The 72,089-nt window shown below is 40.3% G+C and overlaps 2 protein-coding genes and 1 pseudogene across 2 annotated transcripts; all 3 read right to left on the bottom strand.

Moving 5' to 3' along the window:
- Positions 1-11,127: 11,127 nt before the first annotated feature.
- LOC122007092 lies at positions 11,128-12,663 on the bottom strand. The gene is made up of 5 exons (XM_042562865.1): positions 12,610-12,663; positions 12,353-12,500; positions 12,175-12,265; positions 11,974-12,118; positions 11,128-11,496 (listed from the first exon to the last, which is right to left on the bottom strand). The coding sequence occupies exons 2-5, from the start codon at positions 12,473-12,475 to the stop codon at positions 11,433-11,435; spliced, it is 423 nt and encodes a 140-aa protein (XP_042418799.1). The 5' UTR covers positions 12,476-12,500; positions 12,610-12,663; the 3' UTR covers positions 11,128-11,432.
- A 4,684-nt stretch (positions 12,664-17,347) lies between these two features.
- On the bottom strand, positions 17,348-18,562 carry LOC122000366 (peroxidase 28-like). The gene is made up of 3 exons (XM_042554784.1): positions 18,350-18,562; positions 17,927-18,275; positions 17,348-17,846 (listed from the first exon to the last, which is right to left on the bottom strand). The coding sequence occupies exons 1-3, from the start codon at positions 18,560-18,562 to the stop codon at positions 17,401-17,403; spliced, it is 1,008 nt and encodes a 335-aa protein (XP_042410718.1). The 3' UTR covers positions 17,348-17,400.
- Positions 18,563-20,471: 1,909 nt separating this feature from the next.
- LOC122000354 lies at positions 20,472-24,366 on the bottom strand (annotated as a pseudogene).
- Between the last annotated feature and the right edge of the window lie 47,723 nt (positions 24,367-72,089).

The following is a 72,089-nucleotide window of genomic DNA, read 5'->3' as shown; positions in this document are numbered from 1 at the left end:
ATATAAGAGGTTCAAGGTTCAATCCTTGACCTCCTCTTCTTTTTATTTCATTTTATTTCTTTTTGCTTCAACTCATTTCTTATTATTTTTCTAAGGCAAAATTCATCATACTCTTATTTATCTTAAAAGCTTAGTGGGTGTTACAACAAAGGGGAGAATGGAAGGTTAAGTTAGGTCTTCATCCCAAGTAGGGGGAGTTTTCCCTCTAGGAAAGGGAGAGAATGAAGGAAACCTTCATTCATGCCTTGTCATGAAGAGATTAAGGCTATGGGATTTAGCTTTGGTATAAAGAAGAGGTTAAGGCTATGGGATTTAGTCTTGTGATAATGAAGAAGTTAAAGCTATGGGATTTAGCCTTGGTATAAAGAAGAGATTAAGGCTATGGGATTTAGCCTTGTGATAAAGAAGAGGTTAAGGTTATGAGATTTAGCCTTATGATAATGAAGAAGTTAAGGCTATGCGATTTAGCCTAACTTAGAGGTATTAACTTAGAGGTATTGTCAAACATTAAAAAGGGGGAGATTGTTGGGACAATTTCCCTTGGTCAAGTTTGACCAGATTGACTAAGCTTTAGTTGAGTCAAGCTTGAGTCGGGTTTGAGTTTTGATGTTTGACAATATATGGAGATTGCTAAGGTAATCATCCGGTTATGGAGATGGGTAAAGGATTGACCAGGTTGATGAGAATATAAGTCAAGTATGTCAAGGTTGACAGGAGACTTGACTGGGAAAGTCCTAACTAAAGGTTGGGCGTATGGAAGTCCTGACTGGAGGTTAGGCGTATGTAAAGTCCTAACTGGAGGTTAGACGTATGGAAGTCCTAACTAAAGGTTAGGTGTATGGAAGTTCTAACTGGAGGTTAGGCGTATGGAAGTCCTAACTGGAGTTTAGGCAGTGGTGGAAGTCCTAACTAGAGGTTAGGCAAATTGGAAAATCCAAGTGTGATCTTGGCAAAGGAGAAAGTCCTGGTGAGGAGGTAGGTAATTGGAAAGTCCAAGTGTGATCTTGGCAAAGGGTGGAAAGTCCAAGTGTGATCTTGGCAAGTGAGAAAGTCCTAGGTGAGGAGCCAGGCAATTGGAAAGTCCAAGTGTGATCTTGGCACAAGTTGTAAGTCCAAGCATGTGGTCTTGACAAGGTAAGTCCTAGTGTGACTTGGCAAGTAGAACTTGATAACTAGGATAAGGCTGAAGGAAACTCTTAAAGGCAAGGCATGAAGGATGGAGAGATATTCGAGGGACGCAAGGCTGATGGAGGAGGCTAGAAGGCTAGTTCGAGGTTAGTCGAGTGTGGTGGTATAATCCGACAAGTAGGATGAGCTCGAAGGAAGCTCCTGAAGGCAAGGCGTGAAGGATGGGAGATATCCGAGGGACTCAAGGCTGATGGAGGAGGTTAGAAGGCTAGTTCGAGGTTGGTCGGGTATGGCCAAATACTAGGCACGGAGACCCAACAGGTCACGGTTGACCGGGAGTTGGGTTGGAGGCTTTGGACTTGAGTTTGAGTCAAGTCCAGGCTGGTCAATCGATCAGACGATCGATTGAAACAGGGTCCAATCGATCAGTCGATCGATTGGTGTGTGCTGCGATTGTGGGAAGGCTCAATTGATCCAATCGATCGACCGATCGATTGGGAGCTGCCTAATCGATTAGTCGATCGATTGGGCAGGGGAGTTCTCGTGCGATCACGAGAACACAGAGCTCTTCTGAATCGATCCACCGATCGATTCAGATGTTCTCAATCGATCGGTCGATCGATTAGGATTCGACCGTTGGGCATGATGCAGGTGATGGATGGCTGAGATGGAGCGGTGCTGACGTGGGAATCGATTGGGGATGAATTGGATCGATTGGAAGCACTTTTTAAAGCCTAGGCGGAGTGTTTTCTCCACAGTTCTTTACGAGCTTTCTTCCAGCGATTTTGCTGCGATCTTCAGCGACTTTCTCCGATCTTCACCGCCAGTTCTTGAAGGCTCTTGAGAGTGTTCTCTCAAGGTCCAAGAGGCAACAACAAGCACAAGTAAGCAAGAAGAGAGTGTATTCATTTGTATTTGTATTTCTCTTTCTTGTGTGAGTTTTGTGTTGTAGTGTGAGTTTGTACGAGGCTTCTCCGCCTCCAACTGCGACTAAGAATGAGGTTTTTATAGTGGAGATAGTGTGTCGTGTGTGGATCCTTGGATTAGTCACCTCTTCTTGAGGTGGATACCAAGTAAATCTACTTGTTAGCATTGTGTGAGTCTTGTATTTTATTTCCGCTGCATATCATCATCAAGACGAAGCAAACTGACGCAAGGAGCGCGACGAAATGCTATTCACCCCCCCCCCCTCTAGCAGGCACAAAGGTCCTAACACTGTTTCATTATCCTTTTCTATAGAACTTCTCTCCGATCTTCTTCACCAAGCTCACGCAGACATCATCGCCAGTTCTTGAGGCTTATTGGAGACAAGTGCTACTATACTTTCAATGTCAAGAGGCATTCCCAAATAAGAAGAAGAAGCAAGTTAGGGTTTCATGTTGTAAATCTTCTAAGATTTATTATTATATTAGCTTCTTTTGTTCTTCTTCTTGTATTTCTATATTGAGAGCTTGTATTAGTCACCTCTTATTGAGGTGGATACCAAGTAAATCCATCTTGTTAAGATTGGGGAGCTTGGCATCAAGTTTATCCGCTGCACATCATCATCGACAAAGCGCGAGAAGCTATGCACCCCCCTTTAGCTCCGAAGTGACCCAATAAGTGGTATCAGAGCGAGGCCGCTTTTCATCGGACTCATGCCGGAAGGGCAACGAGCTAGAGGTTGAAGAATTTGAAGCCCCAAATTTTAACAAGTTAAAGACTTCATCAAGAGGAGTTCAACATCAAGATGGATTTCTGAGATGAACTCGGATATGATACAAGGGCACCTCCACCATACATCTCTTCAAGTTTCAATCTTTGGAAATCAAAGATAGAAAATTTCTTAATGGTGGAAATAGAGCAATGGTTTGATCTAATGGATGACTTTCAAGCTCCAATAAATGACAAAGGCAAGATTAACAAAAGGAGAGAATGGAGTCAAGAGTAAATCCAAAGATATGAGACCAATGATAAAGTGATCAAGATATTTGTCAATTTATTGCCTAGCAACATCTTGAGCAAGATAGGAGAATTTGAGGATACCAAGGAGCTTTAGAACAAATTGGCAAGAATCCATGAAGATCCCTCCATTATACAAAATCAAGAATAATCCAAAGAGGGCAACTCATTGGATCACAAAGAAGAGGAATCCAAAGTTGAGAGATGCTCAACATCGCAAGAAGAAGAAGAAGGTTCATCCTCTAGAGAGCACGAAGATAAAGGAAAAGGAGTATACACCTTGTTTCATATGTATGAAGATGAAGATGAAGATGAAGAGGTCTCCGCCTCAAGGATTGAGGGGGAGTGTGGAACATCAATGTCGGATCAAGAAGAAGTCTCTTCATTCGGATCAAATGGAGAAAGTGCCACCCCTACAAATAAAGTATAGAAATTTCAATTGTAAATAATAAAGATCATAACATTTGTTTTGAGTGTAGGGAAAAAGGACACTATAAGAGTAAGTATCACAAATTGGCTAAGAAAAAGGGTCAAGTGGCATTAAAGGACAAGGAGAAGCCTAAGGAGGTCGGCCCCATGGTACACAAGAGCAAGAAGAACATTGTGTACTTCTCGTGTAAACAAAATGAACATTATCGGAGCCAATGCCCAAAGGAGAAGAATGCTAAAGTCAAAGGAGGAAGTTCAAGTCAGGGGGGAGCTTCTAAGGAAAAACTCAAGGAATCATTTATCGAACCAATTCCTTTGACACATGATAAAAAGCATTCTAGGTCTAGATTATATCATTTTAATGCTATTTATCATGAAAATAGGAAGCATAATAGGATTAAGGAAAAACATGCAATGTATCATGCAAAGACTACTTCACCTAAGGTTAGGAAGGTAGATAATAAATTAGGTAAGAACTCTAAGAATTTTAGATATACGTCAAAAAAAATAAAAATACTCATGGGAATCAAGAAAATTACAAATCTATAGATTTATGGAAGGAAAATCAAGTCTTGAGGTCAAGGCTTGATAAATTGGAAAAGACCCTAAAAAGAATAGAAAATATCTTTAAAGAGCAAAATGATTATAACCTAGGTTTAGATAGGCAAGATCCATTCAATAACCATAGAGGTTTGAGTTATAATTAAACCTAAAGCTAAGAATAATGTGGCTTCCTATCATAGGATTCTATATAGTTATAGAACTAAACATAGGTCAAATGGTCAAGCCAATGTTACAAGGGAGGTCATCTCTAGAGTTAACCTTGAGAAGACCAACGTGACTAAGGCTTCTAAGAAGCCTAAAAAAGTCACTAAGAATGTCACAAGGGAAATTATCCCTAGAGTTGACCAAGAGGAATCTAACATAACCAATGCTTCTAAGAAGCCTAGAAAGATCATTAGGAATATATCAAGGGAAGTTATCCCTAGTGAATACCTAGAACACCCAAGGAGAACCAATCATTTTTGGGTTCCTAGGAGTATGTTCTCTACATCCTAGATGGGTCTAGAGAGTGTCAACTCCAATTGGAAGGATAATTAACCTAACCTTGAAGAAGTTGACACTTGGAGGACATTTTCAGGGTAGTTGTACTCCTTGAAAATGATAAGATTAATTATTTACTCTTGTATAAGAGTAAAATATGACAAAATTTGAGGAATTAAGATTAATTTAAATTAGCATAAATAAAAAAAGGAGAAAGAAATTCCAAGTTGGGATTGTGGCATTTCCCTTAATAATGAGGGCAACTTAGGATTAATTTTTGGCTTAGCAAATTAATTAGGGATACTTAGATAGATAATCTAGGTAAATATATTTATGCTAAATTACCATGATTGCTTGTTCATCATATGTCATGACATCATATTTTGCATTCATATTTATTATAAAAAATAAAAATATAAAAATACCATGTCATGTCATACATATATCATATAGTATTAGTAAGTTTTCTTTTGAAACTTATTCATTTTGATGTATGTCATAATCCTTTTCATGCATTATTTAAGTTTCTTGCAATTAAGGATAATGGCATTATCAACAAGTGACATTCTAGAAGGATGATCAATTTTACAATGCCGAGATAAATATGCATGAACCCTTAGATTAGGACAAAACCAAAGTTTACATCTCACAAAGACTATAACTTAACTTGTATATGTTTTAGTACACATTAGATACATGTGAGATATTAGGAGGATAAATAAACCTCAAGATATTGATTTAGTACATCTTTTTAAGTTTTAGTTTCATCAAAACATATAGTTATGTGTTATCCAATCATAGGGAAAGCAAATATACAAGTCATGTGCATTTAGTCCAAAGAGCGTGGTTGGAAATTTTAGTTTTGAAAATCATTTCAAAATGTCTTTGAAAAACCTTGGTGAAGTCTATCTTTTAATAACAATCACCATTGAAGAGTTGGACACAAATTTGAAAGAACAATTGAAGTTTTTTAAGGATTTCTAATTTTGTGTCAATCTTTTAAAAAGGGATGTATTTTCTTAGAAAATTATTTTTCATGATAGTATATAATATAAATAATGTCTACATGAATTTTCATGATTTTTAAAATCTTGTAAAATTATTTATGTATTTCTGAAATTTAGCTGAAATTGATTTTAGAATTTCAAAAATGGTAATCGATTAGGGCAATTGATTACCACACGTTGATCGATTAGGTAAATCGATTAAGGTGAGTTTTTGTGAACACAGTAGCTCATAAAAGAGGCTTAATCGATTACAACAATAGATTAAGGGGTCAGAATCGATTAAGCAGATTGCTTAATCGATTAGGACATGGCTTAAGCGATTAGTATCGTGGGTTAATCAATTAAGGCCAGATTTAAGTGATTAAGAAGTTTCTCTAATCGCTTAAGGCCCTGATTTCAACTTAAATAAATATATTTAAGTTGAATAAGCTATATTTAATCATGTTAACCATCCTTAACCCTAAGTAATTTATTTGTGAATATTTAAGGGTAGTTTTCATGATGAAAACAAGATTGGAATGGTTAAGAGAGACTAAGTTGAAGTTTAGGATAAGGTTTGAATTCAATTTGATTATTGAACCTCAAAACTTTAAACTTCAAATTTTCCAAAGGTTTAGAATTTCTAAATCATTATTGGTGCAATAATAGAAACTTAGACTATGTTTTGAGGAGGAGCTACTCCTTAAAGACATGTAATTGTTGGTGCAATTCCTCTAGGTCAAGGTTAACTAGATTGACTAAGCTTGAATTGGCTCAAGCATGAGTCGTAATGTGTGAGTTTTGATGTTTGATAATATATGAAGATTATTTTGACAATGTATGGAGATTGCAGGAGCAATCATCCGTTTAGGGAGATTGGTCAAGGTTGACTAAGTTGATAAGAAGAAAAGTCAAGTAGGTCAAGGTTAACCAGATACTTGATAGGGAATGTCCTAATTGGAGGTTAAGAAAGGATAAGTCAAATAGAAAGGTTGGCAGAAGAGGGAAATCCAAGTGGGTTATTGTTAACTGGACACTTGGTGTTGAAAGCCTTAGTGAATGAAACCAGACAGAAGAAAAATCCTAGTAAGTGAAGCTAAGTAAAAGCCCTGGTGAGTGAAACTAGGCAGTAAGAATGTCCTGGTGAGTGAAATCATGCAATGAAAATCTAGGTGGGTGGTCAAGGATGACCAAACATCTGGTGATTGAAAGTCCAAGTAGGTCAAAGGATAGATCGGATACTTGGCACAAGGAGAAAAGTCCAAGTGGGCCAAGGGATTGATCGGACACTTGGTGAAGAAGTCGTAGCAGTTCAAGGTTGACTGAATGTTAGGCAATGAAGAGTCCCAATAGGTCAAGGTTCACTGGATGTTGGGTTTAGGAACCCTAGACTTGAGTTAGGTAAGTTAGGGTTGGTCAATCGATCACCTGATTGATTGAACCAGAGCTCAATCGATCAGTCGATCGATTTGGAGTGTGCTGTGAGTGGAAGCAGTCCAATCGATCAGCCGATCGATTGAGGAGACCTTCTTACGAGCACAGAGAGGTTCCCAATCAATTAGCCGATTGATTGGGCCATGTCGATCGATCAGCAGATTGATTAGGGTTGGATTTCTCTATGAGAAAGCCTGAATCGATTGGTCAATCGATTCAGGGCTTTTCCAACGAGAGCACAGAGGCACTTTGAATCGATCGGTCGATCGATTCAAGCCTCCCCAATCATTGATCAATCGATTAGGATATGACCATTGTATAGGATGCAAGTTTTGGGTGACTAGGATTGCTGGGATCTGACGTGGCAATCGATTGGGAGGAGGCACAATCGATTGGGAGCCCTAGATCATCAAATATAAAGGCGATAATGAGTTCAAATGAGGCAGCGCTTACACGAATTCTTCTCCGCTTCTTAACACTCATCGTCGCCAGCTCTTGAAGTGTTCTTAGGACAAGTGCTGCTGCACTCCCAAGAGTCAAGAGGCATCCTTAAGCTACACAAGATCAAGCAAGAAGAAGTTTTCTTTTATATTTCTGCATTTATTTCTTGCTTCAAGTTGTATCTTGTTGTGTGAGTATTGTACGAGATTTCTCTACCTCCGGTTGTTCCGAGAAGGAGTTATTTTCTTAGTGGAGGGAGTGCTCGGTGTGTGAATTCTTGGATTAGTCACCTCTTTTTGAGGTGGATACCAAGTAAATCTACGTGTTAGCATTGGAGAGCTTGACTTTGATTCTATCTGCTATAAACCAACATCTACCAAACAAGCGAGTGAGCGAGACGAGCTATTCACCCTCCCCCCCTCTAGCTCTGAAGTGACCCAACAGTAATTATCTTTAATGAACCTATGGGAGGTTGGAAACCTTCATTATGATGAATGCTCAAGTTTAAGCGTTAGAAACCAATGGAAGATTGGATATCTTCATTATTTGAGTGCAAATGCTTTGGAATGAGCATTGAACATAATAAGGGTATGAGATCTTCATAGTGGTGTTATGAATAATGAATGAGGTTGTTGAACAACGTGTGGATAACTCTTCAGGAGAAGAGTTTTTTTATGTGTGCCAAAGGAGGAGAATGTAGGATTTAAGTTAGGAAATTCTTCATGTTCACAAGGGGAGATTGTGAAACTCTTATGTTGAGAGGGAGGATAAAGGAAACCCTCATGCTCTAGCATGAAGAAGAACTTGAGACTATGGGATTAGCCTGACTTAAATATATTATCAAACATCAAAAAGGGGAAGATTGTTGGTGTAATTTCCCTAGGTTAAGGTTGACCAGGTTGACCAAGCTTGAATTAGCTCAAGCTTGAGTCTTTATGGTTGAGTTTTGATGTTTGGAAATATATGGAGGTTGCAAGTGTAATCGTCCGTTTGGAGAGACTATTGGAGAATTTCCTCTTTGGTCAATGTTTGACTAGTTTGGTGTGAAGAAGAGTCAAGCAAGTCAAGGTTGACTGGATACTTAACAGGGAAGTCCTAATTGGAGGTTAGGCAATTAGAAAGTCCCGGTGAATGAAGCCGAGCAAAAGGAAAATCCTAGTGAATGAAACCAGGTGAAAATCCCTATGAGTGAAGCTAGACAGGTGAAAAGCCCTAGTGATTGAAGCTAAGCAGATAAAAGTCCTGGTGAGTGAAGCCGGACAGTGGGAAAATCCTGGTTAGTAAAGCCAAGTGAAAAGTCCTGGTGAGTGAAACTGGACAATGGGAAAGTCCTGGTGAGTGAAGCCAGGTAGTGGGAAAATCCTGGTGAGTGAAGCTAAGTGAAAAGTCCTAGTGAGTGAAGCTAGGCAGATGAAAATCCTGGTAAGTAAAGTCAGGAAAATGAAAGTCCAAGTAGATCAAAGGATTAACTAAATACTCGGCACAAGGAGAAAAGTCCAAGTGGGTCAAAGGATTAACCGGACACTTGGTGAAGAAATCCCAGCATGTCAAGGTTGACCATATGCTAGGCAATGAGAAGTCCCAACAGGTCACGGTTGACCAGATGTTGGGTACAGGAATCCTAGACTTTGGTTTGGAAGTTAGGTTTGGTAATCGACTAGGTTAATCAATTACTAAAGTTTAATCCATTAAGCAGTTTTCTTGAAATGCACAGAGAGGTTCGTAATCAATTAGGTCAATTAATTATGAATGCTTAATTGATTACGGCAATCGATTAAGCTTAGATTTCGTGAATATACAAAGAGTTTGGTAAGTGATTAAACAGAGAAGCTTAATCGCTTATGGGTTATTCTCCTGCGAACAAAAGGCTTCCTAATCGATTAGGAAGGTTTAATCAATTATGGTAATCGATTAAGCTTGAAAAATTAGTCGTTATCACCTTGATAAAAGGCGTTCGCATGTACTATTTCATTATCCCTTTTTACAGAACTTCTCTCCGATCTTCTTCACCGAGCTCACGCAGACATCACCGCCGATTCTTGAGGCTTCTTGGAGACAAGTGCTACTACACTTTCAAGGTCAAGAGGTGTTCCCAAACAAGAAGAAGAAGCAAGCTAGGTTTTCATGTTGTAAATTTTGTAAGATTTATTATTGTATTGGCTTCTTTTGTTCTTCTTCTTGAATTTCTATATTGAGAGTTTGTACGAGGTTTCTTCACCTTCGAATTGTTTCGAAAAAGGAGTGTTTCATAGTGGAGAGTGAGCATGAGGGTCGAATCATTAGATTAGTCACCTCTTCTTAAAGTGGATACCAAGTAAATCCATCTTGTTAGTATTGGGGAGCTTTATGTCGAGTTTATCCGCTACACATCATCATCGACAAAGCGCGAGAAACTATTCACCCCCTCCTCTAGCTTCGAAGTGACCCAACATTTCTCTTTGCCAACTTTCTGTTGGACTTCCGATTACCAAGTACGGTCCTCCTTTACCAACTTGGATTTTTCTCTTGCCTAATCTCAGTTAAGGTTTTCCTTTACCAATGTACAATCCTCCTTGAGCCACTTGTCCTCCTTTACCCACTTGAACTTTCCTTTGTCTAACCATAGTTAGGACTTTCTTTTACCAACGTGTGATTCTCCTTAACCCACTTGGACTTTCCTTTGCCTAACCGTCGAGTTAGGACTTTACCCTTGCCTAATCCTCGAGTTAGGACTTTACCTTGCTTAACCTTCAGTTAGGACTTTCCAGTCAATTATCCAGTCCTCCATGACCTATTTGACTTCTTTCTCGCACATCGTGAAGTATCCGACCAACCTTAACCTACTTGACCTCTTCTTCTCATGCATATTATCCAAATATTGAAACTCAAGCTCGAATCCATGTTTAGTTAAACTGGTCAACCTTGACTCGAGAATAATTGCACCAATAATCTCCTAACATAAATTTTCTTGTCACTGTTCGAGGCAAAACTCGATCAAACGCACCACCCTCGAAAAGTTCTCCACTCTCTTTTGCTGGTTCCATCAACTGAAATAGATTCAAATGAAAGTACCCTTTCACTTAATTTGATGGGATTCCTCAACCCGTTTCTTAATTTATGTTCCAGATATTTGAATCAATTAATCTTGAAGATACATGTAAATCAGAAAATATTCACAGTTGTTTATTTAGAGTGGCCAACATTCTTATATTTGTCCTTCAACTAGAGAAAAATGTTATATAGTTTATCGTAACTAGGATTTGAACATTAGATTTCTAATTAATCGTTGAAATGTCTTACTAATGCATCAAAGCCCCAGAGGTTCCTCATCCTCTTATTTTATTTTATTTTATTTTATTTTATTTATAGTAGTCTAGGTATCTAACTCTTTAAATTGATTAATTTTAGAGATGACCGACTTGGTTCTATGAAAATTTTCCATCGGCCACTAAAATGAATCGAAAAATGTGAACGATGCATCACTTCGTAGTCATCATTCCTGAGTCGTCTTTCCATTAGAGGAAGTTAATTTGTAGTGCATCACAACTTAGGAATCGATCCATAAATACCTAATTAACTACGAAAATATTTTACCATTGTACCCTAGCCCGTGGTCTTGGTCTCCTCTCTCGAATTCCCTTGTGGTGGAGCAAATTGAGAGCTTGATCCTTTGGAGATCAATTGATAATAGGAAGAAAGAAAAAACATATTTTCCTCGGCTTGCACCCAGAAAACAATCAATTTAACTTTTTTTTTTCTTTTTTTCTCAAAACAAACAAACCCTAAATGTATTTGACAAATTTATTTCTATTTGCACAACCTCACCTTGTACAAAACAAACAAAGAAACAAACATAACACACTGATGCAGCTTTGGACCTCTTCCTTTCTGCCAGCCTTATAATTCTCTTTCTCTGATGTATCGGCTCATCTCTTGAATTTCATTCAGCATCTGTTTCTTTTGTAAATTATTATTATTATTATTATTATTATTATTATTTAAAAAAAAAAAATGTAAAACAGCGTGTGGTTTCAGCAGGTATTTTCATGGTCACTGCTCAAGCTTCACCATGGAGAGTGTAAAGTATAAGAGGATTAAGGTCCCCATGCTTGATCTGCACCAAGAATAAAACACACACTTAATTAGATTATAAATTGGTTTGGCTAATGATGTAAAAAATCATTAATGGATTATCAGAGTTCCACCATCATGTTTCACTCTCATGAGGGGGACACAGCACCTTGAGAACTTATCTACCATATTTTTCATTTTCATCTTTTTCCTTCCCACGAAAATTTAGAATTATCACTAATTATTATTTTCTTTGGAATTATTGAATCAACTTTTATAGCAACTTTGGTAAACTTATTAAAATATATAATAATTTTGATTAAGTAAGACTATTTTTATTGTAATATTTTTAAAAATTAAAAAGTTTTTTTTTCGATGATAAAATTTCTCTTTCTTTTTCCTTCGCCTGTTTAATTTCTTTACGAATCATTCCTCCCTTGAATATATATCGTATTTAATTAGCATGAACTGTTACGAAATAAACTAGAAACGACGACCATATGCGTGTTTAACAACTCACAGGGCGGCGAAGACGATCACCACTCGGTTGGGGTTGAGCCACGGCGAAGCGGACCGCCGAGTCCCGACTCGGTTGTTCCACCGCCCTCCATCCGGTGTCGCCGCCTCCTCCGCCGCTACGTGAACAGATAGCGGCGACCTCTCACCTGCAGCATGCGATCATTAATTACCGTCTAAATAGCCAAGTCGATCGGAGACTCACCGGGACCTTGATGCTGCTGCTGCTCTCCTCCTCCTACGCCGCCGCTGCCGCCGGCCTGCGAGCCTTTTCTCGTAAGGATCTTCTTAACCGCCTGCGCAAACCAATTCCAATCCGTCGAACAAAATCTATTTTCATGAACCAAAACATAACGAAATGGGAAGTGATTAAATATCTATACGGGGCCGAGTCGAGGGCTGCCGGAGCTGGAATTGTTCGAGTTGACTACGAGTTGTTGAGCGAGCTCGTCGACGTCGACGGCGACGAAGCCGTCGCTCGAAACGCTATGCTTCACTTCGCTCATCGATGCGAACTTTGAATCAGAACCCCTTGAAAATTATATGTCGATCAAAACTACTAATGAAATTGGAAGAAAAAAAAAGAAAGAACAATAATGAAAGAGAAAGAGAAAAAGAGAGAGAGAGAGAGATTCAATACTTTGCTTCTTGGCGGCGAAGTGAAGAAATAATCTGTAAAGTTGAAAGCGATGGCATTCCCTCTACCTCCGAGTCAAGCCAAAGGATAAAAGGTGATTTTTTTTTCCTCTATAGAATTATTATTAATTCGGTCTAAAAATTGAAAAGATGATGTACCGTCTAAAAAATTAAAGAGATGGTGCACTGAAAAAAATAGAAAGTAGATAGATTATTGATAGGGAGAAAATATTTTACTTGATGAAGAGATTTTCTTTCTATCTTGTGCACACTCAGACAAGTAAATAAAATATTAGTACCAAAAAATCGAGAGAGTCCATAAAAAACCTTTCGACATTTAAGTCAATACAATTCTAGATAGATGAATGAAGAAAAATAAAGAATGTGCGTGCAAGAGCAAGCCTGAGATATTCAGAGAGCATACATTACCAACGAAGAGAACCCCCTTTATATATCACCTCTTATAACCTTTGTAATCATTAGGTGGCTAAGAATATTAGAAGTTATTAGGTAATGGAAAGTGTACAACGTAGGCTGTAAAATATCGAAAAAAGACGAATAACCATAAGGAAATTTTTTAAAATTTTTAGAAATTTTCTAGAAATTTTTAGAAATTTTCTAGAAATTTTTCAAAATTTTTAAAAATTTTCTGGAAATTTTTCGGAGCTCGTCTAACGAGTTTAAGGGGATCAAATATTAGGCTCCGGGAAAGTCTATTTAGGCTATCCCATTTAAACGAGGAAAGGTTGGATTTTTTCTTTTTCTTTCCTTTTTCTTTTATTCTTTTCCTTCTCCTTTTTTTTCCCGCGTGCCCGAGCCCTAACCCAACGCCTCCTCGTGTCGAGCCTCCTCTCACGCCGATCTCTGCCCTAACCGCACACGGCGGTTTCTTCTTCCCGAGTGTACAAAACTCGTGCCCCGATCACTTCTCGCCTCTTCTTCTTCTCCTGAACTTCTTCCCCTCTTCTGATCTACGCGCCGATGCCGACCGTCGTGCCCTAATTTCCTCGTCGCCTTCTCCACACGATAGCGCCGACGCCCACAGAAGCCTCACTCCTCTGCCTAGGGCTCGAGCCACCGTCGACCGAGATTCCCCTCTACCCTAGCACTGGCAATTCAGTCCATCTTCTCTGCGAGCCGCTCCACCTGATTCGTCTTCGACGCTGGAGTAGTTCTTCTCGGCCGGTGATGCCCTCGTGAACCAGAAGCAGTAGTGCCACTCTCCCTTCTTCCCCCTGTGTTGCCACCGGCTACCACAGCCAATGCCGACTTCACTGCACGTTGCCACCCTGCGCCCTAGATTAGGTCCACCTGATCGCTGACGCCAGCCAAGGTGTAGTTGACAGTTGCTACTTTTCCGACTACAAGAAGGTAGGATGTGTAGTTGTCCTGTTATCCTTCCTGTTAACCCCTGCCACAGCTTGTCACTGGTTCAGCACGATCTGGATTTGCAGATCCGTAGATGCGACGGGAAGGTGTCGGATCATCCTATTGCTGGTTCTTCCCCTGATCAGATTCTTAAGAGGTGTTGGGAATCAGTAAAGTCTTCTTGGTAGCTGTCGACAGAGGCTTATAAGGTTGTAAGCTTTGTATTTCGTCTGTATCTTAAGATAAGAATGTTATACAGTGAAGTGAAGAATAAATTGTACTAGAATTGATTTAGGTTCGAATTATTAATCTAATGGGTTGATTGGGGATTAGGTAACTAACCCTAATTAACCGTTGGATTTAATTTAGGTAGGTTGAGGTTTATGGTTTTTCCCTAAATTGTTCTTAAAGATTTTTATTTAGCTATTCGTTTGAGTTGTAGCTAAATAAAAATGTATATATATTGGTGACACAGGACTTTGACGCGAGACGAGTATCTCGACGTCGGATTTGGACTGGATTGGACCTTTCTATTGGAGGCGGATATCTTAACTTATCTATTTTAATATGTCATTTGATATGCATAGTAGTTTTTAACAAGTAGTAATGATTATGTTTCATATCTGTATCGGTTTGTCACTACCGGATACCTGTTACATGCTTGTTTTTGCTTACCTATTTTGCATTTCATGTTAGTATCCACCTGATTATATATGTTTATAGGAGTAGTGACATAATCATGTCTTATTATATTCAGGACCTAGGTTTTTATACCATATATGTCCTGTGTACATAGACCATTGATTAGATTTATTTATCATATGATACACATTATGTAGAGATGGACAAGATCAGGATATTTCCATGTTTAGTGTCATGCACCATCTCGCATGATTGCATGCTATGCGATAGTCGGCTTCATTATTGTTGAGCACATCGCCAAGTACATAGATCTGCACACACCACCACTCATGGGTTAGTGGTATGTCAAGCAGGGTATGTGGCAGTTCTGCTATTAGGCTCCGCTGGTCCGATGGCTCAGCGTGGTAGCCGGTAGACAGTTCTGCTTTGTTAGGCTCCGTTGGTTTGGTGACGCATCGTGGTAGCTGGCAGAAAGTTTTGCTCTGTTTGGCTCCGTTGGTCCGCTCATGAGTAGTATGACGTAGCGTGGTAGCCGACAGGGATCCCTCCTTTGGACTGGCCCAGGGAGATGAGAGCATTGAGCTCCCCCACTTATGATTTGGGGTAAGGAGGATAGGTGTACTCCGACAGCATCCCATCTACTCGGTCACTCAGGAGCAGTGATGGCAGAGTGCACGGTTGTCACAACCCTACCCACTCGGTCTCACCATTGTGTGTGAGACGGTTGACTAGAAGTAAGGGTGACCAGGACATGTCATTGGCATCATACGCATTGATGCATTTATTACTTGTGTTTGCTGCACTTGTTTGCTGCATATTTGGTGGATGCATATGCTTGACATGCATACAGGATTTCTATACCTCTCGGTCTATTATCCATACACCAGGTCCTGGTTAGTACAGTTTTTCTCTTATATATTTCAGTTTGCATTTATCATTCATATATTAGGAGACTGTACGCATAATTATTGTTATTGGTTATTTTCTTAATATGCATGTCAGTAGTTACCCGCTGAGGAGTTGACTCACCTCGTTGATATTACTATTTCAGGTTAAGGCTATCCGAAGATCTCTAGTCGCTAGTCCCCCCTGCAGATCGCGAGGATATTTAATTGGTCATTTGGTTTTTCTTATGATGTTATATAAACTACGTTTTAGACTTGTACTAGTTTTATTCTAAGGATTACTGTATGATCTTTTATTTGTCGATGAGTTTTCTTTTTATATTTATTTGGATATGTTTTGCTACATGCATGCCCTGGACGGCAGAAGAGGTGAGTTGATTTTATTTGCATCGTTGTGATTTGTGTTTTATGGGTATAGTTGAGTAGGATATAAGTTTTGAGCTTTATGGGTGTAGTGGAGTAGGATTTTTGAGATGGTTTTCCTTATCGTTGCATTAGTTTAGTTTTACTATTAAACTGCGTGGTATGTTATCATATATATTGGTCCGCCGTGTTGACCGAGTATGAGTATGTTGTAGGAAGTTTCAGATTGTCACCCGTACAGGGGAGATGCTGTCGAAATTTATTCTGGCATGGACTCCCCCGGGGTGTGACATAGGCAATGTGCAATAATTGTACGAGGAATCTTCCATTTACCCATATATCTACCTCTTTTGTCATTTATAACCTATGTCGTTGCTGAGATCGTTGAAGGAATATGATGTTATGAGTGGTAGGCTGATGAGAGACACAATAACCCTTGAAGAAGGTTTCAGTAGAATATTCTCTGACATGTGGTTGTTATTCTGATAGGTTGGTGGGATTCTCAGCTCATGTTATCGGCTGAGTATATCCTGGCCGGATTATAAGGTCGGCCGTCTTTATACATGTCCTTGTATTAAGATGCTCAATTATGTATTGTATAGTATTAAAGATCCGTTCGAAAAATAATATGATGCATTGTACATGCTAGAAGTCTATTCAAGAAACCATATGATAAACTGTGTATGCTAAAAATTCATTTGGGAATCAATATAAAGCTAAGTGTCTTAGGCCCGACTTGCCTTTTATCTGGTCGAGCATGCATAAAGAGATTTATAAGTATTGGGGAGGCTGACCCTTATTTTGACCATATCTAGTCGATTGTGATGTGGGTCGAACATTCCAACCTACCTATTAGATCGATCGTCTTTAAATCTGGTCAGCTATTGAATGATCGGACATGCTATCTTTTCAGTTCAAGAGTAACGCATTAAACCTCTTATGTTCGATCGGCTTAAGGGTCGATCAGCCTTCTCCCAAACGACTTGTAATCCGGTTGGATTGGTCCTGAGAGCCTTAACATGGGGCAAATATCAAAGCTAGGTAGAGAATATTCGCTTCCATTAACTTTAATGGTCATATCATTTTCACTTTAACAAATAGTCATCTTGGCCGCCCGTAAACTTTTGGGTTCATTTGTTACATCCCGTATCACCTATAAAAGTAAAACGATTGATTTTTTTTTTTAAAAAAAAAAATCAAACGGATGTTTGTCAAATTAGTGATTCACTGGAAAATGATAGGATTTGGTAGAATTAATTGACCGCGCAACCACTTGGCGAACTAGCTACCTTTTGGTAATTAATTTTCTCATCAGTAAATTGCAAGTAATAGAATTTACTGTGGATTATTTGATCGAGATAAATATTCAAAATCCAGAACATTTTTTGGTTCTGCCAAAGAAGTTGAACCCATTGTTTATACTCAGATTGCATCATCGTCTCTTTTGCAAAATCAAAGGCAGAAGAAGCAATACGATCCAAACAGGCCGCATCAATTCAACTCCAACTCTGTATCAATCACGTCTCTGTGCTGTTATTTGTCTTGCGACAATTCAAACGGACCTCCCCTTCCGTTCCAGCCAGCACCCCAACATTCCCAAGCCTCACCATGGACGCCGAGAATTGCTTCATGAACAGCGACTGATCCTCCACGTACCTCACGACGAGCTTCTCAGTGAGGTCAGTGAAGGCCAGGTCCTGGTCCAGCCCCAGCAGCACCTTCTGCTCCAGCACGCCGCGGTAGAACGAGTTTCCGAAGGAAGAAGACGAGTTGGACTCTGGGTTCATGAACTGCTTCGGGTCTCTGGTCACGTTGTCGAAGGTGATGACTTGAGGAGGGCACTTCTGCTGCAGGAACTCGAGTGTAGCCGGGTCGATTCTCGGATCGGCAAAGCCGGTGTTCTTGAAGTTGTAAAGCCGGCCGATGAAGAAGACGCAGTGGCAGAAACCGATGCTGTGAGCTCCTGAAAGAATTAAACATCAGATCAACACAACAAGGAGAGTTACGTTCTTACTGAGTCGATAACAGCTAGCTAGAACTGACCTAGCAGCGTGGTGAGGTCGACCAGGGTCAGATTGATCCTCTCAAACGCAGCTTGGGCAGCCTCCACGGAGAAGGAAGGCGTCGGGAGACGCACGTCCGCCATCGTCGACACGAGCCCATCCCTCCTCCCCGTCGGAAGCTCATACTCTTCTCCCCCGACCAGTGCGACGCCGTCTCTCGCCGCCAGCGCAATTATATCCGCGCACGACACCACGCCGTGGCATTCCGCCTCCAGCGCCGCCTTCGCGTCGTCGATCAAGTCCAGTCCACGTATCGTCAGGTTGGGCGGCGACTCCTTCTCCGCCACGTTGTCGTCGGTGCTATCGAGCAGGATCGAAGCATCGCATCCCTGCAGCGGCCGTTGAATTCCGCAGATTAAAAAGAAGGCAGACACAGATTTAGCAGCTAAGTATTATAACATACTTGGATAAAACAGTCATGGAAATGGAGACGGAGAAGGCCGGCGGAGATCGAGGGGTCTCGAAGGAAGTAGTCGAGGACTACTTGCTTCACGATGAGCTCGGCTCGGGGGCAGGATTCCCTGTAGAAATCTAGTCGCAGCGAGGAGGAAGCGATGGCTGGACGAGTTAGAAAGGGAAGTAACAGTAAGAACAGAGGAAAGCAGAGTGGTGCCATGGCAAGCGTCGAGCTGAAGGTGGAAGTCACATGTTCGATTCATGGACTCCATTTTTACATTGTTCGAAGCGTATTTTAAGCTTCTTGGGGTGTGCGTGTGCCAGTTCAGTGACGGAGAAGCGTGCAGTGTAATGAATATAATTCCGAGTTTCCCGATGGTTTTGACTGTTTTTTTTTATGATCCGTGAGGTTAAATTAATTAATTGGGACTTTTACGAGTTCATTGGCGGTGGTGAAACTGTGACCTCGATTGGTGGGTGAACGCAGCTATTTTAAGTTTTGCCTGCTGTGCTTATTAATGGCTCATTCGGTTGAGGTTTCGTCGTTGACTTTTACGGGAAAAACTTTCAAAAATTTGTCTCGCGAGATGGTGATGCTTTCAGCGTCCAGCAATCTGCGTCACCACCGCAGTGGACATGGTTGGCCTCTCAGTCGAGTACTGCACACGCAGCAAACCCAATCTGAAACCACCTTAAAATCTCCCCCACGTGGTAGTCCCCACCCAGACTTGGGTCCAACATCTCCATCGCTTTGCCTCGCTTCCGTTTCTCCGATATCTGTTAAGTCACGATACATCAAATATCGAAGATAAAAGCCCCGAAGAAAATCAAATGGGCTCACATTGCTCAAGATGTCTTTACCAATGGCAGAGCCAGCCTACCTAGGCCGATCCGGAGTTGTGGACTATGAGCGTTCATCTTGGGCTGGTTCCTCTTTCTCAAATTTGTCGCTTTTTATCAGGCCTTGAGCAACTGCCCGAGTAGAGGTTTAAACGTGGCTCCGTTCATTTTGATGTTTCTTCTTTTTGCCGCCTTGAACCTGGCTCCGACCTTGGTCTTCACCAATTTTTGAATTATAGGAACTGCAGTTCTTTTGTCCAGTATCTCTAAAACTATGATCCTGAAGTTGAATGTATCCGACTTAAATTAAGAATTGCCCTCGCATTGTCTACTCAGATGATATGTATCCACTGTGCGCAAGACAATAGAGTGAATAGAAATATGATTGATAGTTATTTTGTTATATAAGAAGAGAAGTCTTAGTGTAATGATAAAATTATTGATTTGTAATTAAAAGATCATGAATTTGAATCCTGAAAATAATCTATTGTAAAAAATAGGATAAAACTACGTATAATAAAAAACACCCTGCTTGGAATTTCATGTACTGAACTATTTTTTAATTATTTTATCATATAGGATGAATTTCTACAACTTGAGTAGTGTGAAGGAACAAGAAAAAGGATAAGGAACTAAAGCAAGGAATTTAAGAAAAAAAATTATGAAGCAAATAGGATTTCTTCTTGTCGCTATAATTTTTATCAAAAACAATTTTGGATGACATAAAAAATTAATAAGACATTAAGCACATCATGTAGGCACCAGTGAGGCCGGGGAGGGGATGAATAGTGATAATCATCGTTTAGATATATTATTTTATTAAGATTTAGCAATGTTTTTATCTTTTATGTATCTAGATCTATATTTTTTTTTGTATATTTCATGAATATGGATCTGAATTAGTCTTCATTCTAATTCATATATATTTTATGGATATTTTAAATATTATTTGATTATATTTTATTTTGAAAAAAAAAATGAGGGAGATAATAATTAAGACGAGGAGCACCGTCCTATTGTGGCTGGGTTCAATTGCCAAAAGTTTAGAGGAGGAGAAGGGGCTAATTTGAATACCCTTAAACCCTAATTTATGTTGGGTCCGGTTCAATTGGCTCAGCTCCAGTCCAACAGTGCAGTTTCAGTTCAGTTTGGTCCAGTTCAAATAACGCTTTAATTACTGTGCGCATTTTTCTTACTTCTCCTCCCGACGCCCCTTTCTCTCTTCCACGATTTTCTCCAATCCGGCGACGGCGGCGACTCCGACGACCCCTGTGAGCGGCGGCAAAATCTTAGTGTTCTCTACCGGCGGAGTGGTTCTGCTCCGGCGCGGTGGTGAGTCCCTCATCTCTCGGTTCAAGGAGCAGCGGCTTCAATCTAGGGTTTCCTTGCCGGAGTGGTTCTGCTCCGGCAAGGCGTCCCTTAGCCATCCTTACCTCTGAAGACTTCCCGTAGATGTGGTTGCGAAAGCAGGGAGCTTCCAACAGAGGAAGCATACTGTTCTTCTCTCTTCTCCGGCTGGTTACGAGTTTAGTTCTTCTCTGACGAGCCTCCTCCCTGAATCCCAACTGTGAGGCGGCTGCGGAATCCCTGGGACGTGATTGCGAATGCTGGCCTATTCTCAGAAACCACAATTCATCAACACTCGACAGGAAGCTCAACCTCAGTTCTACACCAAATTCCGGCAAAAGCATCTAGCTGATCCCAATTTCCAATAGACACTTCAATGTTCAACCTCAATTCTTCATCAATTCTGGTCAAATTTGAACAAGATTGTTGTTTCCTTTTATGCTTAAATGGTGCTGTCAACTGTGAGTGGTTCGTGTATTGGGAGCTATAGATCAAAGTTTTAGTCCTTATTGTTGTTGTTCACCGGCATTGGTGGTTCCATTTTTGGGCCCTTGGTGTGTCGGCGGAGGGTAGTTGGTTGGAGTTGATTATGAAAGAGTTGTTTAGTTAATTTAGTTTATCTTCGTGTTTGATTTTATAATTATGTTATGATGCATGTTAGATTGTTTAATTTTGGTACTTTATTTACTTTCATTATGCATGATTGTTAATCTTATATCATAGTGTGATAATATGGTGCAAGTTTATCAATTATGTATAGTTATGTTTTGTTTATTGTTGTTCAAGTTTGTTTAGTTCAATTATATTTGTTTGAATCTTGCTCTTTTCTTATGCGTGTTTGTGGTACTTTTTATGTTTTCATGTTATGCCTATTGATAGATGCACTTGTATCTTTGATAATTAGACAGGACGTTGATTAATTTCTTTATGCATGTTTATTCTGTAGAAGGTAATGCTTGTAGCGTAAATTGACAATGCGTTATATAGGTTTATCATTGCTGGTTAGTTAGGATGTCAACTATTGTATTAGGTTTAGAGTACAACTCCCCAAAAAAGGGGGGCGGATCTTTTGGATCAGTAATTCTTGGTCCACCCCTGGACCACATAGCAAACTATAAAACTCTCCCTCACGTGCTTTGCACGTGCATGCGCCAACGCCCAAAAAAAGCCCTAGCCACTTCTAATTCCAACATCGCCTCCCTCCCTCCAGCGTCGCTTCCCTCCCGTGCCTCCCTCGTCGCCTGCACCTCCCTCTAGCGCCGCCATCTCTAGCGTCGACCTCCAGCGCTGCCTCCATCTAGCATTGCCGACCTCCAGTGCCGTCTCCAGCCAGCATCATCGACCTCCTGTCCTCCACCTCCAGTGCCGCCTCTAGGGACCTCGAATTCAATTCCAGTGACCTCTGTCCTTGGCACCGTGTGGAAGAAAGTAGATTTCACCACCTGATTTCAGTTTTAGCTTCTTGTTTGTTGCTTTGAAGTTGCTGGAATTCATAACTTTGTATGTACTTTTATGTATTTCCTTCCCGAAATTGTAAGAACTTCCATGCTCACTAAAATAGCAGACAACATGCTTTGCTTATTTAGCCACAATAAATACTCAAGGTATCCAGTGTTAGTCCAGGTAGTCCGTTCCAAGTCCTTGTTTGAACTAATGAGGAGGCTAATACGACATCCCGGCGAACGCGACAGCGAGGAGCAGATGGCGTTCTTCGGTGGTGTAAATGGCTGCCCGAAGCATTTCTGGTGAATTAGAAGCAAACAAATGGGAGGAGGAAGAAAAGGTTGATCATTTATTAGAACAAGCAAAAAAACAAAATAAAAAAAAGTAAGACATTGCAAACTATTTGAACATGAGTGAGACCCAAAACTTTGCTTTTTTATTATCATTTTTTTGGATGTTTTTTAAAATATGACGACTGACTTTAGATTAAACATACTTTGTTTGTTGGTGTTATTTGATTTTGGTTCCATGCTTTGAATGACTTGATTTTGTTTCTATCACTAGTATATGCTTTGAATTAGTTATGGAACTAAAATCTTTTGTAAGACCAGATCATTCATCTTCAAGATTAGTCAATTGCCTATTCAAAGAGTTTAATATCTAGATTAAAAAAATCAAGTTTTTCTTCAAACTATTTTATTTGAGGTGTAAAAATTTCTTTAATTGGACAGATGGTCCATATCTATCCTTTGATCTATGGGGTTTAGAAGAATAAGAAGAAGTTGCTTCATACAAAGATCAATGAGAATAATATAAAATACAAAAACAGCTCCACTTCCCGTTTGAAGTAATCTTCCTAAGCAAATGTAATGCCCTATAAATCAGCAATAACATCAACCAGAATTTAATGTTTCCATGAAAACAATAGATACTGTCCATTACGATCTCAGAATTCTTCCTTCGAGCCATAAAATCTTGGTCCTTCGACACTCCTTGACGCTCAGGAGATTCTTCCAATCATTATCTACAAGCAGGGACCCCCCTTGAATTAGGGTTCCTGTGTTGTGTATATTAAAATACTTACTGTACATTCCAGTAAGAGGAGCTTCGAAGCAGGAATTCGATGATGTCTCACAGACTAGGGTTTATGGAGGGGATTCCTTGGTGTTCAAACCATTCGAGCATGTGAAACTTTTCATATAGAACAGGTCTGACATCCTTCTGAAATGAAAGTTACTTCAGAAGGGAAAGAATGACTTCCATGAGCTGTAAGCAAAGAAAATATTTTGATGGATAAGGGATTTGTTTAGTACTTGCTTATTAGATTGAAAGAAAGAAAATTAGTGCGCAGATATTAGTCCAAGTCTGTTACCTGATTATCACAAGGCTGTGCTACAAAGAATGGCACGCATGGTACTCCATTGGAAGGTTGGAGCAAGAAGCTAAATGGATTGTTGTCGACAATAACCGTGCGGAGAGGTCTTTCGATACACAAGTAAGGTCTTTGACATGTTCTTGGTGTTCCCTGATTCACAGAAACGGATTACATTTGCTTGAACAATAATGTATAGTATGTGCAGGATTTAGTAATTCACATTAAATAACATCTTAAGCATAAATTACACCATGAAGAATCGATATTTTTTATTAATCTGTATTTTATGAGACTTTGACTCTCCAACAAACTATCTTTCAACCAAAAAAAAAAACAAAGCTTATTTTCTTTTCAGGAACATTAGTGTGTATAACCTAGGGAAAAAACATATGTTGGCCAACAACTATAGGACAATGTTTGTGCACTCTACTAAGTACCATTTGAATATCAATGGCTAAAACTTCCATGATATTGACTATGCATGATCAATAACACTCGAAATATAATCACAGTCAAAATGTGCAGCTATAGAGATTATTTATAACGCAGAGTGTGAATTCATGCACAGAACTTTCACTTACGTGCTCACAGTCGAAGGCCTGTATAGCCGATGACTTAATTTTTTGTCAACATCTATTCTGTGAATAACAGGACTAGCATAACCTGATGCAAAAGGGAGCAAACAATAATTACGTACAGAAGCATAAAAAATTTAAAACACACACGCAACGAAGAAAACTAGCACCAAAAACTGTAACCTTCAAGGCCAGCTGTGAAAAGAATAAGATCTGCAAATTCACTACAGTGTGTTAAGAATTCGTGCAAACCAGGACGTTCAAAGACAGTGACATGGTTGACCTTTGGTGTTCCATCGGCATCCTTCAATAATTGTCAGCAAAATTACAAATGGACCTTAAGATGATGCTGAAAATTTAAAATAGGCAAGTCATAAGACCAGCCTTTTCTGAAGATATACATTCTAGTTCAAAGCACTTTAGACCAGCTTCAATGGCCTGCATACGAACTGCAGACGGAAGACCAGATGTCTCATGCACAAACTAAAGTCTCATCCAAATCAAGTACAACCTGCAAACGTTAGGAGCCTAACCATAAATGAGGAAGTCATTAAAAAACAATAAACCAAATATTCTCAATACCTCTCATATATTTTTTAATGAAATCCATGAATTTGAACAGTGAAATTAGACTCAATTATAAAAACTAAACAAAGACATCTCACTGAAATGACACAAAGGATCTTTTCTCAGCCTCAGGTTTCTCACAGGACACTTCCATGAATTCATCTATTTTCTCAACCAGAAATTATATTGTTAACATTGACAGAAAGAAACAAAGCGCAAATTAACCATTCCAATAATAATCTCAATCAGCAAAACAAGGATGGAAATGCTGTATCCTTACTTTTTAACCATAAAAGGATAAATATTCTTTCACAGAAATTTCATAGTTTAAACAAAAGGGTATGAGGTATGATTTTATCATCCACTTTTTCTCCCAGCCTTACTTCTTTTGTTGTAAAAGTAAAACAAGAATAAAGAAGAGAAGGATATAAGAATTATGTTTATCTAACAAAGTTTTCAAATTATTTAAAGGTCACTTCTACATTAGTTGGACAGGAGAGGCCATCTATCACAAATCAGTTATGGAATTGGACAGGGAACTGATGAAGATAAAGCTGAAGAATGAGAACACTTACACAGGCAAAATTCAGAGTTTATGCAGCAGTAGAAGAAAGAAAAATTCTGATAATAAGAATCCAGTAGCAGACCAAGAGATTTACAATTTTCTTCAATTCAGTAGTAGTCATAACAAAATTCTGTCATCTATCTAATCTAGGGATCATGTTTTGAAGAAAACTTACCGTAAAGATGGTCCTGCCCTTGGAAAAGAGTTTGATCCTCCACATGGAAATGTGTTTGGGCACTGTGCAGGTATGTCTTGCTCTGTTCTTAAATCCGTCTAAATCTGTTTATTCTTATATACTTTGTGTTACAAAATCAGTAGCGATACATATTTATATTTATTTACATTACTAGATGCATGTAACTAAAGAAGTGGAAAAGTCACTAAGAATTAATATTTTTTATTTAGAAAATGAAGCATTTCTTTGGCATAGTTTGTTTTACAAGCTTCAGTCAATGAAGAGGAGATGACCTCACATCACTCCTTAATTAAGGAAGGGAAAGTAGATCCTCCTTAACAACTTGAAATTTCCTTTGCATTTAAATGTTTGGCGGTCTAGTTGGAAGTGCATGCTCATAGAATCATTTGACTGAGATTGAATAATTTGGACTTTTAACAAAGCATCTAAAAAATGGTGGGTGTAGGAAGATAAAAGGTACTCGAATAAGATTATTGGACTATGTTGGATGTAACAATATGAAAAAAAAAAAAAAAACAAGAATGTGCTTCTTATAATGGTGTAAGTTTGATAGGTAGTAGATACTACTATTTAGTAGTTGTTTTAAGAAGGTGCTAAAGGCGGTTGATGTTATTAGTAGACAAAACCAATATTGTAAAACCGACACATAAGGTCAACTACATGAATATTCTCCTGTCATTGAACTCTATACAAACTATATCCTTATAATATTCAAATTAATTAAGTTCGTTTATCATTTTTCAACCCTAATTATAAAATCATCTTTGAGCATATCCGTACCATCTCAACTATGGTTTAAAATTTTGATCTGTGCAGAGCTTCAGTTTTAGACCGAAACAATATAATTTTAATATCGTATCGTACAATGTCGATACAACTTTTGTCCTTTTTAAAAATTTTAAATATAATTGTATATTAATTTTATTAATATTTGATTATTAAATATGCTCAATGATGTTATATTTTGAGTTGTTGAGTTCATATTTCAATATTTTCTCAATGCCTATTAATTTTTTAAAAGTTATTTTAAAATAAGTAATTCTCAAAATTCAAAATTAAATCTAAAATTATAAAATTATTTAAAAGGTTCAAAGATAATTATAAAATTATTGAAGGTCTTAAATTATCTTTTAAATCTATTTGTAAATTTTTTATTTTTAAAATTTATTTGAAAGGTTTAAGCATTATTTGGTTTTATTAGATTTTTTAAATTCACATTCAAATTTTAATATATATTAAAACTTTTAAATTATTTTATTAATTTTTAAAATTATTTAAAAATTTTAAATAATTCTTAATATTTTATAAGTGTTATTAATAATACATTATGTTTATAATTAACAGTTAATTTATTTATAAAAATATATATTTGCAAAATAAAAAAATTAAACATTAAAAAAATGAAATCCCGATAATAGCCGCGAGTGTCATGACCTCCGGAGGTTGTCGTGGGGTCGTGGCACCCTCTAAGCCCCTCGAAGGGTGGTCGCGAAGCGCGGAGGGCCGGGGGGTCATGGCACTGTCCACGTAGGGCCGTCGTGCACCCTCACTATGACCTCGTGAGGCTGCCGTGAGGTCACGACGGCCCCGTAGTTGCGGCACTGGGTGTCGGTCACATGTTGGAATGATAAATACCGTTGCCGGTTTCAAGCGATACGACTCAGTATTTCAAATCATGATCTCAACCTAATTTCTCTTATCATCTATTGGAGCTACATGTAATTGCATTGACTTTTATCTTTCATTTATCTACGCCACGCGGGCACCTTAGCATTCTCATTTTGCTAATTTTTGGTACATGTTACTTTCTAATAGCCCAACACTTTGATGCATCAAGTATATGCCTAGTTGCATCACAGTAAAGTAAATTAACAAGTTGCATGCAGGGCCGTCTCAAAGTTTCCAAAAAAATTTTAGATCTTTAATATTTTTTAATAAAATTTTTCCTCACCCTTTTTCATTCGGACTTGAGATCGACAATAGTGGATTTAATTTTTTTTTTAAAAAATAAAATATTAATTTAAAAATAGATTTTTTATATAAAATTTAATTTTCTAGCTTTTTGAGATATAAAATTATTAATTAAAATTTTATATTCAAGTTTTGATAATAAATTTTTTTCAATCGATAAAATTGCTAGATTATTTAATCTTTATTGAGACATTGTTGAACTTAAATAAGGCTTTATTAATTTAATTTTAATTTTGAAAACTTCTTTCTGCTGAAGTGACACTAACAGGTATAATTAATAATATTCTATAAGCTATCCATGCATTAGGAAAATAATTTAATTTTTTTATAAGGTTTAATACCTCAAGTGCGGTTTTTAATTCTGGATTTATTATTTCTTTTAAAACTTGTAACTCTAAAAATAAATCTAAACCATCAATATCAGATAACTTGTCGTGTGTTAAAAAGTTTTTGAGATTTAAACATTTTATTTTTAAAAATTCATCATCAAGCAATTTTAACTTGTCTACGTCATATAAAAAATTAAAATTATCTTCATATATTTTAAATTGTTCAAATCTACTTTGAAGTGAAGAAATAGCACGGTCAATGATATAATTAAAGTAATTAATTTTAAAAGATTCTTCAGGTGAAAGCATCACCTCATTAATTTTATTCTCATCAAATCGTTTATTTCTTCTAATTACATGTTTTTCACGAAATTTTGGTTCTATATTCATTTCATTTGCAATCTCTTTGGTAGAAATCATAGCAGATATGAATCCATTTTCTCTATAATTATTAAAAAAAGAAACAAGACCTTTTATCTGATCTAATGCAATAGCAATGTTCATATCTTTATATTGTAAAAATTTACTAACAGTATTAACCGCAAATAATATATCATACCAAATAACCATACCTAATAAAAATTCAAAATTTTCAAACTCATATGTTGCTAAAGAATTTGCTTCACTTTTTGTTTTAGGATCTTCACTAATTTCTATAAATTTATATAAAGCTTCTCTTATATGTGGAGCTTGATATTTTATTGCTTGAACGCTTTCAAGATGACTTTCCCAACATGTTTGTGATAATGGTTTAAGAGTTAAATTAGAAACATGGTCTTGTAAAATTTTCCATCTTTTTGTAGAAGAAGAAAATAATGAGTAAATACGTTGTATCACACCAAAAAATGTTATAGCACTGAGACAAGAATTAGTCATATCACATAGTACTAAATTAAGACTATGACAATCACATGGTGTATAAAAAGCTCTAGAATTTATATCTAACAATCTCTTTTATACGCCTTGTTATTTACCTTTCATATTAGCCCCATTATCATATCCTTGTCCTCTTATGTCATTTACATCTAGTTCAATTTTCTTTATTACATTAATAAGCGTATCAAAAAGACCTTTTCCTGATGTATCATCTATTTTTAAAAATTCTATAAAATATTCTTCTATTTTGATTGGACTTGTTGAAATATCTACACATCTTAATATAAGAGACATTTGTTCTTGATGACTTACATCGGGAGTACAATCAAGTATAACTAAAAAGTATTTTGCTTCTTTTATTGTTTTAATTATAATATTGTTTACTTCTTTTCCTAATATATTTATTAACTCATTTTGTATATTACGACCAAGATAATGATTATGAATTTTATCATTTTTAATACGTTTAAGGTGTTCTTGCATTATTGGATCAAATTCTGCAATCATTTCAATTAAACCTAAAAAATTTCCATTATTATCTTGATAATTTTTCTCATTTTTACCACGAAATGTCAAATTATTTTTTGCAAGATTTTTGACTATAGCTATAATTCTTATTAATACATTCTTCCAATGTTCTTTTTCCTTATTTATTTTTTCTTGTAAATTTTGATCAATGGTTTTATTTTTAAGAAATCTCATTTCAATATCAAACCAAATATTCATATTTATAATATGTTCACTACTTATTTCATGACTTTTAAGCTTGGCACTAAGATTTTTCCAATCTCGACACCCTTCATTTGCTAATTGAATTGTAATTAATTTTTGACTAAATAATTTACAACAAAAAAAATACTTTATCTAATTCTTTTGAATATATTAACCATTTTCTATCATGTTTCTCTCCATTTGGCAATTTTTGAACGTAATGAATCGTAGAAAAATGTCTAGAATTTTCATCGTTTGGAAAAGAAATATTGATTTATCTAATTGGACCCTTTTCAACTAATAAATCTATTAAATTTGTATTTATATTTTTTCATTGTGCTGGATTATATATTTTGAATAATAGTTTCATCAATATTATTGAAAAAATTATCCTCATGATTTATTAAGTTATCTTTTTCTTCTTCTGAATTACAATTATTATTTTTCGTTAATATTAATATTTGATAAATTCAATTGGTGATCATTAGAAAGTTCTTGATCAATTTCTTTTTGTCCTAAAGTATTATCTTCTGGTAGAAATTCAATTAGTTTTTCATTTAAATTTTCAATTGTATTATTTTCTGAGTTTTGATTTTGATTATTAATAATAAATCTATCAAGTGCACCTTTTTGAGATTGAATAAATTCTTCTATTTTTCTTTTTTTCATATGTTTTATATATCCAGAATCATATTTTTTCCACTGACATATTTATATTAAACTAATAATCAAAAAGAAAATATAAGTTCCTACTATTTTATCAAAATAAAATTACGTAGAATTAAATCAACAATGAAACCATCGTGTAGTTTTAATTTGATGATATTTCAAACTTTGACTATTACCTACACAAATATAATAAGAAAATATAAAATATTAAATTTTGATTAATTTAAGTAGTTTATAATGAACTACACAAAACAAGTATATAATAAATCAGATAGGTGCACATAAAGAGTATTAAAAATCTATAAATCATATTTTATAATTTTTTAAATTCATAAATCAGATTTGTGATTGTAGTAATTTGCTTGCAACAGAAAAGAAACAATGGGAAGACAAAATTTCATATAATTACAAATAATCTATTTTTCCAGCGATATTTGAGTCCATTTCATCTATAATTTATTATTTATATAGAACAATAAAATCATTTCAAGAAAAAAAAAGATCGAAAAAAATATTACCGAACGATTGAAGAAGGTGAAGGACGTCTTCTGAGATTGAGAGAACTACCGACGAGGTGACGAGGAACAAAAAATATATTGAATGAGACTTGAAAAAATGAATGAGAATATGGATGAGAATATGAGAAGAAGAATGTGATGTAAAAAATTAAAATTCGGTAGAGCTGTATATAGGATTATAAGAGAAGATATAATAGGAATTATAATGAATGTATATGTTGGAATTAATTGTTGTTGACTCTTGTACACGAACGAAAAGTCCAAAACTTTAACAGCTGTTATGGCAGAAAAAATTTGTTGTTATGGCAGAGAATTAAATTTTCAGTATTAAATCTAACAAATTTTTTTTTGATATTAGTGGGCCCCAATAAAATTGGGGCCCTAGGCATAGGCCTTAATGGCCTATGCCTTAAGCCGAGCCTGGGACAAAAAAGACACAATCAGTCATGGTGGCACAGGCATGTGGGGGAAATGGATTCACAGGGAGACAACTGATTGGCATCCGACAATAGAGGAATTGCAGTGAGGTCACTCAAACTGTGGTTACGCCTCAAATTCGTGGTCAGCAGATGGGTTGGATGGTACAATGACAGACAGCAGGTAGGCAGCAAAGAAATCTAGTCCCCAATCAATTGGTCGATTGATTGGAGATGCCCAATCGATCAGCTGATCGATTGGGAGCGCTTCTGTGCGCGCGATAAAGACTCCCAATCGATCGACCGATCGATTGGGCCAACTCTTCTTCGTGTCACACCTCCAATCGATCAACTGATCAATTGGACTACGGTTCAATCGATCGGTTGATCGATTGACCCACCTTTGACTTGCTAAAACTTAAGTCCAAGGCCCCCAATTCCAACATCCGGTCAACCGTGACCTGTTGGAACATTATGCCTAGCATCCAGTCAATCTTGACCTGCTAGGACTTCTTCACCAAATGCCCGGTCAATTCCTTTGACCCACTTAGACTTTTCTTCTCGTGCCAAGTGTCTGATCAACCTTGACCCACTTGGACTTCCACCAGATGTCTGGTCACTCTTGACCCATCTGAATTTCCTCGTGCCAAGTATCCGGCCAATCCTTTGACCTACTTGGACTTCCACCAGATGTCCGATCACCCTTGACCCATCTGGATTTCCTCGTGCCATGTATCCGGTCAATCCTTTCACTTACTGGACTTCCCAACACCAAGTGTCCGGTCAACTTTGACCCACCTGGATTTCCACGTGTTTGGCTTCACTTACTAGGTCTTTCCATCTGTCTAGCTTCACTCACTAGACTTCCCATCTGCCTGACTTCATTCACCAGGACTTTCACCTAGCTTCACTCACTAGGGTTTTCACCTGCCTAGCTTGACTCACTAGGTCTTTCACCTGGCTTCACTCATCAGGATTTCCCAACTGCCTGACTTCACTCACCAGGACTTTCAGCTGTCTAACTTCCAGTTAGGACTTTCCCAGTCAAGCATCCAGTCAACCCTTTGACCTACTTGACTCTTCTTCATACCTAACTGGTCAACTTTGACCAGAGGAGAATTGCACCAGCAATCTCCTCAATCGGATGATTGCACCTGCAATCTCCACGTATTGTCAAACATCGAAACCCAAACATCTTGACTCAGGCTTGAACCAACTCAAGCCTAGTCAACCTGGTCAACCTTGACCCAGGGGATATTGCACCAACATGCTTGAATACAGGTTAAGACCTCTTTTGGTACCTTTGAATAGATAATACATAATATTAGCTCCAAAGATTAAGAAATCCAGAATAATATTGCTCAATAGAGAGATCATCTTGACTGAAGTTACTAATATCAAGCTTTAGTGGAAATCATCTTGCAGTGTTATCTTGATGGTATATTCGCTTATGATAATCCCACATCTCCTTAGTTATACCAAAGGGGCATAAATTGTTCACCATATAGGCTTCAATAGATCCAAAAAGCCAAGAGATAATTCGAGCAACTTTTGTCTCCCATTGGTTGAGCTCCTTCTTCAGGAGCCATAGAAGACCCATCAATGTGACTTCAAAGCTCTTTTCCTTCAGAAACATTTTGAACTGAAATTATGATGTTGCATAATTTTTTTCAAATAAATTTCATAACCAAGGTCTCATAGGTATTCTTTAAAAAAAAAATCTCAATAGTCATTCCAAAAAAAAAAAAAAACTGAACTAGAAATCTCAATGCAATACTCTCAATCACAAGTTGATTGACAAAAAAAAAAAATCCAAGAAAAAGGTTGTTGATAAGAAAAAAAAATAACAATACATACCAGAAAATTTTGAAGGACAGAAGCAAAACTCACATAAATCCAAAAATTCAGCTATGAATTTGAGTGAATGGTTGAATGCCTTTCTCTTGAGGATCGTTTCCATTAAATAGGAATTGTTGTACAAACTATGTTGAGTAAGAAAATATATATAGTTAATATACTAATTACAATAATTTATTTTAGATAATAATATATGCACATCTAATAGCATAATTATGGTAAAATAAATTTCATAGTTGATAGTCCATAATCTTTGGCATTGATAATATGCGTGTCTCTTTTATTTCTCCTTTGTTTATCATTTGCATTCAATAATGTTTTCTCTATCACATATAATTTTAGTGTATTATTATTCTTTATTCATCATTACTTGATAAACAAAAAGACAGCTCGGTGCACGAAGCTCCCGCCATGCGGAGTCCCAGAGAAGGATCTATTATATGCAGTCTAACTCTGCTTTTTGCAAGAGGTTGTTTCTAGGATTCGAACCCATGATCTTTTGGCCATATGATAATAATTTTACCGTTGCGCCAAGGCTCTCTTTCATTCATCATTACTTGATAATGATTATTATTCTTTACTTTTAAAGAATATTGTTCTTAATACACATAAATCCATGAATATGCATTTGCCCATTACATTATCTTGTAAGTGAAAATAATAATTGGTATAGTAACACAATCTCTACTAAATGACTATGATTTGCCAACAATAAAATTCATTTGAATTACTAGGGAATTTTTACAAAGTTTTAAACCACCTTTACATGATAGGAGTAGAGCTCATCACATATTAGCATGAGATGAAACAGATTAAGTATTGCCAAGTACAAAGATGACATCTAAATTTTCTGCTTCGCTTATAATCAATACACATAATGAAAATAAAGTTGTTGAGATTCAAAAATTCTGTTGATATCTTAACTCTAGCAAAGCTATGACATTTTAGAAAAGCCTCTAGTGATATCTTAGACAAGCCCCTAATGATACAACCTTATGATTCAGACAGATAAATCATTATCTTACTAAAAAAGACAAGAGTATGTTGATCGAATGAGTGCGATAGAAGGGGGGAGGGGGGGGGGGGGGGGGGGAATATCGCTCTTTTAAAAGTTTTCTTTTCCTTGTTAAAAATAAAGTCGTACAGTGGAAAAATAAAGAACAGTTCAGTTACTTGGTTCGAAGTCTAGGTCGATTCCTACTCCAAGGCCCGCGATCCTTGACCGCATCGATGGACAATCCACTAAAATCCTTCTTTCAGAAAACCTCGGAAAGAAGTAGTGCGTACAATATGCAAGATAGTAACACCCTACTATCTTGTAACAATTTAAGTACAATGCAAGAATAAATATATCGACAATAAAAGACGAAGCTTGGTCGACACTTCTGGATGGAGCAGCTTGCAAGTTGTAGAGTAGTAGCACGATTAGCAGAAGCTAGCACAGTGATTAATTTCGAACTAAACAACGTTACACAACCTTGGACCTCGAGCTCTCTTTTATAAGAATCATCGACGTTCGGTCTGTTAGCGCTGGGAATTCTGTTCTGTGTAAATCCCCTGTACAAAATTTCTACAAGCACAGAACTTATTCTTAGCAACCCGCACGTTCGATCAAACATGTGTTTGATTAATTAATCAAGTTCTTGAATGATCAAAGCACACCTTGATCGAAGTACAAGATCGCTGACCTCTTGTGTTGTTATTCAAAATTGATATCCAAAATCGATACGAAGAAAACAAAACCAATTACGCAGCGGAATTAAAGAATTAGTTATACCTTTCTTCGTAGCTAAAGACCTCTAGATCTTCTATCGTATTCCTCTCATCTTCTTGGACGTCGTGTGGGCAACGATCTACCAAGACAACACCACCCTTCTTTTCTTCTCTTCCAAAACCGTCGGCCACAAAAGGAGTCTTTAGGATGGGGCACCTTCTAATCTTCTTCCTCTTCTTTCTCTTCTTCCTCTTCTTGCTTTGCTGCCGGCCCTTGGAGAATAAGGAAGTGCTGCCGGCCCTTGGAGAACAAGGAAGTGCCGCCGACCCTTGATGGAGAAGAGGATCCGGCCACAAGGAGGAGAAGAGGGGATTGTGCCGCCGACCCTAGGAGGAGGAGAGGGGGCGGCAATCACAAGGAGAGAAGGGATTGTGGAGAATAAGAAAGTTATGTTTTAGGGACTACATCCTACTCCTTTTTATAATCTTTGCTGATGGCTAAAAAGGAAAGATTTTTAACAAAATTATGTTTAAATAAAATTTCTTTTTTATTCCTATTTTGGATGGTTACAAAAAAGAAAAGATTTTAACAAAATTAAAATCTCTTTTTTAAACCATTGTAAATAGTTATAAAAAGAAATATTTTTAACAAAATTCTGTTTTAAATAAAAACTCCCTTTTTATTCCTATTGTGGCCGACCCCTTGCTTGGGCACCAAGCAAGGCTTGGCCGACCCTTATCTTGGGCACCAAGCAAGGCTTGGCCGACCCCTTGCTTGGGCACCAAGTAAGGATGTGGCCGACCCCTTTCTTGGGTAGAAAGCAAAACCAAAACGGGTGAATGCGAGACTTTATAGAGGCTACAACAGAGACCGAGAGGAGGAATTGGTTTTAGCCTCCTGATGGACTTGAGCTTCCTGTGTTCGACCCGAATACTCAACTCAAGTTCATCAATAATAACCCATACCACTAAAGGGTTATTATTGAACTACCACATCAATCCCATATTACAATATGAGCTCTTACTTATCATGAGTACATTAATCTCCCTGTGTTTAAGATATCGTATGCCCATTAATTAAATAAGTTACTGATAACTCATTTAATTAACATTTGATTTCAAGAGTAGTACTACTCAACTTTATTATCATGTCGGACTAAGTCCACCTGCAGGGTTTACATGATAATCCTTATTAGCTTCTCAAGGGGACATCATTAACCTAAATAAATAGGACACAGTTTCCCTTTATAATCAACAACACATCATATAAATGGTATTATCTCCCAACTTATCGGCCTATTGATTTAACGAACAAATCTCACCCATTGATAAGTTAAAGAAATAAATACTAAATTTATGTGTTTGTTATTATATCGGGATTAAGAGTATGCACATCCATAATAATAGAGGTTTTGTTCTTTTATATAATCAGTATAAATTGAACAACCTCAAATGGTCCTGCTTAATACACACATAGTGTACTAGTGTAATTATATAGTCAAGACAAACTAATACCAAATTACACTACAACCGTTCCAATGGTTTGCCCCTATTCATCTTGGTTGTGAGCTACTATTTATAATCTATAAGGAACCGATAACATGATCTTCTGTGTGACACCACACACCATGTTATTTACAATATAAATTAAATGGACAACTGCATCGACATATATATAAATATAAAATGCAGAAATTTGACCAAAGTGATTTTCATTTCAAAATATCTCAAAAACAGATGTTTATACAAAAACTAGGCTTATAGTATACATCCCAATAATCTCCCACTTATATTAAAAGACTATGCTGCCATATGTGCTGCCATACATGTGATTACCATCCCCTCAACATGGCCATCAAAAGCTCTCGCCGGAAGGGCCTTAGTGAAAGGATCTGCCAGGTTATCTGCTGATGCAATCTTGGCGGCAACAACTTCTCCTCACTTTACGATGTCTCATATCAGGTGGTACTTGCGCTCAATGTGTTTACTTACCTTATGAGCTCGTGGTTCCTTCGAGTTTGCTACTGATCCTGTCCGAACGCTGAATCGATGGACGCTGGGCATGTGGCGCTCTATGAACCGATGACGTGGCTCTCTGACTGGTCGTATGGAGCTCCAGCGAACCTGCAAAGAAGTCGGGCCGGGAAGGGGTTCCCGGCGACGACCCTCCGATGCTCAAGTCAGGCAAGAGGAAATTATGAAGAGGTGGCTTCGAATCTCAGAGAATGCGTACCTCCGGCGAAGTGTGAGGACCCTTATATAGAGCTGTAAAGAGGCTTATACACACATACCGAGGTGAATACGTGTCCTCTTACCATACCTCGGTATGGGCTTGTCAGAGGAGCTTGCCTAACACCATACCGCTACAGTCCGAGCACCTCTCTGATGGGACGGCAGAACCTCCTGTCGTAAGGTTCAGCGTATGACTTGGTCGCTGGGCATGCCTGTTGTCAGAAGATGTTTCCCGATATTGTCAGAAGATGTTTCCCTTGTCCTTTTGTCTCTTCTGTTCCCGCGTCGAGCGTCCGGCCGCTCGGCAATCCCATCACGTCCGACCGGACTTTGGTACGGATCCGCTCGGGAGATTCCAGGTCGTGTGCTCGGATGAAACTATTCACAGCATTACTACTTTATGCCTCGGCCGAGTGGGCTACCCGCTCGGCTCGATGACCCTGTTCACCATGAGCGTCGAAGACCCGACTCCCCATCGGGTTGTCTTTGCTTCTACTTATACCCCGTTCGGCCGGTCGGTCCCTCCTTTTCCGGTCGGCCTTTTGACCTTTGACCTCCACGTGGCGTTGACTTCCCTCAAAGGGGGTCCCCCGTCCTTACTGCTGGATCACTTGCCTCCCCTTCAAGTCTAGTCGAAGGAAGTGATTAGTCTGACTGACTGGACTGTTAGTTGCGCCGAGCGACGTCTCCGTGAAACTATCTTCCGCTCGACTCCCACGTGGGTAGCTACGACGTTAAGTCAACGGCAACATTCCTCGGATCTCTTCGGAATTTGCACCAATCTTCGACATTAAGGCCAGACACGCGCTATGTGCCTTGGTAAGGCGCTTATTAAATGCTCTCCCGTGGTGGAATGCCACGTGGCCTTGCTGCTGTCATCGTACGGCGGCGACGCCGCGGGTGACGAGATCGAGGCGGTTTGAAATGGACGGCGTGATGCATGCTCCGGTTCTCGCGACCTGAATCAGACGGTGGAGGCCGCTCGGGCTCCACCCTATAAAGGCTTCGCATCCTTCCTTCGCAGCATTTCTTCTCTCGCGTGCTCCACAGATTCTCGCTCTCAGCACTCCGGCGACCCTGTTCTTCTATTTTCCTACGATCTTCGGCGTTCTTCCCTCGATCTTCCGTTTCATTGTAAGGTTCTCCTACTTTCTCTCTTTGTTAGCCTTGCGTTTCTTGTCGAGTTCTCGTCCTTTGCGCACTGTTTCGTCTATCATCTTTTTCTTTTTATCCTCTTCCTTTCGTCTTTTTTGGTTTCGTCCGCTCGGACAATGGCTAGCTCCTCCCAACCTCAAGATCTAGCCCTAGGCCCATGGTATACTACCATGGAGTCGCGCTTCGATCGGCGCGACGCCGACGTTCTGATAAATAATTTTGACATCCCTTCCGACCTTGAAATTATCTTACCCACACCCTCCGCTCGGCCACACAAACCGCCGCGCGGAGCTTTCTGTGTTTTCCGCGACCAGTTCACAGCCGGTCTGCGATTTCCCATTCATCCCTTCCTCGCTGAAGTTTGCAATTTTTTTGGCATTCCGCTCGGAAGCCTAGTTCCCAACACTTTCCGCCTTCTATGCGGCGTTGTCGTTCTATTCAAAATCCACAACATTCCCCTCCGACCGGAGGTCTTCTACTATTTCTACTACTCTAAACAATCCGAGCTGGGCACTTTCATGTTCCAGGCTCGGCCCGGTTTAGTTTTCTTCAATAAACTACCCTCTTCCAATAAGCATTGGAAAGAATTCTACTTTTATATTCGCCTTCCCGAGCGGGCCTCCTTCCGAACCCAATGGCAGGTCGGACCGCCAATCTCCCCAGAGCTCAAAAGGTTCAAGACCCGGCCGGACTATCTTTATGCCGCCAACATGCTAGCCGGTCTGAAGTTTGACATCACTAAGTTCCTGCCAGAAGGAGTGATGTACATATTCAGCCTGAGTCCGATCAGGACCCCCCTTCCGAGCGGCTTCGATAAGAATTTTACTTGTGCATTCGCTTTAATTGCTAACTGATTTTCTCCTTTTTCCTTTGCAGCGGACATCGTCATGGAGTCAGTGATGACTGGCATCTTGTAAAGGAAAGCAGCGGCACTCGAGGCCGCGGCTGCCAAAGAGATGGAGTCGCTTGGCATTCAGCCGGTCGGCTCTAATGAAGGGGAGAGCGAGACGAATGCTGGGGAGTCGGCCACTCAGGCTTCTATCCCAGAGCCAGCGGCTGTCGCAACTGCTAGTCGAGAGCCTTCCACTCGGGAGGAAGGCTCCGCTCAGGAGGAGGAGCGCCCTCTCCGACAAAAGAGGCGCCGCTCAGAGACACCGCTCTGCTCGGCTACTTCCGCGGTCCAGCCGGCCGAACGGACCACTGCCGATTCTCATGGCAAAGCTCTAGAGGTGGAGGCGATTTCGTCCGATCGGACTCCATCCCAGCTGGATGCGTCCGCGGACCCCCTTGAGCCCGTTCCTGTCAGCACCTTTCCGCCCACTCCCCGCCAAGTCCAACGTTAGACAATTTTGTCCCAGTTCTCTGCGCCGGCCTCCGATCCGTCCCCTGCTTCCGCTCATACGACTCCCGGTCGGCGTCGCACCGTCAGGGTCTCCCTGCATCTGCCCATAGAAGAGCTGATGCCCGAAGTCGATCGGCCAACCGTGCCCGAGCACATAATCACGATGAAGGGGCCCTTAGCCGAGATGTGGTCCGATGCTCGGGCACGCGTCGCTATGATTCCGCTCAGCAACCTGGCCAATAGCCACATGCAGCAGGCCACCGGGGTAAGTGCATTTTCTTCCTAAGTTTTTTATTCATTCTTTTCGATCGGCAATTAACAATTCTTGTTTATGCCAGAGATGGGGTGGAGGAGATCGCGGTCTCCAATCGTCTGGCTATGGTGGACGAGGAGCTTAAGAAGTTGAAGGCTTCGGGTGGCCCGGTCGACTCCCAAGGCCCCTCTTACGCCGAGCTGCAGAAAGAGCTCAAAAAGACCCAAGCTTTGCTGGCGGCGGAGCAAAAGAAAATGGTCGACCAGGCGCACACTTTGTCCGAGCTCGATCGACAGGTCAAATCACTTGACCGAAAAATAAGCCTGGCGACTGAGCGGAAGAAGACGACCATTACTAACCTGGAGAAGAAGAATGTTGAGGCTCGGGGTCTGGAGCAAAAAGTTAAGGAGCTGATGGATCAGCTGGCCGGCGAGAAGGCGGCCCGATCGGACGAAGTGAAGAAGCTCGAGGCTACTTTGCAAGAACATCAGGCAGCCGCCGATGCTTCCCGGGCGGCTCTCAAAGAATACCAAGATGCTAAGCCAGATCGGGTCACCGCCTTGAGGCTGAATTACATCCGCTTGGTCGAATTCTCCGAAAAAGTATGCGAGCGGATGTATACAGCTTTTGAGCTCGCTATGACGGCCACCACAACTTATCTGAAGTCCAAGGGGCAACTCTCCGATTCCGCCATCATCCCAGCTCAAGACCAGGCGGCACTTCTCAGCACCATCCCGAAGGATCTTTACGATTATCTAGAATAGAAGTATATATGTAATTCGGTCGCTCGGCCTTAATTTCTCTAATGTTATCCTTTTGCTTGCTTTTTCTTTTGCTAATCAATACGAGTGCTATCCACTCGGCTCGCCAACTATCGCCGTTCATTTCATGTTCCTTCACTTCTCCTCGTTATTCGCCTCTCATCCCACCTTTCTTGTGTTCGAAGGGGGTTTTTTACGAAGTATTTTGCATAGCTAGTCCGCTCGGCTGAATATATCCTGTTTCGCAAACGGGATTTTCGCCGGATGTTCACGAAGTACTTTGGTTACTTGACTGATCGGCCAAACGACTTAAAAGTTGACTTCTTTATTGTATTGTCTTATTCCGGCCGGAGGGTTTATAGTCGCCGGCGCAACTCTTGATTTTTAACGTCGAAGCTCGACGGTCTTCCGGCCGAAGGGTTTATAGTCGCCGGCGCGACTCTCGATTTTTAACGTCGTAGCTCGACGGTCTTCCGGCCGGAGGGTTTATAGTCGCCGACGCGACTCTCGATTTTAACGTTGTAGCTCGACGGTCTTCCGGCCGGAGGCTTTATAGTCGCCGACGCGACTCTCGATTTTTAACGTCGGAGCTCGACGGTCTTCAGGCCGGGGGGTTTATAGTCGCCGGCGCGACTCTCGATTTTTAACGTCGGAGCTCGACGGTCTTCCAGTCGGAGCTCGACGGTCTTCCGGCCGGAGGGTTTATAGTCGCCGGCGCGACTCTCGATTTTTAACGTCGGAGCTCGACGGTCTTCCGGCCGGAGGGTTTATAGTCGCCGGCGCGACTCTCGATTTTTAACGTCGGAGCTCGACGGTCTTCCGGCCGGGGGGTTTATAGTCGCCGGCGCGACTCTCGATTTTTAACGTCGGAGCTCGACGGTCTTCCGGCCGGAGGGTTTATAGTCGCCGGCGCGACTCTCGATTTTTAACGTCTGAGGATCGTCTTCCGGGGTTTATAGTCGCCGCTGACTTTCGATTTTAACGTCGGAGCTCGATGGTCTTCCGGCCGGGTCGTCGGCGCGACTCTCGATTTTAACGTCGGAGCTCGACGGTCTTCCTACCGAGGGTTTATAGTCGCGTGACTCTCGATTTTTAACGTCAGAGCTCGATGGTCTTCCGACCGGGGTTTATAGCCGGCTCGACTCTCGATTTTAACGTCGGAGCTCGGCGGCCTTCCGGGGGTTTATAGTCGCCGGCGCGACTCTCGATTTTTAACGTCGGAGCTCGACGGTCTTCCGGCCGGAGGGTTTATAGTCGCCGGCGTGACTCTCGATTTTTAACGTCGGAGCTCGACGGTCTTCCGGCCGGAGGGTTTATAGTCGCCGGCGCGACTCTCGATTTTTAACGTCGGAGCTCGACGGTCTTCCGGCCGAAGGCTTTATAGTCACCGGCGCGACTCTAGATTTTTAACGTCGGAGCTCGACGGTCTTCCGGCCAGAGGGTTTATAGTCGTCGGCGTGACTCTCGATTTTTAACGTCGGAACTCGACGGTCTTCCGGTCGGAGGGTTTATAGTCGCCGGGGCGACTCTCGATTTTTAACGTCGGAGCTCGACGGTCTTCTGGCCAGAGGGTTTATAGTCACCGGTGCGACACTCGATTTTTAACGTCGGAGCTCGACGGTCTTCCGGCCGGAGGGTTTATAGTCGCCGGCGCGACTCTCGATTTTTAACGTTGGAACTCAACGGTCTTCCGACCGGAGGGTTTATAGTCGCCGGCGCGACTCTCGATTTTTAACGTCGGAGCTCGACGGTTTTCCGATTCGGTTGATGATGCCCTATACTTGTGCTAATTTTCCGGATCTTTTACTCTTGCATTTTAAATATACAATCGAACAAAAAATATACAACGTACATTACATTGGCGCACCTTTCACCCCGCCCGGTAAGCCTGGAGGTGGTTCGTGCTCCATGGTCGATCCAGTTGTCATCCGTCCTCATCCTCCAGATAATAGGCACCCGAGCGGAGTTTTTCAATGACTTTGAAGGGACCCGCCCAAGGAGCCTCCAGCTTGCCAACGTCCCCGACCGGCTTTACTTTCTTCCACACTAGGTCACCGACCTGGAATGCTCTGGGGATCACGCGCCGGTTGTAGTTTTGCTTCATCCTCTACCGGTACGCCATTAGCCGGACGGACGCCTTGTCTCGATCTTCATCGATCAAGTCCAACTCCGTGTTTCTCCGCTCGGCGTTATCATCATCATAGTTCTGAATCCGGACGGACTCGACGCTGACTTCAATCGGGATAACTGCTTCGCCTCCGTACACTAAATGGAAGGGCGTAACGCCCGTTCCCTCCTTTGGGGTCGTGCAGATAGCCCATAAGACGTCTGGCAGCTCGTCCACCCAACTCCCTCCTATGTGGTCAAGTCGAGCTCGAAGAATTCTAAGTATTTCTCTGTTGGTTACTTCCGCTTGGCCGTTACTTTGAGGATACGCCATGGAAGTGAAGTGTTGCTCAATGCCATAACTTTTGCACCATTCTTCGAGCTGCTTCCCGACGAACTGTCGTCCGTTATCAGATATGAGCCGGCAAGGAATGCCGAACCGACAGATTATATGCTGCCAGATAAACTTTTTGACCATTTGCTCGGTGATCTTCGCCAGCGACTCGGCTTCCACCCATTTGGAAAAGTAGTCGACCGCCACCAGTAGAAACTTCCGCTGACTGGTCGCCATAGGGAACTGACCCACGATATCCATTCCCCACTGATCGAACGGACAGGAGACTGTAGATGCCTTCATCTCCTCCGCCGGTCGGTGGGAGACGTTGTGGTACTTCTGGCAGGAGAGGCATGTCGCGACGGTCCGAGCGGCGTCTGCTTGTAGGGTTGGCTAGAAATATCCGGCCAGCAGGATCTTCCTGGCCAGCGATCGTCCGCCCGGATGTCCTCCGCATGATCCTTGGTGCACTTCCTGGAGGATGTACTCCGCGTCTTCCGAGCTTACACACTTCAAAAGTGGGCGGGAGAAAGCCTTCTTGTAGAGTTGGTCTCCAACGAGTGTGAACTGACCGGCTCTTCTCCTCAATAGCTGGGCTTCCTCCCGATTGGACGGTGTCGCACCCGAGCGTAAAAACTCCATGATGGCTATCCTCCAGTCGTTTGGGAAAGCGAGACCCTCCATCCGGTCGATATGCGCCACCAAGAATACTTGTTCAATTGGCTGCTGTATGACGACCGGTGATAATGAACTTGCAAGTTTGGCTAACTCATCTGCAGCCTGGTTCTCCGCTCGGGGTATTTTCTGGATAATGACCTCTCTGAAGTTGGCCTTGAGCTTTTCGAAGGCTTCTGCGTAGAGCTTGAGCCGAGCGTTGTTGATCTCAAAAGTGCCCGAGAGCTGCTGAGAGGCCAACTGAGAGTCCGAATGGATTGTAACCTGACTGGCTCCTACATGCTGGGCTGCTTGCAAACCGGCTATGAGCACCTCATACTCTGTTTCATTATTGGTGGCTTTGTAGTCCAGCCGGACGGACATGTGCATCCTTTCTTCTTGGGGAAAGAGTAATAGCACGCCAATCCCGCTCCCGAGCTGAGTGGACGATCTGTCCACAAATATTTTCCACATAGCTTCGAGCTCTGACCTTTGCACTTCGGTGACAAAATCTACTAAGAACTGTGCCTTTATCGCCAAACGGGGTTGATACTGAATGTCAAATTCGCTCAACTCCGTTGTCCATTTGATGAGCCGTCCGGACGCTTCTGGGTTCAACAACACTCTTCCCAATGGACCATTTGTCCGGACGATGATTGTATGTGCCAAGAAATAAGGATGAAGTCTCCGAGCGGCGAGGACCAAAGCAAAAGCCAGCTTCTCGAGCCTAGTGTAGCGAGATTCAGCGTCTTTTAAAATATGGCTCAAGAAGTACACTGGTTGTTCTTCTCCGCTCGTCCTTACTAATGCCGAGCCTACTGTCTACTCGGTTAAAGATAAATAAATACAGAGCGACTCACCCACAGCTGGCTTGGCTAGCACGGGCAAAGAGTTCAGATATGTCTTCAGTTCTTCAAACGCCCGATCGCATTCCTCGTCCCAATGGAACTTAGTAGCTTTGCGCAGGATCTTGAAAAAAGGGAGGCTCCGGTCGGCCGTCTTGGAGATGAATCTTGATAATGAAATTATCCGACCGGTAAGTCGCTGTACTTCCCTCAGATTTCTTGGGGGCGGCATATCTTGCAACGCTTTGACCTTGCTTGGATTCGCCTCTATGCCCCGCTCGGTCACTATATAGCCCAAAAAACACCCGCCTCTTGCTCCGAACAGACATTTCTGAGGGTTGAGCTTGACTCCATACTTCCTCAGCGTTCGGAAGGTCTCCTCCATGTCCATAAAAAGATCGGCCGCTCGGACGGACTTGATGAGAATATTATCCACGTATACTTCTAAGTTGCGTCCGATCTGCTCCTTGAATACTTTGTTCATCAAGCGCTGGTAAGTTGCTCCTGCGTTCTTCAATCCGAACGACATTACATTGTAGCAGTAAGTGCTGTCGGCTGTGACGAAGCTAACCTTCTCTTGATCCTCTCGGGCGAGTGGTACCTGATGGTAGCCCTGATAAGCATCCAACATGCATATTAACTCGCACCCGGCTGTGGAGTCCACCAGTTGATCAATCCGAGGCAAAGGGTAGAAATCTTTCAGGCATGCTTTGTTGAGATCCCGGAAATCAATGCAAACCCTCCACTTGTTGCCCGGCTTGGAGACTAACACCACGTTCGCTAACCAGCTCGGAAACTGCACTTCACGTATGTGGCCTGCCTCCATGAGCTTCTCGACCTCCGCTCGGATGATGGCGTTCTGTTCGGCGCTGAAGTCCCTCTTCTTTTGCTTTACTGGCCGAGCGTCCAGTCAGACGTGAAGTTTATGTTGTGCGATACTTGGCGAAATCCCCGGCAGCTCATGCGTTGACCAAACGAAGACATCGCAGTTTCTCTGGAGACATGTGATCACCTCCTTTTTCTGGCTTGCCTCCAGATCGGCCGCAATGGATGTGGTAGCCTCCGATCGGATCGGGTGGATCTGCACCTCCTCTTTTTCTTCATAAACCAAAGAGGGTGGTTTTTCGGTTATGGCGTTTACCTCGATCCGTGGCGTCTTCCGAGCGGAATTAGCTTCGGCTCGGAGCATCTCGACGTAGCATCGCCGAGCCGCCAGCTGGTCTCCCCGTACTTCTCTAACTTTATCTTCGACTGGGAACTTAATCTTCTGGTAGAAAGTGGAAACGGTCGCTCGGAACTCACTGAGCGCCGGTCGCCCCAAGATAACGTTGTATGCGGAGGGCGAGTCAACCACGACGAAGTTTGCTGTCTGCGTCCTTCTGAGCGGCTCTTCTCCCAGTGAAATAGCTAGTCGGACTTGTCCGATAGGCAGAACTTCATTGCCCGTAAACCCGTAGAGGGGGGTTCTCATGGGCAGCAGCTCGGCTCGATCAATTTGCAGTTGTTCGAAGGCCTTTTTGAATATAATGTTGACCGAGCTGCCTGTATCAATGAAAATATGGTGAATAGTATAATTAGCTATTACCGCTTTGATGAGGAGGGTGTCGTCATGTGGCACTTCGACTCCCTCTAGGTCCCTGGGCCCGAAGCTGATTTCAGGCCCGCTCGCCCGTTCCTGACTGCAGCCGACCGCATGAATCTGGAGCTGCCTGACACTTGCCTTCCTTGCTCTGTTGGAATCACCTCCGGTCGGCCCGCCAGTGATGATGTTGATTTCGCCGCGGGACTTGTTGCTTCTATTTTCTTCCTCCCGGGCAGACGGCCTAGGCCGCTCCTTGGATACCTGGGGATTGTCCTCGTGCCTCTGAGGTCGATACCGCTCGGGAGATTGTCTTCGATCGGCTTCACGATGTTGCTGTCGCCTGTCGGATGATGGCGATCGACGGTGGCCACTCCGGGGCACGGGGTGGGCGATCAGGGGAAGACTTCGGCAATCTCTTGTATTATGCGTGTTGGTCCGATGGAACGAGCAAAACATGGGGGTCTATACCTTATTTTTTGGTTTGGGCCACTCGGCAGCTACCTCCTGTTGGTTGCTACTCGGAAAACCTAGAGGTTCCACTGTATAAAAATTTTGTACAAAAGTCTGAACCTTTTCCTAGCTACCATGTGTTCTTTTAAATTAAATTTTGGATCGCCTGCGGAACTTAACACGTTTGATCCAAAACTTAATCTATTTGTTCTTTAAGGTTTAGAATTGGATCTCCTGCGGAACTTAACACGTTTGATCCAAATCACCTAAGTTATTAATTCCATTAAATATTAATTTCCATAATTGGTTCCCAGTACTGACGTGGCGAGGCACATGACCTTCTTGGATATGGGAACAACCACCACCGACTAGACAAAACCTTTTATGGAAAGCTAATATTTAATTTACTAAAATAACTTTAGGTCAACCAAAAAGAACAATCAAATCACAAGGAAAAGAAAAATAAAAGAACACAACTTCGAAGAACTTATTCAAATACTAGAATCGTAAGCCTCTTGTATTTGGTATTATTTCCATAAATAACTAGCATGATGCGGAAAGGAAAATTACTAGTTATACCTTCTAAAAAGACCTCTTGATCTTCTACCGTATTCCTCTTCTAACCTCGGACGTTGTGTGGGCAACGATCTTCCGAGATGAGAACCACCAAGCACCTTCTTCTTCCTTGCAAGTTTCGGCCACCACAATTCTCCAAGAGAAGTAGAGGTCCGGCCACCACCACCAAGCTCCAAGGGATGCAAGAAACAAAACTACCTTTCTCTCCTTCTTCTCCTAGCTAGAACTGGCCACCATCAAGAGCTCCAAGAGAGGTTGCCGCCGGCCATAAGAAGAAGAGAAGAGGAAGAAGCTAGGGCCGGCCACCAAGGAGGAAAAGAGAGGAGAAGAATAATAGAGTTGATCACCCATGAAGGCACCTCTACCCCCTCTTTTATAATCCTTGGTCTTGGCAAATAAGGAAATTTAATTAAAAACTTCCTTAATTCTTTTGCCATGAAAAAGAAAAATTTATTTAATTAAAAACAATTTTCCTATTCTCAATTTACATGGCCGGCCACCATCAAGCTATAAACAAGGAGAGTTTTAATTAATTAAAACTTCCTAATTTGTCTCCAGAAATTTATAAAAATTTCTCCAATAATTTTCCCTTCATGGTGGTTAATAAAAAGGAAAGTTATCTCTTAAAAATTAAAATCTCTTTTCAATCTACAAATAAGGAAAGATATCAAATCTTTTCTTAATATTTTGTAGAAACTAATAAAAGAGAATATTTAATTTTTAAACTTCTCTTTTAAATTATTATCATGGTTAAAAAGGAAAGTTTTTCTTAAAAATAAAATCTCCTTTCAATCTACAAATAAGGAAAGATTTCAAATCTTTTCTTAATCTTTTGTAGAAAGCTTTTAAAAGGAAAGATTTAATTTTTAAACTCTCTTTTAAAACTATGATATCCACATAAGAAATAATTTTAATAAAAAATCCTTTTTAATATGATGTGGCCGGCCACCTTTGGCCGGCCACCTTAAGGCCAACCTTTAGGCTTGGCCGGCCCTAAGCTTGAGCTTCAAGCTTAGCTTGGCCGACCCCTATTGGTTGGGTAAGAAAGTGGGTATATGGTGGGTATAAATCTCTATATACAAGAGGCTACGATAGGGACCGAGAGGAGGAATTGGTTTTGGTCTCCCGATAAGCATCCCTGTTCGCCCGAACACACAACTTAATTTTATCAATAATAATTCATTCCACTAGAGAACTATTATTGAACTACCGCACCAATCCCAAATTACATTTTTGGGCTCCTTCTTATCATGAGTGTGTTAGTCTCCCTGTGTTTAAGATATCGAATGCCCACTAATTAAGTGAGTTACTGACAACTCATTTAATTAATATCTTAGTCCAAGAGTAGTACCACTCAACCTTATCATCATGTCGGACTAGGTCCACCTGCAGGGTTTAACATGACAATCCTTATGAGCTCCTCTTGAGGACATTATCAACCTAGTATCTCTAGGACACAGTTTCCTTCTATAATCAACAACACACACTATAAGTGATACCATTTCCCAACTTATCGGGCTTATTGATTCATCGAACTAAATCTCACCCATTGATAAATTAAAAAAATAAATATCAAATATATGTGCTTGTTATTATATTAGGATTAAGAGCACACACTTCCATAATAACCGAGGTCTTTGTTTCTTTATAAAATCAATATAAAAGAAACGACCTCAAATGGTCCTACTCAATACACTCTAAGTGTACTAGTGTAATTATACAGTCAAGATAAACTGATACCTAATTACACTACGACCTTCTAATGGTTTGTTCCTTTCCATTTTGGTCGTGAGCTACTGTTTATAATTTATAAGGTACTGATAACATGATCCTCTGTGTGTGACACCACACACCATGTTATTTACAATATAAATTAATTGAACAACTACATTTATCATAAATGTAGACATTTGACCAATGTGATTCTTATTACTAGATAAATGTTTATACCAAAAGCTAGGCTTTTAGTATACACCCTAACACCTCCTAAACGGCGTGGGAACTTGTGTGGTGAGGACGACCTGCTTCGGCTCGCGGTCCTCTGGGCGGCTGGTGAGAAGTGTGCATCTTCCGCTCGGCAGGGGCTGGACGCTCGGTTGGAGCTTCCTTCCTTCGGGCCGCCTGGGCTTCTTCCACATTAATGTACTCATTGTCTCGGTGTAACATATGGTCGTAGTCTCGGGGTGGCTTCCGAATAAGCGAACGGAAGAAGTCACCGTCCACGAGGCCTTGTGTGAACGCATTCATCATCGTTTCTGAGGTGGCCGTTGGAATATCCATGGCCACTCGGTTGAATCGTTGGATGTACGCTCTGAGCAGCTCCCTGGGCTCTTGGTTGATGGTGAATAGGCTGACACTAGTCTTCTGATAACGCCTACTGCTTGCAAAATGGTGGAGGAAGGCCGTGCGGAAGTCCTTGAAACTTGTGATGGATTCGTCCGGCAACCTTCGAAACCACCGTTGCGCCGATCCCGAGAGGGTGGTAAGGAACACGCGACACTTTACTCCATCTGTATATTGATGTAGTGTAGCGGTGTTGTCGAACTTGCCTAGATGATCGTCCGGGTCGGTGGTTCCGTTGTATTCACTGATCGCCGGGGGCACATAGTGCTTTGGCAGAGGGTCCCGCAGGATGTCCTCTGAAAATTGCCGGTTGATCCGCTCGGGGGAGGCGTCCGATCGGGGAGCCTTGCCTTTTCTGTTGTCTCGCCTGGGCGCCTCGTCGGATGAAGATCCTCGATCGAGGTTGGCGGGTGTGATTTCAGGAGGCGTACGGAATAGGGCCCGATGAAATTGAACTGTGGCCGGTGGTGCTTCCGCTCGGCCTCCTGACGCGAACGTCGCTTGTTGCTCCATCTGCTCGACTTGCGCTTTATGCTTCTGTTGCTCCATGAGTATAGCTGCTCTTACCTCGATTAGAGCGTCAAGCTCCTCCTGGGAGAGCATCACGGTGTGCGGTCGTCCAGCTTCATCCATCTCTTCCGCTCGGATGTAGGTGCGTTCCCACAGATAGCGCCAATTTGATCCTGTCTGAACACTGAATCGATGGACGTTGGGCACGTGGCGCTCTATGAATCGATGACGTGGCTCCCTGACTGGCCGTATGGAGCTCCAGCGAACCTGCAAAGAAGTCTGGCCGGGAAGGGGTTCCCGGCGACGACCCTCCGACGCTCAAGTCAGGCAAGAGGAAACTATGAAGAGGTGGCTTCGAATCTCAGAGAATGCGTACCTCCGGCGAATTGTGAGGACCCTTATATAGAGCTGTAAAGAGGCTTATACACACATACCGAGGCAAATACGTGTCCTCTTACCATACCTCGGTATGGGCTTGTCAGAGGAGCTTGCCTGACACCATACCGCTACAGTCCGAGCACCTCTCTGATGGGACGGCAGAACCTCCTGTCGTAAGGTTCAGCGTATGACTTGGTCGCTGGACATTCCTGTTGTCAGAAGATGTTTCCCGATGTTGTCAGAAGATGTTTCCCTTGTCCTTTTGTCTCTTCTGTTCCCGCATCGAGCGTTCGGCCGCTCGGCAGTCCCATCACGTCCGATCGGACGTAGGTACGGATCCGCTCGGGAGATTCCAGGTCGTGTGCTCAGATGAAACTATTCACAGCATTACTGCTTTATGCCTCGGCCGAGCGGGCTACCCGCTCGGTCCGACGACCCTGTTCACCATGAGCATTGGAGACCCGACTCCCCGTCGGGTTGTCTTTTCTTCTGCTTATACCCCGTTCGGCCGGTCGGTCCCCCCTTTTTTGGTCGGCCTTTTGACCTTTGACCTCCACGTGGCGTTGACTTCCCTCAAAGGGGGTCCCCCGTCCTTACTGCCGGATCAGCTACTATACCACTATTATCACAATAAATTATGATAATTTTGGGCAAACCAGGAATCATATCTAAGTCTATCAAGAAGTTTCTGAGCCATACAACTTCTTTGGCTGCCTCAGAGGCTGCCACATACTCAGCTTCTATGGTGGAGTCCAAAACGCATTTCTGCTTAACACTCCTCCATGTTATGACTCCACCTCCCAAAGTAAAAACATATCCTTAGGTTGACTTACTACTGTCCCTATCTGATTGGAAGTCCAAATCTGTATAATCCACAGGGAGCAAATCATCTTCCTGGTAAACCAGCATATAATTTCTAGTCCTCCTTAGATACTTTAATATATGCTTTACGGCAGACCAATGTTCCTGTCCTAGGTTACTTTGATATCTGCTAACCATGCTCACAACAAAACAGATATCCGATCTCATACATTGCATCGCATACATTAGGCTTCCTACAGCCAAATCATAAGAAACTGCCTTCATCTCTTCTATCTTCTTTAATATTTTAGGACACATCTCTTTAGATAAAGGTACTCCATGCCGAAAAGGTAGAAAACCTTTCTTGGAGTTTTGCATGCTAAAACGAGCTAGGATAGTATCAATGTATGAAGTTTGGGATAAGCACAACTGTTGGTTGCTACTCGGAAAACCTAGAGGTTCCACTGTACAAAAATTTTGTACAAAGGTCTGAACCTTTTCCTAGCTACCATGTGTTCTTTTAAATTAAATTTTGGATCACCTGCGGAACTTAACACGTTTGATCCAAAACTTAATCTATTCGTTCTTTTAGGTTTTGACTTGGGTCTCCTGCGGAACTTAACACGTTCGACCCAAATCACCTTAAGTTATTAATTTCATTAAATATTAATTTCCATAATTGGTTCCCAGTACTGACGTGGCGAGGCACATAGCCTTCTTGGATATGGGAGCAACCACCACCGACTAGACAAAACCTTTTATGGAAAGCTAATATTTAATTTCCTAAAATAACTTTAGGTTAACCGAAAAGAACAATCAAATCACAAGGAGAAGAAAAACAAAAGAACACTATATTGAAAACAAATTCAAAACTCTAGAATCGTATGCCTCTTGTATTTGGTATTATTTCCAAAAATAACTAGTATGATGCGGAAAGAAAAATTACTAGTTATACCTTTTAGAAAGACCTCTTGATCTTCTACCGTATTCCTCTTCTAACCTCGGACGTTGTGTGGGCAACGATCTTCCGAGATGAGAACCACCAAGCACCTTCTTCTTCCTTGCAAATTTCGTCCATCAAAACTTCTTCTAGGATGAAGAGGTTCGGCCACCACCACCATGCTCCAAGGGATGCTAGAAAAGAAGCTTCTTTTCTCTCCTTCTTCTCCTTCTTAGATCCGGCCACCAAAGCTATCTCCACCATGAGAAAGTTTCGGCCACACAAAGGAGAGGAGAGAAAACAAAGGGCCGGCCACACCCAAGGAAGAAAAGAGGGAGAAAAATAGAATAGAGTTGTTCACCTTGAAGCCTCCTCTACCCCCTCTTTTATAATCCTTGGTCTTGGCAAATAAGGAAAATTTAATAAAAACTTCCTTAATTCTTTTGCCAATGAAAAGGAAAATTTATTTAATTAAAACAATTTTTTTCTTTTCAAATTTCAATGGCCGGCCACAACAATAAACTTCCAAGCAAATAAAATTTTAAACATCAATTAAAACTTCCTAATTTGCTTCCGGAAATTTATAAAATTTCTCCAATAATTTTATCCCTTCATGATTGGTTTATAAAAAGGAAATTTAATAAATTAAAATCTTTCTTTTAACATGTGGATAAAAAGAAAGTTATCTCTAAAAATTAAAATCTCTTTTAATCTACAAATAAGGAAAGATATCAAATCTTTTCTCAATCTTTTGTAGAAACTAATAAAAGAGAATTATTAATTTTTAAACTTTCTTTTAAATCATGAACATGGTTAAAAAGGAAAGTTTTCTTAAAATTTAAAATCCTCCTTTAATCAACAAATAAGGAAAGATTTCAAATTTTAAACTCTCTTTTAAACATGTAGATGATTTACAAATAAGGAAAGTTTTTACCAAAAATTAAAACCATCCTTTTAAACTACAAATAAGGAAAGAGATTAATCTCTTCTCTTAATCTTTTGTAGAAAACTATAAAAGGAAATTTTTAATTTTTAAACTCTCTTTTAAAATCATGATATCCACATAAGAAATAATTTTAATAAAAATCCTTTTTAATATTCTAGTGGCCGGCCACCTAAGCTTGGGACCCAAGCTTTGGCCGGCCACCTACATGGCTCATCCACTTGGTCTTGGCCGGCCCTAGCTTGGGTTCCAAGCTAGCTTGGCCGGCCCCATTGGATGGGTAAGAAGGTGGGTATAAATCTCTATATACTAGAGGCTACGATAGGGACCGAGAGGAGGAATTGGTTTTGGTCTCCCGATAAAATTAAGTATCCCGTGTTCACCCCGAACACACAACTTAATTTTATCAATAATAATTCATTCCACTAGAGAACTATTATTGAACTACCGCACCAATCCCAAATTACATTTTTGGGCTCCTTCTTATTATGAGTGTGTTAGTCTCCCTGTGTTTAAGATATCAAATGTCCACTAATTAAGTGAGTTACTGACAACTCATTTAATTAATATCTTAGTCCAAGAGTAGTACCACTCAACTTTATCGTCATGTCGGACTAAGTCCACCTGCAGGGTTTAACATGACAATCCTTATGAGCTCCTCTTGAGGATATTATCAACCTAGTATCTCTAGGACACAGTTTCCTTCTATAATCAACAACACACACTATAAGTGATACAATTTCCCAATTTATCGGGCTTATTGATTCATCGAACTAAATCTCACCCATTGATAAATTAAAGAAATAAATATCAAATATATGTGCTTGTTATTATATTAGGATTAAGAGCACACACTTCCATAATAACCGAGGTCTTTGTTTCCTTATAAAGTCAGTATAAAAGAAACGACCTCAAATGGTCCTACTCAATACACTCTAAGTGTACTAGTGTAATTATATAGTCAAGATAAACTAATTCCTAATTACACTACGACCTTCCAATGTTTTGTTCCTTTCCATTTTGGTCGTGAGCTACTGTTTATAATTTATAAGGTACTGATAACATCATCTTCTGCATGTGGCACCACATACTATGTTATCTACAGTATAAATTAATTGAACAACTACAACTAAATGTAGACAATTTGACCAAATGTGATTCTTTATTCATATTGAATGTTTACAAAGCTTAGGCTTTCAGTATACACTCCAACAACAACATCCTCTTCTTTCGATTCCTTATTACTTTGATCCCAAGAATATGTCCACAGTCTCCCAAGTTCTTCATATCAAACTGCTTGGACATCCATACTCTTACGCCTGACAACACTTTGACATTGTTGCTAATGAGCAAAATATCATCTACGTATAGTACAAGAAATACCATCACATTTTCGTCACTTTTCTTGTATACACAAGACTCATCCGGACACTGAATGAATCCATAAGACTGGATCACTTCATCAAACCGGATGCTCTAAGATCTCGAAGCTTGCTTCAGTCCACAAATGGACCGATTGAGCTTGCATACAAGATGCTCTTTGTCCTTCGCAATGAATCCCTTTGGTTGCTTCATATAGATGTTTTCTTCAAGACTTCCGTTAAGGAAATCTGTCTTGACATCCATTTACCAAACCTCATAATCCATATGAGCAACAATAGATAAAAGAATCCGGATAGACTTGAGCATGACTATCGACGAAAAAGTTTCCTTATAATCGATTCCCTCTTTCTGAGTATACCCCTTTGCAACAAGCCTCGCTTTAAAGGTTTCCACCTTCCCGTCTGTCCCTCTGTTCCTTTTGTAGACCCATTTACATTTAATGGATTTTACACCATTTGGTGGTTCTATAAGCTCCCAGACTTGATTAGAATACATAGATTTTATTTCAGAGTTTATTGCACTTTGCCAAGATGCTGCATCTTTATCTTGGAGTGCTTCATCATATGTCCAGGGATCAGGCTCATGTTCACCAGGGTTCAAGTCCGAAAACTCTCCCAAAAATATGAATCTATCAGGTTGCCAAGAAACCCTCCCACTACGACGAGGCACTACCTGTAATTGTGCATCATTTGTTACACGTATTGCAGTTTCTTGTGGTATCTCATCTTGTACCGTTGGTACTAAATTAGACGTGCCCTCTCTTATTTCCTCAAGAACAATTTTACTCATGGGCTTGTGGTTCATTACATAATCCTCTTTTAAAAATCGAGCATTGGTGCTAACAATGACCTTTTGATCTTTGGGATTATAAAACAAACTACCTTTCGTTCCTCTAGGATATCCCACCTGTACGTGATCCAACTTATCAACGTCTCCGTTCAGCACATGTGCTAGACTACCCCAAATCCGAATGTGTCTTAGACTAGGCTTACGCCCATTCCACAATTCTGTGGGAGTAGAGGGTACTGACTTAGAAGGTACCAAGTTCAGAATGTATGCCGCCGTTTCCAGAGCATATCCCCAAAATGAATTTGGTAATTTTGAATAACTTATCATTGATCTAACCATTTTCATAAGAGTCATATTCCTTCGTTCCGCCACATCATTCTGTTGGGGTGTACCAGGTGCAGACAATTGGGATTAAATTCCGGCCTCTGATAAGTAACTCCTAAACTCTCCTAAGAGGTACTCTCCACCACGATTAGACCGTACTGTCTTGATACTTTTATCATGACGTTTCTCCATATCAGGCTTGTACTCTTTGAACTTATCAAAACACTCAGACTTGCGGCGCATCAAGTAAGTGTACTCATATCTCAAATAGTCATCTATAAAAGAGACAAAATATTCGAAACCACCTCTTGCTAAATAGTCATAGGTCCACACAAATCAGAATGAACCAATTCCAACACTTCTTTGGCTCTATACCCCTGTGCCTTAAAAGGTGTCTTGGTCATTTTTTCTTCCAAGCAAGATTCACAGGTTGGAAAGTTTTCCACCACTAATGAACCCAAAGGTCCATCGACTATTAACCTTTGAATCCTACTCAAGTTAATATGACCTAGCCTTAGATGCAAAGATATGTTTGGTTTATTTTCGAAGGTTGCTTTCTCTTATTAGAATTAGAAGATGTGTTATTAATTTCCATTTGTTGCATCGTGGGAGTTATTGGATTAAGGGTGTACAATTGTCAACCAATGTACCAGAACAGAAAACCACCCTATTTTTCTTGACAACTACTTTGTCATCAAAAGAAACAGAATATCCATCCATAAATAATTTAGAAACTGAAATTAAGTTCTTTCTAAAACATGGTACGTAAAGACAATTTCTCAAAATCAAAATTTTATTTCTATTAAAAGATAAATAAACATCTCCCACTGCAACAGCCGACACTCTCGTAGCGTTGCCCATGTAGACGGTGATTTCCCCTTCATGTAGTTGTCAGGTTTCCTGGAACCCCTGCAATGAATTGCAGACATGATCAGTGGTTCCCGTATCTACACACCAGGTATCGATAGATAACACTGCTAAATATGTTTCAATAACTAATGAATGAGATATATCTTTATTGTTCTTCTTTCTGTGAGGACAGTCCACCTTCCAATGTCCAGACTGCTTGCATGTGAAGCACTTGCCCTTCGGCTTCTTCACACCTGCTTGCGGTCCAGTTCCTTGAGGTCGAATCACTTTCTTTGCTGAACCAACTTGTTTCTTTTTCTTCTTACTGCCTTTCGGCTTAGAAGCAAAAACGTTTTCAGCAACGTGAATTTGAGAACTTTGACGGAATAGCCCTTCTACTGCTTGGAGTTCTGTCAGAAGTTCCGTCAATGAATAAGTCTTGTTGTTCATGTTATAGTTGAGGCGAAACTTCTCAAAACTCTTGGGTAGCGTTTGGAGAATGATATCGACCTGGGGTTCCCCATCGATTTCAGCTCCAAATATTTGTATCTCGTTCAAGTGAGACATCATTTTAAGGATATGATCCCTTACGGGTGTCCCCTCAGTCATGGTGGTCGTCATCAGGTTTCTCATAGCCTCCTGCCTGGCAGTCCGATTCTGGTGTCCAAAGGGTTCTTTGAGATTGTACATCATGTCATAGGCAGTAGACATTGTTGGTTGCTACTCAGGATATCGTACTGGTTCCCCTGTATAAAAATTTTGTACAAGTCCCGAACCTTTCCTAACAACCTATTGTGTTCTTTAGAAATTAAATTTGGAATCGCAAACAGAACTTAACATTATTGATTCCAAATTCAACTTATCTGTGCTTAGAGGTTTAGATTTAGATCGCAAATGATGCTTAACAGTATTAATCCAAATCCACCCATGTTACAAAGTTGATTAAATATTTATTTCAAGGATTGGCTTCCAGGTTAAACATGGCAAGACACTAGGCTTTCTTGGGTATGAAATCATTCACCACTTCCTAGACAAAGCCTTTCAACGAAATTCAATATTTAATCTCCTTATAGTAACCCTAGGTTTAACCACTAAGAACAATCGAATCACAAGATCGAAAAAACAAAAGAAACACAAAATCGAATCATAAATTCGAAACCTAGAATCGTTAGCCTCTTGTGTTTAGTATTTCAAGATCTAAACAAAAGAATGAACTAGTTATGATGCGGAAACTAATAACTAGTTATACCTTTTGTAGCTTATAGACATCACGATCTTCTGTTGTATTCCTCTTCTTATCTCGGACGTCGTGTGGGTGACGATCTACCGAGATGAGAATCCACCCAAGCCTCCTTCTCCTTGCAAGTTTCGGCCACCAACAATCTCCTAGAGATAAGAACTTCGGCCTCCAACCAAGCTCCAAGGGATACTAAGAAACAATGTCTCCTATCTCTCCTTCTTCCTCTAACAAGATCCGACCACCAACAACTCCTAGAGATGAGATGCCGTCGGCCACTAAGGAAGAAGAATAGGAGAAGAAGAGGGTCGGCCACCACCAAGGAAGAAGAAGAGAGGAATAATAGATGTGTTGTGAGGTGAGACACCTCTACCTTCTCTTTTATATTCCTTGGTCTTGGCAAATAAGGAAAGTTTTAAAACATGATTAAAATTTCCTTATTTTTCTTGCCAATGTCTAAGAAGGAAAATTTAATTAAAAACTTCCTTATAAACCTTTAATGGTCGACCCCTACTTTGTCCTCTAAATAAGGAAAGTTTTAAACAAAAATTATAAATTCCTTAATTGTTTTCGCTAAAAAAATTTAATAAATTTTTTCTTTTAAAATTCCCTTCATGGTTGGTTTATAAAAGGAAACTTTTATAAATTAAAATCTCTCTTTTAAAACATGTGGATGGTTACAATTAAGGAAAATTTTTCTCCAAAATTAAAATCTTCCTTTTAACTACAAATAAGGAAAGATATCAAACCTTTCTCTTAATTCATTGTAGAAAGATATAAAAGGAAAGATTTAAAATTTTAAACTCTCTTTTAAAATTAAAATCCCCTTCTAATTTATTGTGGATGATTACAATTAAGGAAAGTTTTCTACAAAAATTAAAATCTTCCTTTTAACTACAAATAAGGAAAGATATCAAACCTTTCTCTTAATCCTTTGTAGAAACTATAAAAGGAAAGATTTAATTTTTAAAACTCTCTTTTAAAATCATGGCTTCCACATAAGGAAAGATTTTAAAATAAACTCCCTTTTATTTTTTATGTGGTCGGCCACCTAAGCTTGGGCTCCAAGCTAGGCCGGCCATATCTTAATCCCATCCAAGGCTTGGTTTGGCCGGCCCTTGCTTGGGCTTCAAACTTGGCTTGACCGACCACCTAAGGATGGGTAAGAAGGTGGGCTTTAGGTGGGATATAAGACTTTATAATTAAGAGGCTATGATAGGGACCGAGAGGAGGAATTGGTTTTGGTTTCCCGATGAACTTGAGCTTCCTGTGTTCGCCCCGAACACCCAACTCGAGTTCATCAATAATAACTCAAACCACTAAAGAGTTATTATTGAAATACCGCACCAATCCCATATTACTATATGAGCTCCTTCTTATCATGAGTGTGTTAATCTCTCTGTGTTTAAGATATCGAATATCCACTAATTAAATGAGTTACTGACAACTCACTTAATTAATATCTAGCTCCAAAAATAGTACCACTCAACCTTATTGTCATGTCGGACTAAGTCCACCTGCAGGGTTTACATGACAATCCTTATGAGATCCTCAAGGAGACATTAGCAACCTAGATTACTAGGACACAGTTTTATTCTATAATCAACAACACACCATATAAATAATATCATTTCCCAACTTATCAGGCCTATTGATTTATGAAACTAAATCACACCCTTTGATAAATTAAAGAAATAAATATTAAGTATACGTGCTTGTTATTATATCATAATTAAGAGTACACACTTCCATAATAACAGAAGTCTTGTTCTTTTAAAGAGTCAGTATAAAAAGAAACTATCTCAAATGGTCCTGCTCAATACACTCAGAGTGTACTAGTGTAATTTTATAGTCAAGATAAACTAATACTAAATTACACTACGATTATTCCAATGGTTTGTTCCTATCCATCTTAGTCTTGAGCTACTATTTATAACTTATAAGGAACTGATAACATGATCTTCTGTGTGTGACACCACACACCATGTTATCTACAATATAAATTAATTGAACAACTACACTTAGCATATAAATGTAGACATTTGACCAATGTGATTCTTATTTCTAAATAAATGTTTATACAAAAAGTTAGGCTTTTAGTATACATTCCAACAGTCATGACCTGATGCTGATGTTGCAGCACATTTGACATAAAAGTCAAAATGTAACACCGCGTTATCTCATCTGCCTTAACCCATTTCCTATGTCTGTCAATCTCTTCTTCACTAGAATTGTAGCAACCACCCTTCTTACTTACTACTCTCTAAGGGCGACCGTTACCTAACTCCTACTCTACTTACTAGTGTCACTTATGCTATTATTAGCGACACTTAGATTTATCACGGTTCAGAGAAATTCCTACCGAAAAATTTCGGCAGAGTCTCCCCTGTACCGGTGACCAAATCTATAATACACAAGATATATACACAGCCACATGCGGCTGGATCACAATTTATTCACAACCACGCAGTAATAAATCATATCATAATCAAGAACTAATCTAGCAACATGAACTAAACTCAAGCTCCAAGAATGAAACATAATAAGCTACAATGCACATCAAACTCAATCATAAACTCATAATTTCATAACAGAAATAAGGAAAATGAACTAGACATAAACTCTAAATAAATAAGTCTTGCTAGTCCCCTCTGGACCTCTCCATAGTTCAGTCACCACACACATCCATCATCACCACCACCCTGTCGCCTCCCTTCATATCTTAGCTTTTCCTTTATCTGCAGTAGGAGGAAAGAAAACAAGATCTATAAGCGAAAACGCTTAGTAAGTACTAATCTATCTCACAAAACTCGAAATGCATAAATGAAATGCATAAGTGCTGAAACTGAAATAATAAAGCTATCTGCATGTGCTCATGGTATACAGAAAATGAACGGAATACAAATCATACTCAGTATCAAGCAGGATAACAAGAAACTAACAATGTAAACTTAGAATCAAAGAAACTAACCATTCTTATTTATTCTAAGCTTGGAACTTATTTCATTTCTTGTATCCTTGTGTTAGAAATTAATCTTTTAATTTCTATCTTTTACTTTCTTCTTCTTTCTTTCTTCCTTCTTACTTAACTTTTCTTTTCTTTGGTTTTCTTTTCTTGGGTTTTCTTTTCTTGGGCCCAGGCCTAGTACCAACTCATGCGCGTTCCCTAATAGGTTGGGGTTGCGAGCCACCAATCCTAAAAGAGCAGACCTCGGCCAAGACCTCGGAAATGGTCACCTGGATTTGTTTAACGACAAGCTCTTGGATGTTGGGTACTAGCCTCTTACTTTACTTACTTATTATCTTTCTCATTCGGGAAATTAAAAGGGAAATGCCTTGACATTTAATTAAGCTCTTAATGTGCTTATAATCCAAAATTACTTTCCAAAAGGGTTCAGAATTTCTAAAACATGGTAGTAGCATGGAAAAGTCTAATTCTGCATGCTTAAATTAAATGGCACATAAATCTCAAGCTACATACTTTAAGATAGCATGCATATAAATTCTTCATGCACAAAAATACGCTAAATCTGTACACATGCTTATCATCACTAAAACTTACTGAAGCTTAAAATCTGTATAAACTTGTTGTAAAGAAAACTCATACTCTCACAAGGCAACAGAAATCAAAACTTGTTGCAACTATCTGTAGTGCCACGGCAGTAACTAAAGCTCTAAACAAAACAATCTAATAAAATTGTTCTTATTCCTCATATAGCAATGAAATTGAATCTAAAATCACATGCTCAGTTCTGTACATGTTTGTATATAAATTCTTCACGCTAAATCATTAAATTTGCTACTAGAAACTAAAGAGGTAATAACAACATATTTTCATGCTCTCCATCTGCTATGGAAGAAAACCAAAAATTCCAGCAAACTCCAAAGGAGAAAACTTTGGAATTAAACATTCCTTAAACATTCTTTACAGTAGCAATTGAACTAAAAAAGAACCTATATTTCTAGCAACCATATCCGGTTACAGCAGGTTCCAAAGCAAGGAACTAAAATCCCTAACCTATACCATCTTTCCTTCCTTTGTTCCCATTTGAGGCTCACGGCAACAACCTCAAAACCAAATCCGAATTGTAATGGAAGCAAAGAAACCCAATCGAAGCTCGGAACTACTCGGCACGGCAAAAACCGAAGCAAGGAAAACAAATCGAAGCTCGGAGCAACTCCTACCGCCGGTGAGTAGTACTTACACTTGCTTTTAGGACTTACAACCGGAAGGAGGCAACTAGGGCTTCGGGAGAAGCTCGAAATCTCGGCTCTTCTTCACGTTTCCGAACTCCCCTCGTCGAGGTGATCACGCACGGTGAAGACCGGCCGGAAAGGGCCTTTCACCGGCGCTGGAGACAAAGCCCTAATATGGCTTCGTTTCGCCCGAGCAGAGATGAATCGCGCGGCGTGAGGAGAAGAGAAGGAGTTAGGGTTCGGGAGAAGGAAATAACCCATCTTATAATACTTAGGGCATTTCTGTTATTAACTACAACTTATATACATCTCGCTTCGTACTTGGTTAACAAAACGAGCATAGCTCAGTTGGTTGGGCCGTGTCCGGTTGGGTCGGTCCGACCCGAGGTCGTGGGTTCGAACTTCGGTTTTGACAAATTTTTTTTTTCTTTTTGTAAACATACTAAACGACTTCCAAAAATTACGTAAAAATACTCTAAAAATTTCTAAAAATCTCTAGAATATTTTAAAAGCATTTCCAAATATTTTTATGGACTTTTAGAAATTGAAATAGGAAAAATTGGGTTGTTACAAGAATCGCTATCAGACACATTAGGATAGACCTAAAAAAGTATGAACTTGTATTCTTCAGCAGTTAAGACAATGTCCAAGTTTTGTTTCCAATCAATATAATTGGGACCAGTAACTTTGTTTTCTTTAAAATAACAGCAAGAGGATTGAAAGCCATTTTGAAATCCTGAGAATCATAAAATAAAATATTTGGTCAAAACTTTAGAATTTAAAATAATATTGATTCCTCGAACAATATAATTTAAATTCACCAACACCTCAAAACACCGTGAATTTCGTATGTCACGATAGTGTGGACGTATACTAATTCATAACATTTGTAAGAGGAGGTTTTACCCATTAATTTTATTATCTTGTCAACCTAACTTTATGACAAATAAAATTAATAGTTGGTTTGTCTTCGGTCCCACAAATAATAGCAGTGACTCCGATGGGGAGGATACTATTAAATGCGCCTAAGTGTATACCATTACTTGATACTTAGTCCATTAATTAGGATTGTGCCCCTTCGGATGGAGAAGATCACACAGACCTAAATAATTTCTTATAATCATCCATAAAGGAAGTTTGATCTAGCGATCTGCAAATAAACTCATCCGATATGGAGGAAGACACTTAAAGCCAACGCGCAAGTTTGAATGCATCACTTACAAACTAGTAATGGAGACCGTGGAATTTATTTAAATAATTCCTCTCCCACTTAGTTATTTAAAATCGAGGAATTTTAACATGCACACACATCACACATGCACACAAGCAAACAAACACAGCATATAAAGATAATAAATATGAAAATAAATTTCCAACTATTATGGCCTCATCCATTGTTGTCTTCCGTATGCCACCAACCTTAGCCGCCGTCATACCTATCCAGGTGAGGAGGAGAAAACCTAGCCGTCGGCTTTAGGGTTTATGTCGTCGCATCTATCTTGCTTCCTTCTTCGCTGCGCCTCCGGTCCTCAAGGTAGCACCATGTATAGCAAGCCGCAACAATAAGAAATAAAAAATACATTTATCGATCCTATATTCCACAAAGGAATGTACATGTAATATAGATCGAACAAAATGTAAAATAAACTAATACAGTTCCAGCTGTATTTAATAATTACAATCATGCACACACAAAATACCGTCGACATGCTCGAGAGTTCAAATCACTTACAAACATAATAGGCTATAATAGTTGGAACTAGGATGCCTGTAACCATAGAGTTTGTAAAATACCGGAAATAGGCGAATATTAATAAGGGAATTTTCTGAAATTTTTGGAAATTTTTCGGGAATTTTTCGGAGCTCGTATGGACGAGTTTACGGGGATAAAACTAGGCCCCAGGAAAGCCTGTTTGGGTTACCCCATTTAAGTGAGGAAATATTTATATTTCCTTTTCTTTTTATATTTTCTTTTTCTTATTTTTTTTTCTTTCTTCTCCCCGTGCCCTCACCCGCGCCTCTCTTCTTCTCTCGCGCCCGACGCCGGCCCTAACTGCACGAGGCAGTTTCTTCTCACATATTTCCTTCTTCCCCCATGCCCGATCACTTTCCCTTCTCTTCTCATCATTCCTTGCGACGCACCCTTCTGCCCGACATCGCCGCTCCTCCACAGCCCTAGCGTCGGCCACCGCGTGCCCTAGCCGAGCCCTGCCGACGCCGCTGCCCTCTCTGGACCGGAGCAACGTCGCCTGTGCCCTAGCGTCATCGCCGCACGGGACAGAGTCGGCCTTCTCCACGCCGAGCCCTAGTTTCCTGAGGTAGATTTCTTCCTCTCTACCGAGGGTTTCGTTCGTTGCTGTCCACTGCAGACTCACATCAGGTCACCGCTGATTCCACACCGCTGCTGATCGCTACCCGTCCCCTCATTCGGTCCAGCCCTAGTTTCTTCATTGGTGCCCTAAGTCCTCCACTGTCGATTCCTTGTGCTCAAACCCAACAACCGCTGGTGTGGTTTGGTTGGGAAGGGGCTGCTGATACAAAGGTGGGATCAGGTATTCTGGGTATTTGGATTGTTGATTTGGGATCTTATGTTGGATTTGTTGGCTGATAACAGTGGTATTTGTCACTGATTTCTCACAGCAGCTTCTCCGGATCTCGGCAGTAAGTTCTTCAGGATTTGAGCAGTGTTGAGGCATCGGAAAATTTGGGTAAGGTTTGTGTTAAGTTAAATACTGCATTTGGTGAGGTTGGGTTTAATTGGATCAGGCTAAGTTGTGGCTTTACTGGTGGTTCTCTTGATTTCGTTTTGAGGGTATTGCCCTAATTTAGGGTTAGAGAGTTTATTTAGCTATTTATAAGAAATTAGCTAAATAATAGTATATCTATTGGACACAGGACTTTGACGCGAGACGAGTATCTCGACGTCGGACTTGAACGATTGGATTTTTCCTATTGGAGGCGGGTACTTTGACTTATGTCTGTTGATATGCATAATAATGTGTTTAACATATAGCAATGATTGTGCTATCCATTTGTTTCGGTTGGTCACTACATGATATGTTACATGTTTGCTTGTTTACTTATTATGCACTGCATGTTATTATTTACCTGATCATACATGCTTTAGGTAGTGACCCAACCATATGATACATTATGTTCAGGACCTAGGGTTTATTTGATACCCTATCTGTTTGTGTACCTTCCATTTGATTCATTGTCTTTTGGTACACATTTTATATTTATGTATGGAGCATGCTATGCTATTCGTGATATTGCCATGTTTAGTGTCATGCATCATCTTGCATGATTGCATGCTGTGTTGCCCCATTATTGTTGAGCACATCGCCGGTTACATGTATCTCACACACCACCACTCATGGGTTAGTGGTATATCAAAGTGTGTGGCGCTCTGTTCGCTCGCTGGTCCGGTGACTCAGGGTAGCCATGCATACGCCCGCCTGTTTCGCTTCGTTGGTTTAGTGTAGCAACAGAGCTTGCAGCTTGACTTTGTTTGCCCGCTGTCCACTGGTAGTGTGACTCGACGGTAGCCGGCTGAGAGTCCTCCCTTCATCGCAGTACGGGAGATGAGAGCATCAAGGCCCCCATTTATTATTTTGGGTAGAGTATGTGTATCTCGACAACACCACCCTGGCCACCATCGTAAGTGATGTCGAGTGCACTATTGTCGCAGCCTCTACCCACCCTGACTCACCATTGTGTGACGGGCCGATCAGGCCGGGGTGACCATGTCATCGCATCATACGCACGATGCATTTATTGTTCAGGTTTGTCACGATTTACTCACGATTTATATGAATGCATATGATTGACAAATTATGACACCCCTGGTTTGACGACTCGTGCCTTTATACTTGGTCCCGGTTAGTATGCTTTCTTATTTTGTTTCATTGCATTTATTCTTCTCGATTCGTGAGACCATACGCATGATTAGTGTTGTCTGTTATTTACTTTATTACGCATATCGCCAGACCCGAGTGTTGGACTCACACCTCCTCCGCTGATATTTTCGTGTCGAGGTCGTCCGAGTGCCCAGTCGCTAGTCCCCATTGCACGTAGTGCTAGTCCTCTGCTGATCACGAGTTGTTGTTTTAGTTTTCTCTATCAGACTATGTCTTGGTCTTGTAATGTTTTACTTATGGATCTTGTATGGATTCTTATCATTGATGGATTTTGGTATGATTTGGATATGTTTGTAACGACCCACCTTTCTATACTACTACTACTCTCTAAAGGTGACCGTTACTTGACTACTAACTCTACTTAACAGGTACGCTACTTAACTTCGAGAAATCCCTACCGAAAAATTTCGGCAGAGTCTCCCCTGTACCGGTGACCCCAAACTGGGATACAAACACTGTATACACAGCCACAGGCGGCTGGAACATATTTTTCACAACCACGCAGAAATAATAACACGACACTAAAAAGAAACTATTCTAGCAATAGGAAACTATATAGCTCCAACAATAGGAAATAACTCAACTAACAATGCGGAATAGACTCAATTAATCAACATAGACAAAGGAAACAACTAATACAATCTCTATCAACTTAATAACTGAAAGAAAACTCAAAAGGAGTCTTGACAGTTTCCTTAGCAAACTCATGATCTCTCCATAGTCCTGGCATCACACACCGTCACAGCATCTCCTTGTCGCCTTCCTTTCATACTTTAGCTTTTCCTTTATCTGCAGTAGGAGGAAATGCAGTCTATAAGCATAAAGCTTAGTGAGCGCTATCTACTCACAAAAACTCTATATGCATGTATATGAATAAAAATATGCTAAAACTGAATGCTAACATGTAAAGCTACTCATGCTCATAAATAGCAAAGGAACTAACTGAAAAGCTAACATGTAAAGCTAATCATGCTCATAAATAGCAAAGGAATCTAACTAACTGAAATACTAAACATGTATAGCAAATCATGCTCATAAACCAATAAAGGAATCATACTAACTGAAATACTAAACATGTAAAACTAATCATAGAACTATCATGTGTATCAATAAGAAACTGAATTGATACCTAAGCTAAACTAATTAATGCTAAACTGAGTCTAACTTGTATTCACATAACTAATTTGTGAAGTTTTGAAAACTATTTACATAATAGATTAAAATAATAATCATGCTGCTGATGGGCCCAGCAACTGTGCTGTGCGCGCATCCCTAACTAAACCCGGGATTGCAAGTTCCGAGTCTAGTAGGGTTTACTAGGTTATCTAAACCTAGGGACGACTGTGGGAGTCCAACCCAATGGATATCTAATCCAGTACAGTGCCACTGCTGAAAATAAAATACTGATTTCATAGCTAATTTTCTTACCTTGCTTTAACTAGGTTATCTGAACCTAGAGGCGACTGTGGGAGCCCACCCATTGGACCATAGTCCCATATAAGCTGAAGCAAGACTAAATAAGTTATTTTAAATGCTTCTACTGCATTAACTGAGCTATTAAAATGCCTACTGTAGCATTATATTGAGCTAAGCATTTTATCAAGCAGTTGGTGTGCACTAGAACACACCCTGCGTACTGAAAATCTGTATACAAAGCTCAACCTAAATCTGCATGCAAAGCTTAACAAAAATCTGCATATTAAGCCTATCAAAAATCTACATACTTATAAAAATCTGCATGCTATAAAAATAGGACTGCTCATGTCATTCCAATAGCCAATGAGAAATACTGCTCGTGCTCTACTAATAGCATAAATGAAATCTGCATTTGCTAAAGAACTAAACTAAATCTGCACTTAATATTCTGCAAAGGAAACTGCTTATGTCCAGCTAACATCACAATGAAATCTGCACTTTAAATTCTGCAAAGGAAACTGCTTATGTCCAGCTAATAACACAATGAAATCTGCACTAATCCTTAATCAAATATGCACACTAATACTTAATAAAACTACACTATAAGCTTACAAAATCTGCTCTATGATTGAAGTTCTACGTACAAGCTTAAACTAAAACTAAAACTGCACTATAAACTTGTTCATGCACCTTGTGGCTGTTCTTGTCGTGAGAATTGCTCTAAAGCTTATTTCACACCTTATGTGAAGCCAACTGTTCATATACCTCTTGAAATTTCGTGCCTATTAAAACTTCAAACATACCTCTTTAATTATAGAACTGTAATCAAATCTCTGCTACCTTTTTCAACATTTTTAAGCCTGTAGGTAAGTCAAATATACCTAAACCAAATACTTAATGAAACAATCCAAATTCATTCCTTTCCATCTAAAACGTTAGAAGCCTTTGATTCCTTAACAGCATCACTAATTCTCAGATTAATCCCATTTTTTCCCTACCAGATAGCTATCTGTGAACCTAAAAGCTAACATGAGGAAACATAATCATCTGTCATTTAATCCTAATCTACTGATGACTACCAGTAAATTTCTAGAAAATCCTAAAAGAAGATATAACAAGTTCCTCACAGATTAATCCACTGGTAATGTCCTTATCTACCAAAAACAAGAGAAGAAACATGACAAGTATCATCCAAATTAAACCCATCATTCTTTTTCCCCAATCTAACCAACTGGAATGAGGTACATGGCAGAAAACATGAATTCCCAATCTTCTTTCTTTAGGGTTCATGGCAGTAAGCATCAAAAACAAAACCCCTCAAACTTGCTTCGAAATCCAAAAGAAAACAAGAATCCGAAAGCCATGAAAACGAATCAAAGCTCGAAACAACTCCTACTGCAGGTGAGAAGCAACTCACCTCGCTGTTCTTGGACTTACAACCGAGAAGAAGGAGGCTTCTAGGGCTTCGGATATATGCTTCCTCGACGATCTCTTGGTATCTTCTTGCTCTCCTCGACGAGAGGATCACAAAGGTATGAAGAACTCGCGGAGAAGGGTGCTCGCCGGCCGCCGGAGACGAAGCCCTAGCTTCGTCTCTGTTTTCGCCCGAGAGGAAAAAACGCCGTCACGAGAGGAGGAGAGGAGAAGATTTTGTCACGGGGAAAACCTAAGTTCTCTTCTTATAACTTTAATATTCTGTTAACTAACTATTGCTTAAATACAACTTGATTCGGGTTTTATTAACAAACCCGCGGCTGGTCTGTTGGTTGGCTGCATTCTGCTTCGGGCGCGACTCGCGTGTTCGAATCCCAGCTGCAACCATTTTATTTCCTATTATTCTCTGTTTCCTAACTACTGCTTAAATAGAATTTTTCTCCTTCTATAATAACAAATGACTGCTAGCACAATTGGTTAACCCAGTTTTAACCAAATCCCAGGTCGCAGCTTCGATTCCTCATCCGCGCACTTTTATTTTCAATTTATTTAAACATTCCTAAATACTGCTTATATATATTTCGCTCCATATAAGGTTAACAAAAATCGTGTAGCTCAGCTGGTTGGGCCGATTTCTGCTTGGGCCGAGGAGCTGGGTTCGAACCCCAGCTTCTACAAACTTTATTTTTTTTTCTTTTCTTTTTATTTTATTTTTAAAACTTCTTCCTCTGGGTAAAAATACCAAACGAACTCCAAAAATTGCATAAAAATACTCTAAAAATTTCTAAAAATCTCTAGAATATTTTAAAAGCATTTCCAGATTTTTATAAGGACTTTTAGAACTTCAAATAGTGAAATTTTGGGATGTTACAATTCTCCCTCCCTTATAAAAAGTTCGTCCTCGAACTTAGAATAGTTCTGGATATATTTCTGTCTCATGTTGTCAGAAACTGACTACTAGTACCTCTGGGGGTATTGCTAACTTTTCGGCGAATGCCCTGGCTATATAAGAATGGGTTGCCCCAGTATCAAATGTAATGAGCACTATAACGAAAAATACTAATCGACCTGTGACAACCGCCGAGGCATCGCTACGTCCTCTCCGTGAGTGAGTAGATCCTCGATTCGCCATCACCGAGGGGCTTCTAATCGCCCGGCCGATAGGTGGACCTTCTAGGCGGCCCGATCCGATATAACGAGCCGGCCCGTGACATCGAATCACTGGGCCGAGGGAGACCGGTCTTTTCGCACCGCCGCCATGTGCCCTTCTTGTCCACATTCAAAGCATCCTCGTGTGCCCGACAAACCCCTGGGTGGAATTTCCCACAAGTGGCACACTGGGATAACTCGTCAGCCATAGCCGGTCCTCCCTTTGTAACTCTCCGCTCATTGTCACCGGAGTTCCTTTCCGCCAGAGTGGCCTTGAGATTTCGAGTATCCGAACTTCCTCGCCTTCGAATCGAGGAGACTTGCTCGCCGCTGATGTCGCTCGTAGTGCCTGATCGAGCACCACTCACTAGTTCTTCCGTGGTTCAGGCCCATGATGCCACCACCACGCTCATCGCTATTTCCTCCAACATTTTGAGCATCACCGAACTCGCCTTTCTCGGTCGACTAATTCGGGACATGACGAGCCACCGTTGAATTTCTTCACGGCTTCCTCAATCGATAGGTTGCTCGACGAAACTCCGTGAACTCGTCATAGTGGCGGTTCATGACCCGCACGTGAAAGAACTCCTCGAAGAATTCTTTCTCAAGTCGCCCATGTCATCGGTTCACTGGGCGCCGCTCGACTCTCTCCCACCACATACGTGCCTCCGTCGGCATAAGGAGGCACACTTCACCTTCTCCTGCTCGCCACCCGTAAGCTCCATCGTTTCCAAAGAGCCAACTGTGCTCGAGCATCCCATGGTTCACCGGTGACCGAGAAGTTCTCGCTTGATTCACGCCATCGATCGTAAGCCTCCTCGCTTCCGCCGAGCTACCGTGCCGTCGGATCGTGGAACTCTATAAATGCCGGGTCGCTAGGTTAGGTTCGGGGTGACGTGGGAGTATTCTCTGATTAGCCTTTAAGGTGGCTATCTCCGTCAGCTAACTGTTGCTGTAACCGAGCCACTAATGCCGTAAGGTCCGGGGAGACATCCGAATCGCCGCCTCACTGGGCTCGAGTGTGCTCGCTAGTCAAGGCCCTCGTGCCATTTCTAAAGACATAGAGGATGTACATAACTAATATAATCACGTTTAACTAGCTACTATAAAAATGTTAGAGGCTATCACACATAAGCATGCTATAATTATTCCTAAACATGAAAGCAAGAAACATAAATAGAGTAAAGGTATTCTTACTGAAGACGGCAAGGTCGATCTTGATGTATGTCGAGAATGGAACCGCCCGATACCAACTATAACGACCCACCTTTCTATACTACTACTACTCTAAAGGTGACCACTTGACTACTAACTCTACTTAACAGGTACGCTACTTAACTCGAAATCCCTACCGAAAAATTTCTACAGAGTCTCCCTGCACTGACCCCAAACCGATACAAACATCAGATACACAACCGGAACATATTTTTCACAACCACGCAGAAATAATAACACGACACTAAAAAGAAACTATTCTAGCAATAGGAAACTATATAGCTCCAACAATAGGAAATAACTCAACTAACAATGCGGAATAGACTCAATTAATCAACATAGACAAAGGAAACAACTAATACAATCTCTATCAACTTAATAACTGAAAGAAAACTCAAAAGGAGTCTTGACAGTTTCCTTAGCAAACTCATGATCTCTCCATAGTCCTGGCATCACACACCGTCACAGCATCTCCTTGTCGCCTTCCTTTCATACTTTAGCTTTTCCTTTATCTGCAGTAGGAGGAAATGCAGTCTATAAGCATAAAGCTTAGTGAGCGCTATCTACTCACAAAAACTCGATATGCATGTATATGAATAAAAACATGCTAAAACTGAATGCTAACATGTAAAGCTACTCATGCTCATAAATAGCAAAGGAACTAACTGAAAAGCTAACATGTAAAGCTAATCATGCTCATAAATAGCAAAGGAATCTAACTAACTGAAATACTAAACATGTATAGCAAATCATGCTCATAAACCAATAAAGGAATCATACTAACTGAAATACTAAACATGTAAAACTAATCATAGAACTATCATGTGTATCAATAAGAAATTGAATTGATACCTAAGCTAAACTAATTAATGCTAAACTGAGTCTAACTTGTATTCACATAACTAATTTGTGAAGTTTTGAAAACTATTTACATAATAGATTAAAATAATAATCATGCTGCTGATGGGCCCGGCAACTGTACTTGCTGTGCGCGCATCCCTAACTAAACCCGGGATTGCAAGTTCCGAGTCTAGTAGGGTTTACTAGGTTATCTAAACCTAAGGACGACTGTGGGAGTCCAACCCAATGGATATCTAATCCAGTACAGTGCCACTGCCGAAAATAAAATACTGATTTCATAGCTAATTTTCTTACCTTGCTTTAACTAGGTTATCTGAACCTAGAACTAGGTTATCTGAACCTAGAGGCGACTGTGGGAGCCCACCCATTGGACCATAGTCCCATATAAGCTGAAGCAAGACTAAATAAGTTATTTTAAATGCTTCTACTGCATTAACTGAGCTATTAAAATGCCTACTTTAGCATTATATTGAGCTAAGCATTTTATCAAGCAGTTGGTGTGCACTAGAACACACCCTGCGTACTGAAAATCTGTATACAAAGCTCAACCTAAATCTGCATGCAAAGCTTAACAAAAATCTGCATATTAAGCCTATCAAAAATCTACATACTTATAAAAATCTGCATGCTATAAAAATAGGACTGCTCATGTCATTCCAATAGCCAATGAGAAATACTGCTCGTGCTCTACTAATAGCATAAATGAAATCTGCATTTGCTAAAGAACTAAACTAAATCTGCACTTAATATTTTGCAAAGGAAACTGCTTATGTCCAGCTAACATCACAATGAAATCTGCA

The sequence above is a fragment of the Zingiber officinale genome, chromosome 1A, assembly GCF_018446385.1.
Source record: "Zingiber officinale cultivar Zhangliang chromosome 1A, Zo_v1.1, whole genome shotgun sequence".
NCBI classification, from domain to species: Eukaryota; Viridiplantae; Streptophyta; class Magnoliopsida; order Zingiberales; family Zingiberaceae; genus Zingiber; species Zingiber officinale.
Note: the sequence above shows the minus strand (reverse complement) of the source record. Positions and strands in the feature narration are given on the sequence as shown.

Bases quoted from the DNA above. Each gene is read 5' to 3' on its own strand.
- LOC122007092 (XM_042562865.1), bottom strand. From the start codon at position 12,475: ATGAGCGAAGTGAAGCATAGCGTTTCGAGCGACGGCTTCGTCGCCGTC. The intron at 12,266-12,352 runs GTATAGATATTT...TGGTTTGCGCAG, and splicing joins GCAGCCCTCGACTCGGCCCC to GCGGTTAAGAAGATCCTTAC. The intron at 11,497-11,973 runs GTGAGTTGTTAA...TTCTTGGTGCAG, and splicing joins GTGATCGTCTTCGCCGCCCT to ATCAAGCATGGGGACCTTAA.
- LOC122000366 (XM_042554784.1), bottom strand. From the start codon at position 18,562: ATGGCACCACTCTGCTTTCCTCTGTTCTTACTGTTACTTCCCTTTCTA. The intron at 18,276-18,349 runs GTATGTTATAAT...CGGCCGCTGCAG, and splicing joins TCCATGACTGTTTTATCCAA to GGATGCGATGCTTCGATCCT. The intron at 17,847-17,926 runs GTCAGTTCTAGC...TAATTCTTTCAG, and splicing joins CGACCTCACCACGCTGCTAG to GAGCTCACAGCATCGGTTTC.